At 44.0% G+C, this 71919-nt stretch overlaps 4 protein-coding genes and 1 pseudogene across 5 annotated transcripts in view; 2 read left to right on the forward strand and 3 right to left on the reverse strand.

Moving 5' to 3' along the window:
• The first annotated feature begins 27628 nt into the window (after positions 1-27628).
• LOC133914073 (ras-related protein RIC1) lies at positions 27629-30515 on the forward strand. Its single transcript, XM_062357232.1, has 8 exons — positions 27629-27830; positions 28342-28414; positions 29188-29235; positions 29345-29392; positions 29482-29553; positions 29640-29795; positions 29886-29989; positions 30241-30515. The coding sequence occupies exons 1-8, from the start codon at positions 27817-27819 to the stop codon at positions 30332-30334; spliced, it is 609 nt and encodes a 202-aa protein (XP_062213216.1). The 5' UTR covers positions 27629-27816; the 3' UTR covers positions 30335-30515.
• A 491-nt stretch (positions 30516-31006) lies between these two features.
• LOC133914062 (uncharacterized protein At1g51745-like) lies at positions 31007-35334 on the reverse strand. Its single transcript, XM_062357223.1, has 3 exons — positions 34813-35334; positions 32676-33742; positions 31007-32247 (listed from the first exon to the last, which is right to left on the reverse strand). Exons 1-3 carry the CDS (start codon positions 35019-35021, stop codon positions 31295-31297), a joined length of 2229 nt encoding a protein of 742 aa, XP_062213207.1. The 5' UTR covers positions 35022-35334; the 3' UTR covers positions 31007-31294.
• Positions 35335-37135: 1801 nt separating this feature from the next.
• Positions 37136-40193, forward strand: LOC133883817 (uncharacterized). The gene is made up of 3 exons (XM_062323207.1): positions 37136-37351; positions 38594-40062; positions 40109-40193. The coding sequence occupies exons 2-3, from the start codon at positions 38594-38596 to the stop codon at positions 40191-40193; spliced, it is 1554 nt and encodes a 517-aa protein (XP_062179191.1). The 5' UTR covers positions 37136-37351.
• An 11063-nt stretch (positions 40194-51256) lies between these two features.
• On the reverse strand, positions 51257-52838 carry LOC133914099 (uncharacterized; annotated as a pseudogene).
• A 14167-nt stretch (positions 52839-67005) lies between these two features.
• The window catches only part of LOC133914108 (cysteine-rich receptor-like protein kinase 2), a 5169-nt gene continuing 255 nt past the window's right edge, over positions 67006-71919 (reverse strand). Inside the window, exons 1-7 of one of the 2 annotated variants that reach the window (XM_062357265.1) lie at positions 71118-71919; positions 70538-70666; positions 70323-70459; positions 70001-70211; positions 69118-69352; positions 68616-68766; positions 67006-67598 (exon numbers count right to left, since the gene is read on the reverse strand). The exon at positions 71118-71919 is cut by the window's right edge and continues 252 nt beyond it. In XM_062357265.1, the coding sequence (XP_062213249.1) occupies positions 67272-67598; positions 68616-68766; positions 69118-69352; positions 70001-70211; positions 70323-70459; positions 70538-70666; positions 71118-71868 (1941 nt within the window). In that variant the 5' untranslated portion in view covers positions 71869-71919 and the 3' untranslated portion in view covers positions 67006-67271. Of the gene's footprint in view, positions 67599-68529; positions 68767-69117; positions 69353-70000; positions 70212-70322; positions 70460-70537; positions 70667-71117 lie in introns of both variants that reach the window. The other variant, XR_009909170.1, reaches the window with a different exon arrangement.

Raw genomic sequence — 71919 nt, forward strand, 5'->3', positions numbered from 1 at the left:
AGATGACCTAAAATCACATATTATGAGCTTTTTGTGTGTGAACCAGCAATTCCATACTATTATCGTGGAGGGTGTGCGACCACGGATTGTTCTAAACAGCTCGGTCGTTGTCCATACGTTGTTCGAGATGAGAAGAAACAACGCATGGGCTTTGTACTCACGCAAGGTATTGGAGGAGAACTTTGATATAGGGGTGTATGTAAACATAGTACCACGACTGGTTCATGGTGATGCAGTGAGTACCGTGGAAGGATTAGGCCAGAAGGTGATGCATGAAGAGGATGGAAGGAATGTTGGGGAGGGCAGTTCCGGTAGAGATGGAGCTAGAGTGGACCATTCTAATGTAGATACAGGATGCATGGATGATAAAGCTGGTGGCAGCAGGGATGAAGAAGATGCTGACAATGACAACTCGGTGCCGGCGATCTAGTACTTTCGTGGTGCTAGTTTGCTGGATTGTGCCGTCGTTGAGTATAACACCTTATCTAACTGGGGATACCAGAATAGGGACATTCAGGTCGGGCAACAATTTCGTAACAGGGGGAGGTCATCCACTTTATTAGCATCTATACTGTAATGACAAGAAGGGACCACAAGTGCGCCCGATCTAACCCTACGGAGTATGAGGTCAGGTGTTTCAAACACTCGATTTGTCCTTACTTCATATGAGCACATAAGCCTAAATATGATAACTATTTTGTGATCATTAGACACACTCCACATACATGCAGCGAAGAGACTATTAGGAATATGAGCCATGCCATTGATGCGAGATTCATAGCCCAACTCCTCATCACCCTTGTTGGCACAAACATTTATTTGCCATCAAAATCCATTATGGAGGAGGTGCAGACTAAGACAGATATGCTGATCAATTACCACACCGCGTGGCAAGCGAAGCAGAAGGCGTTGAAGATGCTATTTGGAAGCTTCAGGGAGTCTTACAAATATGCTCCAAGGCTACTGCAGAAGATTTCCATAACGAATCCAGGGGCTCAATGGGCGAAGGTGGATGAGCCAATCAAACTAGAGTATGGGTCATACAACACCACTGACCGATACCTCATTAAGTTATTCTGGTCCTTTGGATAATGCATCGAAGCTTTCAGACATTGCAGGTCGGTTCTATGCATGGATGCCACATCTCTGAGCGGCAAGTACCATGGTACCCTTATGACAGCGATGACGGTAGATGAAAATAATCAGATCATTCCTCTCGCCTTTGCAAAGGTTGAGAGTGAGAACAACGATAGCTGGATGTGGTTCCTTACTTTGTTGAGGACACGTGTCGTGGGCAACATGAAACGAGTTTGCATCATCTCTGACTGCAACAAGGGCCTTCTGCATGCGTTGGACGTGCTGCATGATAGCACAAACTACACCATTGCATGGCCTGATGTGGAGAGGAGGTGGTGCATGCACCACTTGGGAGCAAACATGTACAAAAGGTACTGCAGCAAGTCTCTTGTAAAGAGAGTCAAAGGTTTGTGTCTGCAGAACCAGTAGGCTAAGTTCAACGAGATATGGAGAGAGTTAAATGAGACCACTCATAAGATGATGGTAGATAAACAAGAATAGGAGGAACATCTGCGAACGCAAATGGTTGGAGGACAAACTATCGTTAGCCATTCACGTGCTACATTTAGCCAATGGATAGCAAGGAAGCCAGCGGAGCGTTGGGCCCTAATCCATGACACTCACGGTGCCAGGTTAGCACTTAGAATTTAAATTACATATTGAACCCTGTCTTATGCAAATATGCCTTCTAAAATGATAGCTTCACATGTTAGGTATACCATCATGACAATTAACATAGCAGAGGCATTCAACAATGTCCTAAAGGGAGTACGGGGTCTCCTGTTGTGTGCTATTATTGAGCTCACATTCTATAGAATGGCGGACTACTTTTGAGACCATGGTAATGCTGCTATGAATTGCAGCACGTGATTCGCACCTAAGGTGGAGGCAATCTTATCCAGAAGGAGGAACAAGGCACACTTTCATCGGACGAGGATCTACGACATGGCCAACAATAACTTTGAGGCCATGTGCCACCGTAGGTATGCTTCAGGGTATAGCGCAGGGGACACCGTGCAGCAATGTGAACTTGGGCCTCACGAGGCGAAGTGCACATGCAATAAGCCAAAACTGCACCATATCTCGTGCTCGCATGTCTTAGCCGCTTGCAGGGACATGGGCGGCAATGACGGATCATAGTACATAGCACCATACTTCATGATAGATGCATTGAGGAGCACATGGCTTACAAAGATGCGGTCCTTCAACATCGGAAGAGCTACAAAGCGATCGAAGGGCCTACGTGGGTACCTTATTCCTGAGCACGACGCACGGGTCCTGGAAAGCCTAGATCCATGAGACTGCAAGGTGACATGGATGAAGCAGAAGTTGTTGATGATCTACGCAAGTGCAAACTTTGCAAACAACCTGGCCATGACAGGAGGACAGGCCCGACCCAATAGTAAACTATCATGCACTATCAAACTGTAGTGTTTTAGAGTTGTTGCATTTTATTGAACCATGAAGCTTGTTTTTCACCTATTTATTGAACCATGAAGCTTGTAACATATTCTAATTTGTTATTCACATACTTATTGAATCATGAAGCTTGTAACATATTCTAATTTGTTATTCACATACTTATTGAATCATGAAGAGTGTAGTATATTCTTTTTTGTTACTAACCTATTTGTTGAACCATGAAGCTTGTAATATATTCATATTTGTTGTTCACCTACTTATTGAACCATGTAGTTTGAAATCATTGTCATGGCTCATGCTGGTCTTCCTGAGCTTCTTCAGCAGCGGTATAACGAGAACCATAGAGGGCAGATGATTTTTGTAGGGCAGCAGGTACCACGAATATATATGATTTTTAATCGCTAACATAATTTGCTACTAACGTAGTACATGTATTGGATACCTTTTACAGTTGCTTCCATTGCGAGCCCGGAGTGTCCACACGATTAAGGAGTTGGACCCTCGATTCCATGAGCCACTCACACGGTCAGGCTTACTACCTTTCGCTCTCATGATGGCCAGAGCTCCCATGGCGGGTGGTGGCAGGACACCTCTCCCACCAATTGAGGAACCATTGCTCACAGGTCTCGTCGACCAGTGGCATCCTGAGACGCACACGTTCCACTTTCCTTTTGGCGAGATGACCGTAACATTGAGGGACGTGGCCATGCTAACTGGGCTGCCAATCAGGGGCGCCCTGTTAGTAGTTTCGCGACCAGCGAAGGAACAGTGGAAGGGTTACGTTGAGAGCAGGTAATTATTTTTAATGTACTGTAATTCAAATATTGTATAGCTATTCAAGCTTCATTTACCATCTGCATATTGTAGATTTGGTGTGCCAAATGACAAGAAGGATGTTGGCGTATCCATGTCTTCGATTCATGGGCTGCCACAGTTCGATCCATGCCCACCGGATGCCGACGAGGCTACAGTAATACGACACTGTGAGGTGTATTTATACGTCCTGCTGGGAGGCATCATGTTCTGCAACACGACAGGCAATTATGTTGTTCCCCATATTGTATGGTTAGCGAGTTAGCTCGCTTCACATGTTTACGAGCCGACATCTTACAGTTGGGGATCTGTTGTGTTGGCTACCACCTACAGAGGATTGTGTGATGCAACCTAGCAATCAACGAAGAGAGGATATGTAACAGGCTGCCTACACCTCTTACAGCTTTGGAGCTAGGAGTACCTCCCGGTTTGCCGACCTTGGTTGCTCAAGAGCTACTATCCAGTCCCCATCTCCGATGCCATTGCAGATGACATGAGGCCTACGATGGGGTATCAGTGGATGCATGCTAGGTTGAGATGGAGTCAGCAATAAGACCATGGTAGTTACTCTCGTTTGATCAGTGATTTGGACGTCCTTAGCGCAGATCTCATGGAGTGGGATAATGTAATGCCCCAAAAATCATATAAATAAGTGTTGACCGGACATTGTAAAGAGGATGTGAAAAGTAGACCCTTTGACCCGTCACTCGGATGGACGATCGGATAACACGGGTGCGTAGGGCTCGTCGAAATGATTCTATTTGACTACTCCCATGTTATGTTTGACTACTCGCATGTTATGTTCGAACTTCAGAACATGAAGCTGCGAATTGGACGCTTGAGATTCAAAGAGAGAAAAAAAGGAACCGATCCTTTTCTTCTTAACCCTAGAGCACTGCTCTCTCCCTCCCCACAGCAGCAGCCACCCTGCCTTCTTCTAGACTTCACGTAGAAGGAAGAAAGAGAGGGGAAAGAAGAAAGAAGGGGGAGGAGATCAGGAGGAGGAAGAAGGGGGCCGGCGCCCCTCTCACGCAGGTAGGAATTCCTCTCCTGTTTTTCTTGTGCTGAGCTCCTCCCCATCCCCTCTCATCTGCATCTTTTGGAGCTGCTGGTCTGTGCAGCAGCAAGGAAGAAGGAGAAAGGAAGGAGGAGAAAGGAAGAAGGGAAGAAGATGGGAAGGAGAAGGAGGAGAAGAAAGAGGAAAACCCTGAGCTCTTGTCAAGTTGCTCGTGATTGCCCTAGGTGAGGATTCACCACCCTAATCCCCTCCTTTTGGGTTGATTTTTGTGGTTTAGATCTCGAGTTTAGAGGGGGCTTAGGTTGAGGTTTGGTCGAAATCAGTTTCGTCCTCATTCTGAAATCCGTCAGATTTGTGCAGTCCCTGTTCAATGTCATTTTTGGCCGTGTGAGCTTCTGAAATAAATTTTCCCACCATGGACAAAGTAGTAGGGGACTTCAATACCTTTCTTTTGGCACCAAGATTACCCTCATATCCTCTGTAGTTTGAGATATATCATCGTTTCAACTTGACTAATTTTCTCTGTTAAGAATCTGGACAGTAGTAGATCAAACCAGTTTTATTCCCATCATATTGGAATAATTTTAGGGTCCGATCTGAAACAAAGTTGTAGAGTTTTTCATAATCTTTCCAACTGCATAGAGAACGTTATCATAGGATGAGTAGAACTCCAGTTATGGCCTCTTAAAAGTTGCTGCTGTTGTTTCATCGTTAGAAAATTCAGTCATGTTCAGAGCGTGTTTTGGCCACCTTAGAGGCTTCAAATACAAAACGCTATAACTAGAAAGTGGTATAAAATAGAGTTTTATAGCTTCTGTGAAGTTTTTAGAATTTTTGGATCTATGTATTAATTACGGGAAAATGTGAAGGTTTCTGTCAGACTTTTTGGGACAGTTTTCAGTGCTGTTTTCAACAGCAGATTAGAGGCCCTTATTGACCTGATAAAAATATGGTTTCTCCACAAAAGATTTAGCCATAGTTGTGTAGTTTCCATAAGTGTGTTTTTTTTTTTTTGCTATGATATCAGTTGGAAAAAATGATATGAAAATGTGAAACCCTACTGCTTTTATCGGTAGAAGGTTGTATATGTTGTTTTTGTGGTTCTCTTTTGAACGACGGCTTGGGGTGTTAGGATTGTGTTTCCTATTGTATGTCCATTCTTGTATGAATGTTTTTATGAGGTGTGGTTCATAATCAGGTGGTGGTGCTCTTGATTGTGTTTGAAGGTTCTCGGTTGTATCGAAAAAAGGCAAGTAAACGTAGCGGTTGCTTTGCTACTAGCTTTAACTTGTTATTCATTCTACCTCCACCTAAATTATATGTTTAGAACCATGATCCATTTAATATGAACTGATTAATTGATGTTTTTGATGAGGTGAGGCACAATTACTTGTCTATATGTGGTTATGTTGCCTTATGCTCTCATATCCATGAAGATTGTTATTATTGTGGTATATGTGGTTGATGAATGCTATGAGGTGATGTGGTATTTACAGTTTCATATGCATTCATTTGTATTGCACCTCATATGAAGTAATATGTCACCGTTTGCTGGTCGCGACTTGTACCGGTACGCGTCGTACGTTGCCTAAAGAGGGGTACGGTGCAACTTTACACCTTGTTGGGTGTAAAGGTAGTGGACATGCATTTGCATTGCATTTGTATTTTGCAGTATTTAATTGAATTCTTTTCTATTATTGAAGTGGATGTTGAGAAGCAAATGCCTCTCTAGAAGATATGAGGATGTGGTTTAATCTTTTTAGATGAGGTTTATGATAATCTTGGATGTCTAACTTGGTTTGTTTTTATGCTATTCTTACTCTCTTTAAATCGATGTCTAATGAACTTGTAGTTTAAATAGCTTGTTAAAGTAGTTTGCTTGCTGAGATTTTATATCTCACACCTCTTAATAACCTTTCCAGGTGCTTGATGCTTGCTTGCTTGGACGGGATGGGAGTAGCAGCACTTCTACACGTTATAATCACACATATTAATGCAGTAGTGGTGTTGTAATATTAATGCAAGTGTTGGAGTTGTTTATCTCTTAGTGTTGCTTAGCGTCGATAAACTTATGTTTTAGTTTGCTTTGTTGAAGGTCAATTTAATGCCGTAATGCGTTGGTTATTTTCTAGGATACTTATGTGTTAGTGTGCGGTTTTATTTATGCATCATATATCTATATTGTTGCTTCCGCTTTATCATGTTTTAGAGGAGGTGCTGCCAAAATTTTATACTTTTGGCAAGTCAAGTGGAGTAGTTTGTAGTAACATTTCAGGCTTTTACGGTGTCTGGGGTGTTACAGCTCCATGGAGTATGGCATATGTGGCCAAAATTGTGACTGGTGGGCTCATCGCATCGTGTTGTTGGCGTGACTCAGGCTTATGGATGACTACATGCTTCTTGTTGTACACGAATAATGCGGAAGTATATTCTTCTGAGCGTGTACAGAGGTAGTTCGGGTACTGACAGGTGGTGCCAGTACCTCCCCCACGAGACGCTGGTCGGGTGCACGAGTAAGTGTGTTATTGTAGGTAGCATTAGTGCCCAAGTTGATCAATATTAATATATTATAACTATGTATGTGACGTACAGGAGGAGCGCACAGGGGGCTGAAGCATGCGGGACTGGGCATCTATGAATGCCGAGCACATAAAGAGGTGGACGGAGTCAGCTGCGATGGATATCGTTGTTCCTGCTGGAAAATACGATGATGGCTCCTACTGGGAGTACCTTTCATGGTACCGTCCGCGCAAGCGTGCCACCTTACTCAGCGGACTTGTGGAGCCGGGCCCCAGACTGTTCCCCAAGAATCGTGCCCGCCTTCTTCATATTGTGGTAGGTGATGCGGTACTTATAATGATTTTAATTGATTAAACGGCCGTATTACTAACATGACCCTCATCTCATACACAACGAAGAGGCGTATGCGATGCATACGTAGGTGGAGCAAGCTTGTGGGGAACCAAACAGGTCATCAACGCAGAGGGATCGAAACTCTCTTCGGGAGTACATGCGGATGAGAGGGTCCCGTTTCATGTCCACTATACGTGGTCTAGGTGGTTGTGAACCGCGTTGGAGTGGGTATGACGTACCAGCAATGGACCCGTTCCGTGCCTCCCACAGCAGGTGCTCGTCCAGTGCTCGTGACGAACCCATTCACGCACAGTCGCGAGAGACACTTTAGCTTTGGAACATCATGTGTCATATTCTGGTGCTGAGGCCAAGGAGTGCATGCAGGCGCCTGAGCTCGAGCAGTGTACACTAGGTTCATAAGCCCCCTAGTGGACACAACCTCTTCATACTACGATGACACCTCTGCCTGCAGCTTCGATGCATCATGAGGATGTCGTTGACTGTATGCAGCAGACACCTAGCTGGAGTGGTACACATGATTTTGACTGGCTGCTGCAATGCAGGCCACAACCTTCACCGATCTCCTCAGCGGACAGTACCCCCAATATCCCGATGCACCTGGGGGTTCAAAGTGGTACCAGCAGGCTAAGCCTTCGGGACACTAGACTCCATCGGAGCACATTCTAGGGGTGTCAACACTTCCGTATGAGGATCCGTCATCATGGTACATGCTGGGCCGAGTTAGCGGGTCTGCATACACATTCGGTGGGGTTCACACAGGGCAGGACAATGATGATGACAGTCAAGGGGACACAAGGTAGGGGCCGACGCAGGCCGCTGGGATGAGGGCCACACACCCTCTAGATGCTTACACTCCTGGGGACTACGTGTGTCATCATCGTTGAGGAGGCAATACTGTTTATAATTCTTTATGACACATGTACTATTCACTACAATGTAATAGTAAGCCATATTATGTCTCATTCATCGTTATTGTTGTTGTAATTACTTTTAATTTTTATCTAATGTTTATAATAACCACACGATAGAGTTTTAAGCATTAAAAGACAATATCTCTATCGTGAGACACCCTTTAGACACGAAGTGACGGCACAACTCATCTTTAACCATGAAATAACAACACCTCTATCGTGAGTCAGTCTTTCGACAAGAAGTGACCACACAGCGTAGCTTTAACTATAAAATGACAACACCTCTGTCATGAGTTAGTCTTTAGACAAGAAGTGACAACACGATGTAGCTTTAACCATAAAATGACAACACTTCTGTCGTGAGTCAATCTTTAGACAAGAAGTGACCACACAACGTACTTTAACTATGAAATGATAACACCTCTGTCGTGAGTCATGCAATAGACACGAAGTGACTACACGACACAGTTTTCATAGGAATCCATGCCTCCATGCAGAGACAACAACAACTCATGCTGAACTTTTGCAGAATGACATGACCACACCAAGCAACAGCTTTCGCAGGGAATCTCTGCAAAGCATAAGTGCCAGAACTTTTTCAGCTTTCACATGGAATCCTATGCTCCAGCCTCCAGCCATACCAATGCACTCAATCCATGCACCAGCCCCCAGCCACCATAAATAATCCCACCCTCATCCATGGATATACCAGTCCATCCTCAGCTCTCTCAACTGCAATATCTTACTCAGCTCCACCAAGCTCACCCAAAAAATATTGGGGGATTTTCATCCCCTAGGGGGTCGAACCGCCGATGTGCTTCTGTGGTGACTCTTGTAGGCTTCGCGAGTCTCGGGATATCTCCTACACCTATGGTCTACGCTTCTTCATATGAGCTAACTACCAGTACGACAAGCCTCGACATGGATCGTACGAGTACCCACCGGTATAGCGGCATACATCACTCATGTGGCACTTTCCCTATGATTTCATGCACTGTCTTACTAATCTTTCATCTTCTTTTATTTGTCTAGTCTCCTCCACCTCTATGTGACTTCATGGAATGGCTATATATGGAGCAAAGTAACGACCAAAAGCAGCGGGTCCAAATGAGCATGCGGTAGAGGAGAGAAGCATACGAACGCCGAGAGTACAAGCAACAACAGGAGGAACTACGGCTTAAGCGTCAGGAGGAGGAGTGCATGAGGAGGGCAGCGAAGGAGCACGCTACGGCTGAAGCTCACGAGGATGAGAGGGAAAGGAAGTGGGAGAGGGCCCGTCGTGCTAAGGCTTCGGGCACCGATGCTCTAAGGAAGGGCAAATATCCCAGGTGCACTCTGTAGAGACCATCTTTTGTAACCCGGTCTATTTTTATTCCCTAAGGTGTGTTAGGTTTAGTAGTGGTACGCTATTAAGTTAGTCGTTAGGCGTCCCGTGCATGCCAATATTTGTTGTCGTCATCTCTTTATGGTTACTGTCTATTCAAGCATCGACGAAAAACCTCACATCAAATGTAAGGTTTATTAGCATATGTAATCTCTATACCGGGTTATATGATAATTATTCTTCACAACTATTAATGTTCAATAAATTAGAATTTGTATCCTCCCAACGTTAATTCACTGCAAAATTACCTTCAGAATTCTTTCCAACAAGGTTTAAAATTAATATGAAATAATAAAAAGTACATATAAATGGAGCATTACAAAGGCTTAATATTAATATGATAACCAAGGATTTGTGCATGTTAAATTATTTTTATTCAAATTGAATTAAGAAGAGAATATCACATGAAATGATAAAAATGCATATACATGGATCATTACAAAGGAATTCACTTTTTCACCAAATAACATAGGGTTGAAAACATTTTTATAAATTAGGACATCACATGATAAGAATATTAGTGAATTTTTCTACATTTTTGAGAATTTATTTGAGGCATTAAATATTGCTAGAATTTATAAAGTTGGCTTATTTGGAAAATTTTAGTTAAATATTGGCTCGGGATTTTTGGATCAAACCAATTAAAATGGGTTGCTATTGATCTCTAGTTTCCTCATGAAAACATTTACAATTTTTGGACTATTTTTTAAAAGAAAATCGTGAATTAAGCTTCAACCCCTGGCGTGGCGCTGCCACAGGCCGTATTCGGAGGTGCCGAATACTGCATTGTTGCCCATATTTGGCACCTCAGGTGCCGAATACGAGTGAGCAGTGCCGTATTCGGAGGTGCCGAATATAGCCGAGCTAGTCTTTTTTAGGTGTTTTAGGTCCCGAAATCAGATTTTTGGATTTTGAAGTGCCGAATACATGTGCTAGATTTGTAAATACACCGATCTGTTGTCTATTTTGGAAAATACACCAACGTATGTTATCTATTTTGGAAAATACACCAACGTATGTTGTCTATTTTTCCATTTTTGCCCTACATATTGACAAATCTGATTAAAAATACATTTGAAATATGATTACACAAATGTCAGTTTTATAAGTATAACAAACGAATTTATTTTAGTAATTGTCTATGTATATTTAATGCACAGACGGTTTTTTGCCCTACTATGTGCCTTTTAGATGGTTTCAGACGAAGATTCTAGAAAATGTATGTACCTGGCTAATGGTTTCAGACGGAGTTCTTAAGAAGCTACCTATGTCACATGACACAGATTGCCTTTCAATGTCTGTACATGTCACATGGCTTATGGTTTGATATACATGTTACTTTAATAATCCTCTATGTGTATTTATTTCAGACGTATTGGTGCAGAAACCCTCTGTGTGTCCTTAACCCCCTAACACCAATTTTGCTCTCAGATGGCTATCTGGACATACTACAATATCGGAACATTATAAATCATATATATAGGTAATTAATATAACAGACACATATGACAATCACATAGCACAAAATTAAATAGAACTCATTATCAAAGTTATACAATATATAACAATAGTCTTGCACATATGTATAGAACTCATTACTCAAATTAGTTGCACAATATAGCATACACATCATATACAACACTGTCCATACACGTCTCATAGTTTAAATGCAGCCATGCATCACCAATCTGAATGAAACTTCCCTTTCTTGGATATTACTTAAGAAAGAAAGAAAGAAAAGTGCTAGTCGTTCTCGGATTTCAGCAAGTTTTACAGTTGGTAGTGTAGTTGTTGGTAGTTTGAAAGTCTGTCAGTAGGGAAAAACTGTAGGTAATGAGCATGTGTAAATCAAGATTGAACTAAAAGTAATAATGTACAACCTTTGAATCTTCATAGCTGCTCATGTCAGTAATATGTTGCATGTGGTGAGCAACGTAGAAGCCACATGAATTGCCCGATGGTTGCTGATAGCTCTGGAAAACAAAGACATATATTTGTGTAAAGTGGGTTGGACACATAGTAACAATAAGAATGTATTTAAAAGATTTTACTATATCGGGAATTTGAAGAAATAGTCCACTTTGGTTGATCCTTTCGGTTGTGCACCTTGTTTGAAGCGGATATATGCATCGAAAGTTCTACATGCATGCAACAATAATATAAATTTAAGAACCTCAAATGAATTGAGTAGTATGGCTAAACTAACGTGTCGATAGTTTTTTGCAGTGTAGCATAGTTATATGGATGCGAATTTATGAAATCCATGTATCATACCTTGTTGACTTTAAGAATTATAACCACTAAAACACATTAACTATCTAGGTGATAGGGAAACATAAAGTGTTCATTGCCCTTGAAATGCTAGAATTAATGTACAAGGTGTCTAGCGACCCATTTTTCGTTAGACCTAATTCTTTGTAGGGAGATAATATTGGGGTCAAGATATGCAACATGTTGTTTCCTCACCCTATTTTGTTGTATCATTTGCCTATATATACATAACAAATAAGTTATATGTCATATATATAGTGGTATGAATGATTGAAATGTACATTTGAATGTCCTTACAATGAGAAGACCTTCAAGAGTGATATGTCCGGTGCATCAAGGATAAAGAGATCATAGAAATCATTGAAACTGATAGGGAAGTAGCCTCCTTCATGGTAGAAATGGTTCGCGCCAAATTTGATAAAGATTTCTAGCCTTCTCGTCTTGCATTGGTCCATGTAATTTTACAATTATTCAAAAAATTAGATTTTGTATCCTCCCAACATTACATCACTAAAAAATTACTCATACAATTTTACATCAATAAATAAACAAATATTGACAAATTTACATCGATCCAAAATTTCCAAAAAGTAACTACTTTGTGATGCCATTTTAATCACTTTTTGCACAACTAACATTTTTCACTGAATGAATGTGCACTATTTTTTAAATTGACGTATACAAAAGTTAAATTAAAAAAATTCAAATTTCCAAGCGGGGGACTAACCGTCCTCTAGAAAGGTGGCAAGGGCTAACCGCCTTCTCAAAGGGTGGTAAGGGGCGCTGCACGCCGTCGAGCACGATACCCACCCTCTGAGAGGCGGTAATGGGTGGTACTGACACCGTGGCATCCTTACCACCCTCTAAAAGGGCTACAGCTCTTTCAAAGAGCGTTAAGTGTCTATTTGTATAAATATTATGATTATATATCTATTTATTTAAATATTAATGATAAAAAATATAAAAATAAAAAACTCCTCCATGTGGCCCGATCGATGACTACCACTAGGCATTAGCTACGTCTTGCACTCCTAACTACGAACTGGCCAGTGCAGTTCTGTAACTTTTTTGTTTGTTTGCAGTTAATTACAGCGATCAGTGTAATCCCTGTTAGCTTATTCTGCGACTGCTTCTGTTGATTTCGGTACCGACATATTGACGGCGATTTCTAATTCACACGTACGTCAGCTACAGAAGTAGCAATTTTCAGACAGCTTTTCTCACCTTTACGTTTATAGAAAAAAATTCCTACCACAACTTTTCTTTTTCGAAATTTTTTTTGAGACAACTTGTCCGAATAAGTTGTCTAGACAAATTTTTCAACGGCCGTGACAGCACGCAAGTCCACACGAGCTGGCGCGCGCCCAGGTGGGACAGAACGTGGAGGACGGCATCGCGTGGGAGATAGTCCATCCCGTGCCCCGCCAAGGGGACGGGCGGCGCTGCTGGGGCGATGTCCATGCGTCGGCTGCCACCAGACGTCTCTGCCACGGGTCCGGGTCACGGGACATTTCTTCGAACAGGTGGTGCTCGAACCAGCTGCAGCACGGTGAAAAACGCAGAGGTACGGCGAGCCATGAGTCCGCATGCAGATCGGAACAAGGGTGGAGATGGTTCTAGGAATCGGCAATCGAGTGGAGATTTCCGGGTAAAAATGGTGGCAATCGAACCGAAGATGAGAGAAGCAAGACGGGGAGCGGGAAGGAAGCGGGAGCAAACCGTTCGTCCGCAGCCTGCCCTGCCCTGCGCACTCCTGAGGCGGAGGCTCTCACCAGCGGGAGCGAGAGCAAGCCAAGCTGGTTAGGAGAGTCTATCACTAACCAATTATAATACTAGTTGGATTCATGCGTCTACATCGCATCCATTTTTTTTATAGAACATAATAAAAAAAGATTAAAAAAATTAGGTTCATCAATTTAGGATATCTCAATATTTATTTATGAATTTATCAATATTTAACACATTCATTTAATTATGAGAAAAACAGTATTATTTTTATGCATGCACATAATTTTAGCATGTAGACAACAGTAATACGAAATTAACAAAATTTGTTTCATATTATTTGAGTTTTATATATTTTTCTTGTATTTTAGATTATTTCAGTCGATTTATCAATATAACTAATATTCTTTTGATATTTTTTGAAATTTTTCGAAAATAAAAATATATTACATGTGTAAATATATGTATACATATATATACGTATATATATACGTGTATGCATGTGTATCCATATATTTATACATACACATATATGTTCCACTGCTACAGTACCTGCAGTATCCGCTCTCCAAATATTGGCTCGATAGTATATGTTATAGATAACGACTTAACAGAATACATTCCTTTTTTCTCATATTGCCATGAAACCATATCATTAAACTCAGAAAGCTGAATACTGGAAATCCAACGGAGGATCAAATTCCACTGATTCCATAGCTCCACATTAAGCCATCTCCGAAAGGAAAGATTCCAACCAAAATCAAAGCCATCACATACCAAAACATCTTTGTTGTTACAAATGTTATATACAGGGAAAAGAACATTCGAAGGCTTAGAAGAAATCCAAGCGTCCTCCCAGAAACGAGCAATCTTGCCATTGCCCACCTTTATCCTACGACCAAGAGGGTATAAAGGCATGGAAAAAATGAATCAAATAATTTATTTTCAAAAAAATGAAAAAAGAAAGAATAAATCAAACTCTAGCTACAGCAATCCATACTTCTAGTCTTGTTCAGGACACATGCCAAGAAAGTCTTGTACATCAAGCCCTCACATCGAAGGCTAATTCTTGGCGCCACCGAGGTGGCCGGACTTGGACGCCGGGAACGTGGCCCACCTCGGGATGTCAGCTCTCGGGGTGTCAGCTCCGCCGGACGCGACAGAGGAGACCGTCTGTGACCTTGACCTCGGGGTGTCGGCTCCACCGGACGCGGCAAAGGAGACCGATCGTGACCTTGACCTCGGCAAGCCGAAGCTGATCTGGCGTGCGTAGGACACGACTGGTTTCGCCCACCTCCTAATCTGGCCCTTGAGCCTGGAGGGCTTGCAGTTCGGCCATGGATGCGGGCGCTCTTGGCTACATGGCGACCTATCCATGCTGCCATATGTTGCGCTCACTTGCTGTGCTTGTCGTGTGCCACGCCCCTGTGAAGTGTAGACCTTACAAATACTCTCCCTTGCAAAAGGATGAAATAGAGCACCAGGTGGCTGATATGTTGAAATTTGGTTTCATCACACCAAGTGTTAGTCCATTTGCCTCTCCCGTCCTCTTGGTCAAGAAAAAGGATGGTACATGGAGATTTTGTGTGGATTATAGGAAGTTAAACTCTATCATTGTCAAGAATAAATTTCCAATGCCTGTTATTGATGAAATTCTGGATGAACTTGCTGGTGCTAGATTCTTTGCAAAATTGGATCTCAAATCAGGGTTCCACCAGATCCGATTAACCGACACAAATGAGCACAAAACTGCCTTCAAAACTCATCATGGGCATTATCAATTAAGATGATGCCTTTTGGTCTCACCAATGCACCAACTACATTTCAATGCTTGATGAATAGTATATTTGCTCCATACTTAAGGAAATTTGTATTGGTGTTCATGGATGATATCCTAATCTACAATTCCTCTTTAGAACAGCATGCTCAACATTTGGCTCTAGTTCTTGAGATCCTCCAACAACATCAGCTGTTTGTTAAACCCAGCAAGTGTTCTTTTGCTCAAACTCAGCTAGAGTATTTAGGACATATCATTTCTACCAAGGGTGTAGCTACAGATCCTAAGGAAACTAAGGCTATGAGGGAATGGCCTACACCTGCTACAGTTGCTGATTTAAGAGGATTTCTTGGCCTCATAGACTACTATAGGAAATTTGTGAAACATTATGGACTAATTGCCAAACCATTAACTGATTTGTTGAAGAAGAAGAGTTTTCTATGGAATGCAGAGGCCCAAGCTACCTTTGAGAAACTCAAGCTTTCTGTCTACTACCCTTGTGTTGGCATTGCCTAACTTTCAGCTTCAGTTTGCACTAGAGACTGATGCTTGTGACAAGGGCATTGGTGACGTGTTGTCTCAACAAGGTCAACCCATTGCTTATTATAGTAAGGCTCTTGGCATCAATAATCAAAAGCTTTCTATCTATGAGAAGGAGTTCCTTACTATCATGATGGCCATTGATAGGTGGAGGCCTTATTTGTTGAGAGGACCATTTATCACCAAGACAGATCACAAGAGCCTCTGCTACCTTGATGATCAACATCTGTCCACAGAACTGCAAAAAAAAAAAGCCATGACTAAGCTCATTGGGCTTCAGTACAGGTTTCAATATAAGAAAGGAGTGGAAAACAAAGCAGTTGATGCCCTGTCCAGGGTAGGGCATTTCTTTGCCTTGCAATCTGTGTCCATATGTCAACCCTTTTGGGTGCAAGAGGTCCTCAATTCCTACTCTACTGATGAGAAATCTATACAATTGCTCACTGAGTTGTCTCTTCACTTTCCCAATGCTCGAGGGTTCTCTCTTGATGCTGGTCTCATTCGCAAGAAAGGCAAGGTCTGGATTGGTGATAATTCCGCATTGCAAACCAAGATCATTCATGCCTTCCATGCTTCAGCTATTGGAGGACATTCTGGTGTTCAGGCTACCTATCAACGCATTAAACATGTTTTCTCTTGGGTTGGTATGAAAACTGCAATGGACAATTTTGGGAAGCAATGTCAAATTTGCTAGCAGACCAAGAATGAGCACTGTAAGTACCCTGGCTTACTTCAACCCCTACCCGTTCCTGATAGTGCTTGGAAGAATATTTCCATGGACTTCATCGAGGGCTTACCTAAATCTGAAGGCCATTCTGTCATCCTGGTTGTGGTGGATCGTTTCACAAAGTATGCTCATTTTATTGCTCTAAAGCATCCTTTTACAGCTAGTCAAGTGGCCAAACTTTTTCTTCAGCATGTGGTTAAGTTGCATGGTGTTCCCTCTTCTATCATATCTGACAAGGACAAGATCTTTACTAGTACCTTTTGGCAAGAACTTTTTAAGATTCTTGACACACAACTGCAGCTTAGCTCAGCCTACCATCCTCAGACAGATGGGCAAACCGAAAGGGTCAATCAATGTTTGGAAATGTTTCTGCGTTGTGCGGTTCATGACAGTCCTTCCAAGTGGTTCCATTGGATGGCTATGGATAAATTTTGGTATAACTCCAGTTATTACTCCTCATTGGGTTGTACCCCATTCAAGGCTCTCTATGGAATTGATCCTAATTATGGTACAATTTCTAACCTTCAGTCATGTACCATCACTGATGTGCAGGACTTACTGAAAGAGCGCCAGCTGTACTCTGAGTTTCTCAAGGCTCACCTAGCCCAAGCACAAGCCAAGATAAAGTTATATGCTGATAAACATCGCTCTTCCAGAGAATTTCAGGTTGGTGATAAGGTCTTCCTCAAGTTACAACCTTATACCCAATCTTCAGTTGCCACTCGCTCCTATCCCAAGTAATCATTCAAGTATTTCAGCCCATTTGAGGTGCTGGATCATGTGGGTGCTGGTGCATATAAGCTGGCCTTGCCTCCTTAGAGTCATATTCACCCTATGTTCCATGTGTCTTAGCTAAAGCCATTTGTGCCTGATCACACCCCTATGTTCACTAACATACCAACAGCTCATGATCTCTCTTTAGCTGCTCTGTTCCCTAAGAAAATTTTGGATCGGCGTCTCATCAAGAAGGGTAATGCTGCCACTGTCCAGGTACTTATCCAATGGAGTTCTCTTCCTACTGTTATGGCCACCTGGGAGGACTTACATGTCATCAAGCACAAGTTTCCTACAGCACTAGCTTGGGGGCAAGCTGGCTCTCAAGGGGGTGGTGATGTCATGACCACAGTCGAGAACGGCACCGAGGAGTAGTTTAAGTGTGTGAGTTGCCGGGTGGCATTATTGTAATTGTGGAGGAGTGGTCCTGGGGGCCCGTGATGTTAGTGAGATGAGAGAGTTGGAGGATATATGGCCGAGCCTCTGTAACTCTGGTTCTATCGATGAAGAAGTAAATTCTGAACCTCCAACCTCTGTTCTTCTTCCCCAAGTTGCTTCTTCCCTGCCCCAACTACCCCTCTATCCCTTGAATTACTTAGGATCTCACGTGATTCTGACACCACCGACCTCTAGACCGGTGCAGGCATCACACCTTCTTCCTCATCCTGTCGCTTCCTCCTGCTGGCAGCGCCAGCGGCTGCTTTCGGTAGCGGTGGAGGGTTTAGCTCATGGGCAGATCTACCACTGAGGCGAGGTCAGGTGGCCGCCCGAGGTGTCTCGATGACGGAACGAGCAGAAGAACACGCTGGTGCCTATCGGAGTTGGAGACGAGGTGAACCGCGATGGAATCGAGATGGACAAGGAGAAGACTGGAGATGGCGAAGTTGAGGTTGCAATTTGGGTACAAAGAGGAAAGCATTAAACCCTAACGGCAGCCGAGTGGGCTAAATGGGCTGCTCGGCGTTGCTTGGAGTAGCCCATTAAGCCAACTGCTGCCCAGTTTGAATTATTTTTAAATAATATTAATTTAATGAAAAATTGCAAAAATAGTATCTGTTTTGAAAAAATTACTGAAATAATACCCTATTGGCAGGTGATCGCCTGCCGACAAATAATCATGTCGATAGGAGACTCTACTAACATGATTTATCAGTATCTGGCGTGCCAATAGATTGCCCTGCTTTACAGGGGCCTGTTGACATATCATCTGCCAACATCTTCTTTTAATTTTTAGCAGTTTTAAAAAACTTTTTTATTTTTTGAGAAAAAACTATTTTCAAACGTCAGCCTGTTCAGACATAGAGTAAGACAAATAACAAAATAGATACAAGAATAATACAAATAACATAACTTTATATTGCACGAAAACCAATCTACATTGTCTTACCTGGTTTGGGACACTGAATCAAGTGCCATCAAATCATATGCCAAGTACCCCCTCTTCAATCATGAATCTGGTATCATGTCTATAATCATTTCTCCTTTAACCAAGGTGGTGAGGGCAACACAAACACCAGTTGCAATAATATAACCATGGCAAAGTGCCACTGGCACCAAATAAGCAGAAATGTATTTTGAGCTTGCAATTGAAATTTTACATTGGTATTTCCTTTACAACTAAGTTATATGGGTAAATTTACTATACAACATCTAAGGATAAAAGATACTAAGGAAACAGATTTACACTACATCCCATGTTAGACTATGGTAAAAGATGATCACATAATTAAGATACTAAAATGATGAAATTCTAAAACAATTAAAAAAATTGCACGAGAATAGCAATAGCAATGGTTATACCGTTTGGTTGATGTAACACTGAGAGACGTTACCATTGTTCATGTCAGTGGAAATCGCATCCCTGTGGTGACTCTAGACCAACTCTAATCTGCAACTAATTAGGGAAATTAGTGGTCAATCCAACAGCAAAACAGAAATCTCCATCCCACATCTTCTGTTGTGCTCGGATCAGCTAGATTATGTCAGATATACGGCTTTTGTGGCCCATCATGCACATCTGCAGAGGTGGTATGACAAGAAAAAAGATTGAAACAGTAGTAAAGAAGAAATAATCAATTAAACCCTAAACCTGAAAAAAAAATCTAGGAACAGAGGGGAGTTGTGGAGTGGTTGTGCATGACTACTAACCTGGAGATTCTTCTCCCTGGCCTGATCGACGTCAGAAGTCGACGATTGCAAGTTGCAGACACGATCGTCAGAGCTCTCATGGATGAAGATCGGAAAACAACCTTTTTAGAATGAAAGTAGATGGCGGTAGGGAAACAAACCTACTTTGCAGCACAGACAAGCTAGATCTCGTCCAATCCGATTTGGATATCCACGTCGTAGGAGCTCCCGCCGATGGTGGAAGCAGCGGGCATCTTCGTCGGGCCTGTTGTGGATCAAAGAAGGCAGGGGCAAGATGGCAGATCACCACGAGCAAGGATAGATTGAAACACGGGTTGGGGCCAATTGGGATCGAATTGGGCAGATGGTGCAATTCAGCGCAGTGGTGATAGCAAATTTGGGGGTTTCGTGTGGGAAAGAGTGGAATCGACAATTCAACGGGGTTTCACATGTAGAAGGAAGGAACCAATTGACTCAATGTATCGTTGGCATGCTTTGAGCGGTTGTCCAAGCAGAGCCAAGTGGGAGGGTGCACGCAGAATTGGTTAGGCAGAGCTGGAGCAGGTTGGGCAGAACTGAGGTCGGATGATGCACGGTATGTTTTGTGGGATGGGTGCAGCCTCAGAATAGCCTATTCTATAGCCAGGTATAGATAAATGCATCTGTTTGTGTGTGTGATGCACATACTGGCGCACGTGCCCACACACATAAGGCCATAGTACTCGCTTCCTGATTATTAATCCCATTAAAATGATTATAATGATTTGATTAGGCTTTCTCCCAACTTTATATAGAAGTATAGGATAATAACTTGATCCAGTTTTCACCAGATAACAAGATCTAGTCAATTCAAATAGTAGTATATAACCAGAATGTACATATACTACTAAAGAATCCTAGGAACATTTTCACAGCCAGTTAACCAATAGATTTACATCAAAATAAGTATAATGATCTGATCAGGCTTTCTCCTATGGTCACATAATAAGTAGGATAATAACTTAATCTGATTTTCGCCAGAAAACCTCATTTAGTCTTCATACTTTAGGTTCATATAATAGTGTAGAATAATAACTTGATCTAGTTTTTGCCAGATAACCATATGTAGTCTTTATAGTTCAAATTCAGACAGCAGTAGAGAACAAGAGTATGCCCCTCTAGATTAGTTTGAATCATTTTCCGAATGTTCTTCCTTCTCTTTATAGTTCTTTTGGTTGTCTCTTGTCATCAAATTTGGGTTCCTTCGTGTAAGAACTTTGTAATGTTAAACTGTGTATGGTATAAGTACCAAAGTATGAGCAAGAATATGAGGAAGGATCTCAAGAGCAAGACTTATTCGAGAAGAATCTTGAAGACTCAAATTACCAGAAAATACCGAGAGATATCCCTAATAAAGATAAGTCCTAAGTTATTGACCATATTGAACATATCATTTATATAATTAGAACATAGAACATAAAGCTTGATTGTTATGCTTGCATGATATGTTCGTGAATATTAAAACATTGTGATTGTTATGACCTAATTCGTTTAAGCCTCTTCATGTCCACAAGATACCATATGCCATGATTAAACATAGGAATACTCCATCATTTGCTTTAACAATGATGGAGGATGCATTGAAACTAGTATGCTTAGGAATGTTACATCATCTCTTAAAAGGAGTGATAATCAATCAATCATGATACATACTTCTACAAAAACATGTGTGCAATGTGTGGCGACTGGTGGCGAGCATGTGTGGGTAAAATGGGTGGCATGGTATTAATGAACATTGGTGGGAGAAAACATGTTTTGGCAAGGGCGAGCGAGGTTGCCCTCTTGGGAGGGTACCTCATGGGGCAAGTCCTTGAAAAGGATAGCTAGTACGAAGATGCTCACCTCAACCATATAAGGACTTATTTGCTATGACTACCTAACGACTACCATGTAGCCACATGCCATGTATGCAGCAGGGCTTGACATCACACCTCATTAGCGCTGCTTGGTACCCACTTGGTGGTAAGTCAATTTTTCCACCCAAAAAAAGGTCTTTCTACTTTAAGCTCCACATTTCTAGACATTCTGGTAGTTTGATCGTGGATTTTTTTTTTTTTGTTTTGGTATCTCTGGAATATGAGTGTGTGACTTGTTAGAATCAATCCTATTGATAATACATAGAAAGGCCCGAAAAAGGAGTCTATTGATTCTGTCCCAATTGGTTGGATCGTAGGGGCGATGATTTACTTCACGGGCGAGGTCTCTGGTTCAAGTCTAGGTGGCCTGAGAGCACCAGGAGAAAACTTGGACAATTTGTGTGGGTCTCGATGTCTGGCTAGTGCTATTCTAAGGGTCGTGCTTAAATGAATCAAGAAAGCTATACTTATGAGACATGATGGCCAAGACCATGTGAATGATAAGAAAATTAAGTGCAATACTCAAAGTTAAAGATGGATTTCAGAAGGTAAAAAATAGCTCACATTGAAAGCCAAAGAGCCGACAGACTATGTAGTACATACCCCCATGATGCACCTCTCACCAGTCAAACCTAGCCCCTGCAACCAAATTGGTGGAAATCAGCAACAAGGGATTACTGAGAAAGTACCATCCAAAGGCTAAAAGTTCTAACTCTGTAGAGAGCCTAGACATTTCATGGCAAGTTTCCCAAAAGCAACCCAAAATAGTGCTCTAGACCTACAAAGGCTTTGCCTCATCTGCAAGAAACCTAGAGCACCTCGCAAAGGACTGTCCCCAAAAGCAACCAATGGTAACATCAACTTACATCACTATAGTACCAACATCAGCATCAAAACAACTACAAAAGATCATATAGACCCTTGAAAATGATATTCCACACCTAGGAAATGCTGGATGTCGTTCTCAATGAATGCTACCCCTTAGTTAAGCTTGTGTCATTTAGTTTTACTCTGGAGCTTCACGACTGTTCATCTCTTTGAAGGATGCTTCCAAACATGGGAAATCAAAATAATTTGTAAAAAAAACATGTAATCCGCTCATTCAAAGCAAATATAAAATGTATTTTGAATGCCCTCAAATCATAGTCCTAATAAGTGAGGTAGAATCCTTAGCAAACTGCATAATCCTAAGGAAGAAAGGACTAAGTGTAATCTCTGGAATGAATTGGTTCACCAAACACCAAGGCAGTTAAGTCTAAAAGGATTACTTAATAAAACCATGGAAGAATTGAAGCAGAATGTTGACATCAAGGACCTAAACCCAAACCTATAGTGTGAAGTTTGGCAACCACTCATCTTAAAGGAAGTACCCATGGTATGTAAATAACTGGATGTAATTCTAGATGATCTATCTGGAATGTCAACTAAACGAGAAATAGAGTTCGCTAGAAAGACCTAACCCTTGAAACAACCCGATAGTCAAGAGACCCTATCATATGACAGTTAAGGAATTAACTGTAATGGAGCAGATACGAAAGTTACAAGAAGAACATCAACCGGTTCATCACCATAATAGTCTATAATTATTAATTAAATATTCTTCATCACTACCGTATTGAGTTAAGGGCACATGTATGGTAGATACCCCTTCTTATGATATGTTGTATTTTTATTAAATATGCATTCCTTGTTAAACGTAGTCTAGCCCATCTTCCTTCCTAGGGCATGTGTATGTGCCCTAGAAATGCGAGATTAGCAAATCATACAAGTGCTTCCAAGAGTATATGGACTCGACAGGCTGGTTAAGCAGCCACGAGCGAGCGCCACCCTCAAGAACCGTATGCAGATAGTTAGCCAAGACCTTCTCATCTCCTCCTACAATCACAATTGCAGTGTAGTATATCTAGATAAATTCTTACAGGTTTTGGGTCCCATCAAATCGATCCATGTTCACTTGTGTAAACTAGGATGGCCACTTGACAGCCCTCAGGTTTGCAGGATACGCCTTACAGCCCGTGACAACTTCGTGGTGCCAATGGATCAACATTGTATCAAACAACATGCTTAGAGAGTGAAACCGATGATGGCCGGACTCTGTCTCCAAAGGGTTCCAAGGACCAAGTCAGTCATGCACATTCCACCTCGGATGGTAGTCTCTGGAGCGTCGTGTGTCTTTGGTGTGGTCAATCCGCACGCACTTAGGGCACGATGATGTGCTTGCACTTGATGGAGCGACATAGTGCGTCGAGTCGAGGTAAGGATGCTCTTGCCGCTCAGTTCATAGTCTGCAACATCTTGTTTGTGATGGTTAAACTCAGGGATTTTAGCCAAGGTTTCTGAATCCTAGTGTACTACCTGAGATAGAAATTAGAGACTAGATTCAACCCTAACATTTAGCCTAGAGGAATGTTCTCCCCTTCTTGCACCGGTGTAACTGCCAATGTTGAACCTCTAGAGTCCACCTTAAGCACAAGCGACTGCGATCAATGGATCCATTCCCATAACCGATTGATCTGGTCGATGGTGAGGTTTCCCCTTTGGAGGCAAGTGGTTGTTCCTCGCATCACCGTGCGAACGGGCCCCGCCGTTATGAGGTAATTACCACTTTACCCATTACGAGGTGTTGTGGAATACTTTGGAGGGCTGCCTTCACTATTGGGGTTATTGCCCCACAGATTGTCGGCAATAACTACAACCATCAGGTGTGTATCGCACAGCATATTGCACCGCTAGACCGGTGACCCAAGGCAACCGAACCATGAGGACATGGGCAACTTCTACTCCGTGGCACACGATCTAGTGTTTTTTATGCACCATGCTAACATCGAACAGATGATACATCTAGAATAGTCTCTCTGCCCAACAACACCGACTTCACAAACCCCGAATGGCTCAACACCAAATTCCTCTTCTACGACAAAGAGTCCTACCTCGTTTTCCTAGTCAAATGCATGAGGAACTGACTTGTCTATGATCACCTTCATGTTTAGCTTATTGAGCTCCTTTTTCAACTTTTATGTTGCTAGTCGTTGTATGGACTAGATCTCCTCCATGTTGAAAGATTATAAGGAGAGCCTCCCGAGTCTTGGTAGGCGGTCAACAACACCACCATCTTATTTCAGCTATTATTGATGTTGTTGCTCTCCGTGATGTCCTTTACACCCTATGCAATCTTGTAGACCCATATCTTGGTCTTCTATGCCGTGTAGTTCAAACTCGTTGGAAGCGGTCTGACACATGACCCTTCGTAGCCAACGCCCTAGATGTCATTGTGTCAAAATTGCCCGATAATGGTGGCAATTCGCAAGAACTTATGCGGGATAGTACTAAGGATATACTGGACTCCTCTTTCTTCTCATTGAACATCCTCATATTGTTACTCGTAATGGTTGCCAGTACGTTTAACTTAGTATGTTGTAAAATGTTATCACGGTTAGGATGGTGGAGACTTCTCTTCTTTACTAATTGATCAAGATGTGTTTCAATAAGGGAGGTCTTCATGTCTATACTCTTATAAAATGGACAAGTTGTGGCATATCCGAAAGATCTCCACCGTATATCTTACCTGATCAAATGGTCTACAATCAAAGTTGATCTCCCGTATCCTCCCCTCTCATATAATATGGGAAGTCACAATCAATTAGCCGATTAACAATCAACCTACTACCCACGTGTTGTCCTTGATCGTATTCCTTAATTGCAGTGTGCTCTCTTTCCTTCTGTCACTTTATTTCCAAAACCTAAATCAAGATAAATAATCATCACATAATGAAAGACTATCTCAATATAATCCATCTCCCCATCGTACAGCTACCTGGATTTAATCATCGTGTATGCAAATCTCTCTTTTATTATGTTATATTCTTTTACATCTTCAGTTTGTTATATTATGAATTGATTCCACGTGTGAAATATATGTGCAGTTGCTATTGTATATATATAGGGGGAAATCCCCCTCTCCTTAAGAGGGTAAGATTTGGTAAAGCAGTCCACACCAAGTAGGACAAGGACTTCTCAATCCTTTCCTATTGGTTTTATAACACTCCAGCCGGTATCAAGTCCAACTGACCATAAGATGGCTAGCGTAGCACCCCAACTAGAAAAGGAAACGCAGAAATACTTTCCTTGTAGATAAAGCTCGACTGGAATAAAAAGGAAACCAATTGGATCATGATATGACTTGGAGAGCCGATTGGGACCTGGTCAATGTAGGGGCGCCCAGCAGAAATATGTCTTTATGCTGATTGATATCTTGGAATTGATCTTATCACGTGAAGATGTGGTGCAGCTGGTGGCACAATAGGTGCAGAACTGTAGCAGCGGAACAACAAATCATGGAACGAAGTCGTAGCCGGTGTCATTGTGGCCGTGGCCCGTGGAGAACACTCGGTGTAGCCAAGCTGCTATAGACGGATGTACCTGTCCAACGCTCACATAATTGTTCATGATCATCCTCTCCAAAACAACGACTCCCTCCTCTTCTTTATTCCCTGGAATAAGATTAAAAAAAAACACTAATTAAACGAACTAACATGATTGTTCTCCCTCCAAATTCATTAATCTCTACACATCTCTAAGTCATACCTACACCCAATTCGTTTGTGACGAAGAATTTAGCAGGTAATAATGCCTTAGTGAATATATGTGTAAAATTATCACAAGACCTAGTATGTGTTACAATTATTTCTTTCTCCTATTGCAATCCATAGGTGAAGTAGAATTTAGGTGAAATATACTTTCTAATTTTTTTTAGAAACACCGGCACAACTTGCATATGTACGTTTACACTTGTATCACTGCATACATGCACACATACAACACCTACCGAAAATCAAAGATACGGAACTTGGAGATTGATGATGTCACCACACGCGCCTCATTGTCAACGGGTATATCATCTGCCATAGGAAAAAATTCTGTCTTAACGAGACACACAAGTAGCAAACCTAGGGTTTAATCTTTGGTGGGTGGGGGTACAACAACATCCACCAACCATCTAAGCAAGGCTTGGTTCTCTATCATGCTTTGTGATATTTGACTTCACATATCCTGATTGTATTTGTGCAACATAAGATAAATTATCTTTATATATATAATAATTGGGGATGGTAAGATATTAGACTGGCGAGCGGCGCTTGCAGCGTGTTGGTTCATTCACCTACGTACGAACGACCGGTTAGGAGCGGCCTTGCACTAGGGGCTTGCCCCTGTAATTTGATTTCTTCCGGTTAGCCTCAAGCGCATGTGGACTATCGCTTGCGGAGTCAGAGTTTCTGTTGATATCTTTAGTATGTGTGTGTATAGGTTATAGGTTTAGGATGTCTGTGAGTATACGTATGTAGGATGTGATGTAAGTTCAGATACTACGGCTTGTATCCTAGTGTTGAGGCTAAAAAAATACATGTTGATGACTGATTCATAAAATGTTGTTATGTCCGATTGCTTTATGTAGGTAGCAACCATGTGCGCTTTGGGTGTGTTTAATTTGGTGCCCAGCTCAGTCAAGCAAAAATTTGGTCAGAGGTCAAATCAGGCAGTGCCAAATTTTGACCGCTAAAATGGTGTTTGGTTTGAGACCCAGCCAAATTTTTTCGGTGCCTATTTTCGTGGTCCGAGTTGTGCATAGAAACACAATACATAGATTTTGACCGGCCAAATTTTTTTAAGACGTGACCAAATTTTAACCTCGAGCCAAACAAAAACCAAATTATTAGAGCACTGTCAAATTTTGGCTTGCCTCACTTCTCTCCATTTGAAAAAAGCCAGAACCTATCCAAATGACTGGCTTTTAGCTCCGACTTCTGGTGGCTTTTGGCTAGTTGAAGAAGCGACTGTGACTGAAATGAACTAAAAACTAAGAAGTAAATTTTAAATGATTATTTTGACTTTTAATTGCACTGAGAAGCTAAAAATTATTATAAAAACTAATAATTAAAATTTAACAACTACAACCACTTACTCAACTAAATAGAAACTTTAAAACCATTACCTATCCAGACGACCAGTAACCAAACACGCCCTTTATAACGGAATATAGCCCGCATGTTCCACCCAGCCAAAACCTGCGCAGCCACGTCTCACAATGCGTTTTTGCCAACGAATTGTACCTGCCCGGTGTACTCTGACCAGACTAAAAGAGCCCGGCCCATTGGGATCGTTGGTGTCCCGGCCCGGCTTCTTCTCCTGATACTAGCCGACAAACCGCCCAACGGCCCAACCCTAGCGACCGGGCCCCACCGGGCGGAGACCCCGAGCACCAAAAGCAACCACCCGATGCCGGTGGTGGTCGTGGCGTTGTAATGCTGGCCTGGATCGGACTGGCAGGCAAAGGCAGACGCGACGGAGGCGTGCCCCACTCGACAACCCTTCCGTGTCGCCTCCGCTAGTTCTCCCCCAATTCTTTCTCGCCCTCCTCGGCTCCTCCTACTCGGCCGTCGCCTCCCCCCCGAGAGCAGGAGCCGCCCCAGCCCAATCCGCCGCCATGAATCCCGAGTAGTAAGTCCCCATCTCCCCGCTCTGATCTTGCTCAGGGTCCGCGATTTGGTTGGTGCTGGACTCGTGGAATCTGTCGTGGTCGGGGGACGCGCCTGCTGAGGTCGGGGAGCCGGCCGATCGGTCTGGTGGCCGCCGATTCGGGCCCCGATCGTGGCTTCCGCGGTCTACCTTGCTCGATTACTTGGCAGTTACCGCGTGCGTAGTTCGCTGCTACTGGTAGTCTTAGGTCTGTCTCCGTCGCCGTGCCAGAAATAGTAGATTCCTGGATGCGCCGCTCCCCGTGGCCTAGCCGTGTCATAGATTCGTGCCGTATGCACCCGTCCGGTCCCGTTGCTCCCTCCTACCGTGCGCTCGGAGCTTTGGAACTTTCGGGTTTTTTATTCTTTGTTTGTTTGTAGTTGTAGATGTGTTTACCGAGTCCATAGCGTGGATTCACTTGTGGCGATGTGGCGTGATGATGTTGTGAGATGCTTGGGTTGTGATGTGACGAGATGCTCTTGTTATCGTGCAGTGACTACCTCTTCAAGCTGCTGCTCATCGGAGATTCGGGCGTCGGGAAGTCCTGCCTGCTGCTGAGGTTTGCGGTGAGGATTCTTTTCTTCCCCACATTTGAGAAAAAAGTTATTCTTGCATAGAGTATGCCTTGGAGATAAGAGTTTTTTCCTTAATTTGAGTGCATGTCTCATGACACCACCCCAAGAAAAGTATCCATATGCCTTAGAGAAAGAGTCTTTCGCTTAGTCTTAATGCATCTCAAATGACAACATCACAAGGAGAGTATCCATGTGCTTCCGAATGTAAGAACTTGTACAAGGGAAGATAAAAAGTGCATAAAATCAATAGACTAAAATGTTGCTGGTGTTCTCCAAGGCATGGTGTTAGAGTAGTCATTGACTCACAGTTGTTCCAAATGCTGCTTGTTAAGGATGACATTGAATCAGCAAAGTTAGCAACACTGATTGTGACTGTCGAACCACTTTCTGTTTGTGTTTGTTAATCCAAACCGAAAACATATTGGTACAAATGTGCTCTTGGACCAGTTATCTAATATTGGTCTGTCTAGGGCAGCTTTCTGGACAACTTTGGGATCACCTTTTATAGTCAAATTTCATGTTATCTCAAGGACATTATTTCACTAACCTTGATGTAGCAAATTATAAAGCATGCAGAGTCTAGCAAGAGCTAAATTTTCCTTTTTCCGTACACTCAAATCTCAACAATGTCCTCGCATGAAATGGAATGATAAGGGCTTCTAGTATTGTACCTATATAGAATGATGCTCAACCGCAACTGTACTTCTATTTGATGCATTCATCCTTTTTTAACGTGAGGATCTTTTTTCTCATTCACTTTACAGGACGATTCATACCTGGAGAGCTATATCAGTACAATCGGTGTTGATTTTGTAAGTTGGTCTCAGTGAGCTTAAGCAAACCTGATTCTCTGTGTAGTGTGTCAGTATGCCCACGCCTTGTTTCTCATGCATAATGTTTTCACTGTATTTGACTTGCTAGAAAATCCGTACCGTTGAGCAAGATGGGAAAACAATAAAGCTGCAAATTGTAAGTAACTTATTATAGCAAAGGTTGTACATTCCACACTAATAGCTAGAAGCTTCAACTCTGATTGTTTTCGCACAATCTTTATGTAGTGGGATACTGCTGGCCAAGAGCGCTTTAGGACCATTACAAGCAGCTACTACCGTGGAGCTCATGGCATTATTGTGATTTTTCTTTGCATTTGTTATCATCTCATCTAAGTTAATACTGTGACTCGTATGGTCGTATTAACTTGTTATATGTTCCATAGGTCGTGTATGATGTGACTGACCAGGAGAGCTTCAACAACGTCAAGCAGTGGCTAAATGAAATCGACAGGTATGCCAGTGAAAATGTGAACAAGCTTTTGGTGGGGAACAAGTGCGACCTGGCTGAGAACAGAGTAGTTTCTTATGAGGCTGGCAAGGTAAAATTTTGGTGTGTTAATTACCTCGCTTAAATGTTGTTTTCACTCTGGATGATAGTTAAATTGGCTGCATGTTACTTGCCATCACAGGCCCTTGCTGATGAGATTGGAATACCGTTCCTGGAGACTAGTGCCAAGGATGCAACAAATGTGGAGAAGGCATTCATGACCATGGCAGGAGAGATAAAAAACAGGTAACAACATACTTTCTAGACTCTATGTTGCAGCAGTTTCACATTCATTCTGAATTCATCAAGGATAATAAGTCAACATAGGGAAACCCTCTTTCTTTGGGAGTTATGTACAAAGCGAGAGCAGTTGATTTGATTGCGGAACATAATAAGCATCTGATTCAAAGTGAATGATAAGCCATGATTACTACTTTTGCTATTGGTCACCTGCATATGGGAACAATTAAGTGATATTTGTTGTTTTTCTTGAATAGGATGGCGAGCCAACCGACTGCAAGTGCTAGTAGGCCTGCGACCGTGCAAATGCGGGGTCAGCCTGTTGCTCAGCAAAACAGCTGTTGCTCGTGATCGCCAGTCTAGATCACAGTAGTGTGATTGTGCAGCAAGCAAAACTTAATTGGTTGCTCTATCCCTGTAAATTAAGTCTATCGCTATCATGAAACTTGGTTTTCTGTGTCGAATATTGGAAGAACGTCTGTCTCCTAACTGCAACACTTTTAAGCAGATGATGTGGCCCGTTTTAACTGCCTGTCCATATTTCAATGTTCAAGTGATGTTGGTGTCAAACGTTATTCGATTCGTGTTTGCATTTAGCGGTGACGCTGTGACGAGTGTTGATGTTACGATTGTGATAATGAGCGATCGTATTTACTGGTCATCACCCATCACATGGACCTCATTCTACTGCATAATGTGATAATAGTGAATTTGTTGTTCGTTGCTCCATTTTGATGAATGTTGTAGAGTTCGAATCTACTCAGCAAATCGGACTGTTCCGTGTCTCCTAGTCCTGACCTGCTGGGCGGAATCTATACGATAATTATCCTATGATGAACTCACCAGAACTATGTAATACAAGCTGCTACAAAATTATTACTAGCTCCATGCATCTGAAATGATGTTTCAAGGTTGGAAACAGATTGTCTGAAACATGATCGACCAGAGGGTTGATACTGCAACGATCCATTATATATATATATACAGTCTGAAACAGCTGATGCTGCTGGCGTATATTAGATGTCTAGCAAACTGTGCTGCCATTTCTCTTCCACTATCAGACGAAAGCACGGCAACTCATGCACCTTATTTCCTCCCAACTGTTGGTTGCTTCACCAGAAACTCAAGGAGGGTAATTAGTAACTGCCTGGTGCAGTTACGGATTACAAGGATATGACACTGATATGAACATGCCAGGTATTAAGCTTTCAAATTATATGGCAACTATTGTACAAAGAAATTCTAGCAAATGTATATGATGCCACATGCTACCTCTGCAATGCAAAGTGCTCTCCTGCCTGCCTGCCCACTTCACGTGGGGTTTTCTTGTCTCACTGGAAAGCTTAGTGCTTCATTGATCCTGCTGAAAACGAGTCGAAGTGGGACGCACGCAACGGTAGGTCCACCAGTTTTTGCGACTACAGTCTTCATGCTTGCGCTCTCTCTCCAACTGCTGGCGAAAGATGAGAGCCTCCGCATTTTCCTCGGTGAAGATGCTGGTTTCTTGGTATGGGGGCGCCAAGACTTATCCAAATCATGCTCCGAGACCTTTTTGCGACCACTAGAATTTGATCGTGATTTATGTGAAGATCTTGCTTGCCGTGGTTCTGCAGCTCTGCTCTTTAGTAAGGAATTAAGACTGCCCATTGCTGGGCGGTGCTCATCCCTACTTGCTGCGGGACGACTATCCTTCAAAACCTCCACAGTGACAGGATACCCCACAATGGGTTTACATGTCCATTTACTCATGAGGGAAACAAGGGGCACGGGATGGCCCTTGTAGCTTCTTTGAACAGTCAGCTCAACATCATATAATCTATAATCTGCACGTCCTCTCTTGGTTGGCCTCATTACATGGCATCTTGGAGGTTTCAGGTCAGGTTGCTGTTCAGGCATTATTACTTGAAGTGGAACATAATATGGGAATGATGCTGTGCCCTTCTCAGAATTTGAATGGTTGCTTATAGTTTCAGAGGACTCATCGTGCTCAGGTGTTGCAAGCCGCATAATATTCTCAAGTTCAGTAGGCTTACAGACAGCACCGTCCAATTTTGTTGTCCCTTCATATTGCTGCAGCAGCAAATTCTTATCCCTCTTGTGGCTTTCATTAGGTATTGGAGTGACAGAGCTTATGCTTTTCTTCTTGGAACTTCTATGATGCCTAATTGAAGATATGCCAGCTTTGCTGCAGTCAGTATCTTGATTGCTAAGTTTTGAGATTTGATCCTTTATGGATGTACAAGATCCATAAGTATCGAAATGGCCTGAAATAAAAAAGTATCAGTTGAAAGAAAATTAGGTAATGTTTCCAATGATAGTTCAGTGTGATAAAATCAGATCATATAGTTTACCCATTCGCATGTAAAACTTGCACCAAAATTCAAGATTGAGAAAGGAATAATAAACTGCACTCTAAACTAAATGGATAAATTTTCATAGCTGTATGCTAGAAATAAAAAAGAACTTAGCTGTACAAGAAATTTGCCAATGAGTACAGTCATTTGTCTAACAACACATGGCCTAATTGATTACAAAGCATGAAAACAGTTATAATAACACTACAGCCAGAAATACTATTCATGCACATTTATTTACCCGACATATCTAAGCATGCTTACAAATATAGAGTTTTTTTTATATAAAAAAAAAGACAGTGCAACTGAGAAACAGGAAAGTGGCACTGTGACTTTACCTTCCTTCAGAACATCAGCTTCCAAAGGAAGGGCATCAAAAAATTCATCACCATCAGAGCAGTCATCATTGAGAAATCTAGTCATGCACTTGACTTCAGCATCCTTTACTGTAATAGCCTTGGCAGCACCTTTGTGATTAGTGCGTGATGTATCTACTAAGGTCTCCAAACTTGAAGTGCCTGAGCTGTAGGAACAGTTATGTACATCAGTTGAAAAAATAGTTTTTGCCCTACTTGGTTCAAACAGATTGGACATTTGGTCTCCTGGGTACTGACTAGAAGACTGCCCTGAAGGGTCCCAGTGACAATATGTTGGAACAGTCACTTCTGAATCTTCACATAACTTTGATAGAGGACGGCGCCTACCTTTCTTCCTCGAATTTTCATAGGATTGCCCAATATTGGAGCGTTTCTTTTTTATGGACGAATGAGACTGCTTACTCTTCTTTATCCCATTGGTATTGGACAAATCATAGCCAAAGCTTTGTCCACTTTCAAGAAGAGGTACATCCTGATGCTCATCTGAAAAGATGGCTGCACCGGGCTTCTGCCTGGGAACATTCTTTGTTCCGATCTCCCTAAGATCTCTCATACGCTGGAATCCTTGAGTTGTATCATCCTCAAAATCCTTGTGTCCCTTTCGTTTCTTCTTTGATGATGATGCATACCTAGTGCTTGAAGATGATGTATTTTGTGGCTGTTTATACAGTACCAAGGCTTGAGACAAACCTTGAGCTGAATTTTCTTCAATATCATACAGACCCCTTGAAGTGCGAGAAGATCTTTTGTTGAGCCCATTTATGTTTTTAGATTTTCCGGAATAGATGTTCTGGGATGCACAAATATCATTATCAGTGTCCTCTTCAAGATCATCACCTTTATTTGGAAAACGGGACCTTTCAATTTCAAGGGCATGCATGATGGCATCCTCTCTACGAACATACCTCCCTTCAGTCTGTGTCCTCTTTTGCTGGCGAGCTAGAGCCTTGGCTTTTTCTATACATTCATCATATTCTCCACACCGAAATGACTTCACACGTTTAGACTTCTCGAGATTATACCAGTCACTGTGGCGAAGTCCAAGACAGCAGGTAAGATAAACATTTTTGGACTTAGAATGCAGGAATCAATAATTAGTAAACTGATGTTCAATGCTACAAACAAGAACGAAAATAACGGTTCAAAAGCAACTACTTAGAAAAGATGCAATGACAAAGTGGTAAACGTTAATTTATGCACTTGCTTGGGAAGATAAAAAAACATTGACGCATAAAATATGCATACAACTTCAAATGGTCAGATCATCAAATCGAAGAACCTTTGCCCTCAACCAAATTTTGGAATCTAATTTGTGGAGGGGATCACTTTCTTACTATCACCACAATTTTAAACTACACAAAATACTCGGAGAGTATGTTCATAGATCAAATAGACATCAAGAAAATAGATCAATACCTCTCCATGTAACTTCGATCCATACCTCTTATTTTCAGAAATCCATGTCATTTTTTGCCCCCTTCACCCATTGGTATACATAGAAAGTGATAAGCTATCACCTAATTGATCATATCCCACTTTTTATGATAACATCGCAAAGGAAAGTAGGGTTGAGTGGCACATTCTGTTGATGCTGCCACCGGTAGCAAGAACAACATCTACAGCTAACTGTAAAAACCCCTATCTCTAAGCTATGGATGCAAAGCATCCATAAATGAAAATCATCCCAGCAACCTTGACGAGCTTGGGGTAGCTATACACATCCAGAAAGCATCAAGCGACAATCGGACACATACAGTACCCCCCCCCCCCCCCCCCCTTCCATGTGTCCATTCTACCTAAATCAAGAGGCACACCAAAGAAAAAAGATTGTTCCCTGCCCTTAGTGTGCACAACATGAGAGGTCCAATGATCCGATGACCACCATAAGGCCAAGGACTAACAGCGGCGGCCACGGATCATTGAAACCAGTAGAATCTACGCATGCCCGTATCATAACGGAGTGATTACAAAAGGGCAACAGGAGAGCAACAGGCCAAGGGCTAATGTCTGTACAAGCGCAAGAAAGTATCATAACGAAGTGATTGCAAAAGGGCAACAGGAGGGCTGGGGTATTGGTAGGGCGAGGGTTTGTACAGACATGCTACCGTCGGGGCGGCCGAGGAGCTTGATGGGCGTGCCGGCCGAGCGCGGTGGGATGACGCAGTTCTCGGGCAGCTCGTCCATGCCGAGGATCCGACCGGGCCACCAGGATCCGTTGCGGCGGCGCACCCACACGAGCGCCCCCACCTCGGCGTCCGCCCCCGTCACGCCGCCGGGCAAATCCTCCTCTCCCGCGCAGCTCCCCATCGCCTCGTATCTCTGCGCCCCTATCTCCCAACCACCATCACCTCCCCCTCCCCCGAACTGATCAAGTCAAGAAACACCCTTTTCTTGTCCAAGAAATCAGGAAGGGGCGCGGGTGAATACAGAGACGGCGCGAAGAGATGGCTCCGCGATACCAGGCGGCGGCGGCGGCGGCGGTGGCGGGTTCTGCTGCTTCTCCGAGGAGGCGGGGGTTCTCGGCATGCAGGTGGGGAGAAGAGGTGGAAGAAGGAGAGGAGGGCGTGGAGTCTAGGAGGAGAGGAGGAAGAAGGGAGTGGGGGGTTAGGGGTGTGTGTTGGGCCGTTTCGTTGCTCAGCGCTCGAGCTAATGGGTTCCAAAACAAAAGCCCATTCGTGTGTCACCTTGGGGCATGTGTTATTAGGGTGGAAAAAGTCTATTTTTGGCCTTTTACCTATGTATCCGGTTTAATTTTTATCTATAAACTAAAAAACCAGTTTTTTCACTTCAACTTCCAAGGCCCTGTTTATTTCAGCTTAGAATTATAATAAATTAGCTTATTTGTTCTGAGTTGAAACAAACAGCTAGCTTATTTGTCCAGATTATTATAAGCTGAAGCTCAGATTATAATAATCCCATAAGCTGTAAAAATGAGCTTATTTCAACTTATTTTGATATTTTACTATACTATCTATCAAATTTAAGAAAAATTACCCATCAATATCACTCCTTCCACCCTACACCTGAATCTCCCACCCCTATTGAGGGCATTGCAGATTTTTGCCAATAATCCAGACTCCAATAATCTAGGTTGCCAAACAACTCACAGCTTATTTCCCTCCAGCTTATTATAATCCAACTTATTATAATCCACTATCTATAAGTTGCTTATTATAATCCTGAGCTGAAACAAACAGGGCCTAAAACTATCCAAAATCCGTTATTCAGGTCTTTTAAGGCTACTTTTACTTGCGTGGCGATGCTGAGTCAGATCCGACATCAAAAAGACATGCTGAGTCAGTAGATCTTCCCTGTTCCATTTCTTCACCAAATCCAAAGAGCAGATGAGTAGCACTATCTCTTCTTCCCCAAATCAGAACAGAGTAAAATCAAATCCAAGCCACCACAATCGAGCAAACCAAATCCACCTCTTCTCAGAGCAGATCCATAGCAAAAAGGGCCCAAATCCACTCATCTCATCTCTTTCTTCCTCATTGGACACATCATGTAATACCAATTTATTTTGAGAAAAAAAGAAGAAGAGAGAGTTGACTAAATATTGACTTTGTGATCCGTGGCTCGTATGGACGATCGGAGACCGTGGTTGCGTTCATCTCGTCGAGACGAACCCATTTTGCTATTCATATGTCCGTTCCGGGCACTTTGAGACCCGTAGCGAGCCCAATCAATTTAGACCGTTCGTGGTTTAAAATAAAAAATAAAAAAAAAGGGATAAGTATCGGACGGATCGGTCCTCAACCCGATCCATCCAGATACATCGAGCTCTCGCGTCTCTCTCTCTCTCCTGTTGCTTGCCGTCGGCCGCCGCTGCTTGCCTGTGCAGTGCTGCGCCGCCGGCCGCCGTCTCCTCCACCGGACCAGCTGCACGCCGCCGCCGGCCGCAGCGCCCCTGCTGCCGCCGTGCTGCTGCTGCGCCGCGCCGCGCCGCCGCGCCGCCGGCTGCTGCGCCCCGCCGGTCGCCGTCGTGGTCGCTCTCCCTCTCTCTGTCCTGTCCGAGCTAGCCAGCAGCAGCTGAACCGAGCAAGCCAAAGGAGCCAGCCGAAGCAACGCCGAGCAGGAAGAAGAAGCCAGGAAGAAAAGAAAAGAAAAGAGAAAAGGAAAAAAAAAAAAGGGGAAGAAAAAAAAAGGAAAAGTTGGAAATTTCGGATTTCCGTCGGATTCGTCGTCAATCTTCCGAAGGCGATTTTTTTTCGGTAATTTCTGGACGATTGTGGGTTGATTTAAATCAAGTCAATCAATTCCTATCGTATTATTTCATGTGATCAATAGTCTGTTTCGTTTCGATAGTTGTTATTGATTCGAAGATACGATATCCGAGTCGAAGTATTCTTTTCGTTCATCGGAGCAAAGTCTAATTAGTGAGAGTTTTTGTTCGACTCTGAATTGAAAATAGTGTATCATTTCATGTGATACAGTTTTCTGTATAGTTTTTCGAAATATAGGCGTACCGATGGCGTTGACGTTATTCTTTTTCGGGATTTGGCTTAGGTGCTTTTGGCGTATTAGCGTGTGTCCTCTTCTTTTCCGTCGTTGTGGCATCTTTGTATTAATGGTGTGTTTGTTCAGGTGGTGCGACCTCACGTCACGACTAGTGCCCGGCTTTATCGTCGGTAAAGGCAAGTGATTGTAGTGAATGGCTACGCTTTAACCTCTTATTGGATTGCCTACATTCCTTAATTACAATGCATTCATCTAATCTGAATAACTGATTATGAGATGGTTACTATGTTGTTTATGTTTCCAGAAGTTTACTCGATGATGGATTTATGAAGTGCAGTAAGCGCGATATGCCATTATGCAGTTGTTCATTATTGTTTAATGCAATGTTTTATTTCGAAGTCTCAAGCATATTCCGGGAGTTATGATAGTATGCTTGAAGCACGTCATACATATTCATCTCATGCATTGGAAGTTTGTCGCCGTCTTCTGGCCGCGACTGTACCGGTACAGTACCGTATGTTACCCGAGAAGGGGTACGGTGCACACCCTTACGTTACCCGAGGAGGGGTAAGGGTGAGGAGAGCATGTCATGTGCATGGTTATGTCTTCTTATGAAATTCAATGGGTTATTTGCATCAAATCTTATTTCCTTTAATTAGCTTGTATATAGATATATATGCGGCTCTGAAGGCTTATACCAACCGAATGTTAAATGATTAATGTTATCGTTGGACTTGCTTAGTCATAATTGTTTCTCCTAGTGTTGGCGGTCTGTTTCATTACTAGTTTCTATTTAGAATTGTTAGCACATTCATCTGTGGCTAATAGCTTTTGCAAAGTACCTTTCACTTGCTGAGATTTTCGAATCTCACCCGTGTTTTCTTTCCAGGTTCCTTTTGAGGTGTCAATCGTTTGCGGGATGGGTAGCTGCACGTCGCCTGCACGTTTACCTTCTCTCTTGGGCTAAACTTGATGCCCTGTTAGATATTGTCTTTTGCCCTGTAATATTTATAATGAATTTGATGGTGGTTCAGTTGTTTGGTCGAGGCTTGTACCTCGTTGCTAGGATCTTTGTTTTCCTAGTGTGATATTCTATATCTGTTCTGTCTGCTGTTGTTGCCTGTTATACCTCCACTTTTAGGGGAGGTGCTGCTGAAATTTTCCCTCAGCTTTCGGCAGATTTTGTTGGTTGGCCTAAGTGACCCTCCGGGCTTGTTTTGGTCCCCGGGGTGTTACAGTTGGTATCAGAGCCTAGGCTTTAGGTCCTAGGTAATTAAATTCTAAAACTGACACACATGCACCTGTAGGATGGGGTTGGTTATATTTTCATCGTCTTGCGCCTGTTTATATATGTTTGTATGCTGATTTGTTTCTTAAGTGTTGTTGTTGAATGCTGAGCTTTTGGGTGTGGTTTGTAGATGCCGCCAAAGGTTCGTGGTCGTCGATCTGGTCGTGGAGGGCAGGGAGGACGTGGTCGCACTGCGGCGCCAGGGGGTGGCGATGCGCGGTCGGTGGCTGAGTCGTCCGTGCCAGAGGGAGGAGGTCAGGTTGACCTGGTTGCTGCCATTAGAGAGATGCAAGAGGTGGTGATGAGGACGCTTGGGCAGGGCCAGGGTCAGGCTGCGGGTGCTGGTCACACCGCTATGGCGCCCAGGACTACTGCCGCTAGACGTGGCAGTGGCATGATGCTGCGAGACTGGGTCGGGTTGAAGCTCGACAGCTTCGATGGGTCTGGCAGTCCAATCCAGGCAGCGGATTGGTTGGCCTATATGGTGAAGCAAGTTGAGGCTTTTGAGGTGGGGATACAGGACAGTGTGCGTTTTGTGACTCAGCTGCTGAAGGGAGAGGCTCAGATTTGGTGGGATAGTGTGTTGGCTTCCAGGTCCGTGGTATTGGGCAGTCCTTCTTGGGAGGAGTTTGCTCGCCAGTACGAGAGACGGTTCTACCCTGCCGCTTTCCTCGACAAGATGCATATCAAGTTGGAACAATTCACTCAGGACAGGAGGTCAGTGACAGAGTATGAGGTTGGCTTCAACCAGATTGTTCGGTTCGTGCCCCATGTGGCACACGATGAGGCGGAGAAGGCTCGACGCTTCCGGCAGGGGCTTCGCCCTGCCATTCGCCACACACTTGGTGCCTTCCCTATCACTGACTTTCGTTCGATGGTGGAGCAGGCACTTGGTGTAGAGTTGCAGTTCAGCTACACTGATGATCTCCGTAAGACTTCCAGTGGAGACCAGTACAGAGGCCCTACGGAGAGAGGGGGCCATTCTAGTGGCCCTATGCAGAGGAAGGGAAAAGGCCATCGTTATCAGCCCTACCGTGGCAGCTCTGGGCCGTCACGTGCTCCAGGAGGGAGTGTGCCTCAGACCCGCCCCTTTGCCAAGCCTGGCATGGGCATGGTCTGCTTCCGTTGTGGTGATTCGCATCGTCGCAGCGAGTGCACTTGGCGTGGGAAGTGCTCCTTGTGTGGTCTGGAGAACCACAAGGACGTGGTGTGTAGGAAGAACCCCAACGCCAAGCTGCGTTGGGAGCCCGTATCGTCCTCAGCTGGAGGGCAGCACTCTGGGGGCTCGGTCCAGATGCTAGCTGCGCCTCCTACCCCGCAGTATCTACCAGCACCTTCTTCAGCTTCGTCGGCTGCCCCTACACCTCCACACGGGGTTTACTGGGTACCCCAGTTTTTCCCACCGCCGGGCCCGGTGCCACCGCAGTGGGGTTCCGCACCGACACGTTCGGGTGCGGGAACTTCTTCGTCACAGGCTGCTCTTGGAGTCTACGCTGCGCCCCTAGTTGGGGGTGTGGACCGCGGTGACGTGGTGACAGGTATCATTTCAGTTGATTCTGTTGATGCTAGTGCTTTGTTCGACTCTGGTGCTAGTTTCTCGTTTGTCTCTGTGGGCTTTGCTGGTCGTGCTGGTCTTCTTGTGCAGGAAATTGATCAGGCCGTGGTGGTTAACTCACCGCGTGGCCTTATTACTAGTTGCAAGGTCTGTCCAGGCTGTCTTGTATCCTTAGCTGATGAGGAGTTCGTTGTGAATCTGGTGGTGATTCCCTTGGAGCCATTCGATGTCATTCTTGGCATGGACTGGCTATCTCAGTACCGGGCAGTGATCGATTGTTCATGGAAGACCATCACCTTGCAGACGCCATCTGGACGAGAGGTGATCTTTCAGGGGAGTGCTATCCAGCACACTCTCTCGTTCCTGTGCCAAATGTTTCCAGATCGTAAGATGTTAAAATCTGGGATTCTTTGGTCGTTCGTTGATGGTACAGAAGCAGAGGTGCACTTGGAGAATATTCCAGTTGTTTGTCAGTACCCTGATATTTTTCCCAATGAACTTCCAGGATTGCCACCTGAGCGGGAAGCAATGTGTCGCATTGAGCTAGTCCCTAGTGCAAGACCAATCTATAAGACCCCGTACCGGATGGCTCCAGTTGAGCAAGTGGAGTTGAAGAAGCAGCTAGATGAGCTCCTGGCTAAGGGCTTTGTTAGGCCGAGCACATCTCCTTGGGCTGCTCCGGTCTTGTTTGTGGAAAAGAAAGATGGCACCAAGAGGCTCTGTGTGGACTATCGGGCACTTAATCAAGTCACCATTAAGAACAAATATCCTATGCCTCGCATTGAGGTTCTCTTTGATCAGTTGAAGGGTGCTAAGGTATTCTCAAAAGTTGATCTGCAGTCGGGTTACCATCAATTGCGGATCAGAGAGGAGGATATTGAGAAGACGGCTTTCAGCACGAGGTATGGACATTTCGAGTTTGTAGTTATGTCCTTTGGACTAACGAATGCTCCTGCTGCTTTTATGGAGGCAATGAACAGGATGTTTCATGAGTACCTTGATGTCTTCGTGGTGGTTTTCATCGATGATATCCTTGTCTATTCGAAGACTAAGGAGGAGCACGCTGTGCATCTTGGCTTGGTATTGGATACTCTTCGGAAGAACCAGTTTTATGCAAAACTCAAGAAGTGTGCCTTTTGGTTATCCGAAGTGGGTTTCCTTGGGCATGTTATCAATGAGAATGGTATCACCGTTGACCTAAAGAATGTTGCATCAGTGGTCAAATGGCGGAGGCCGATCAATGTGACTGAGGTCAGAAGTTTCCTCGGGCTCGTAGGCTATTATCGGCGTTTCGTGCAAGATTTCTCTATCATTGCTAAGCCAATGACCAGGCTCACTCAGAAGGGGGTCCCTTTTACTTGGACTGATGAGTGTGAGGCATGCTTCCAGATGTTAAAGAATAAGTTGGTTAATGCGCCTATTCTTTCTTTGCCCGTGAGTGGCAAGCACTACACCGTGTACACAGATGCTTCCCGAATTGGTTTGGGTTGTGTGCTGATGCAGGAGGGCCGTGTCATCGCTTATGCTTCCAGGCAGTTGAAGTCCCATCAGCAGAATTATCCCACTCATGATCTTGAATTAGCGGCGGTTGTCTTTGCATTGAAAACTTGGAGGCACTACCTTTATGGGGAGTCGTGCGACATCTTTACCGATCATAAGAGTCTCAAGTACATCTTCACTCAGCAAGAGCTGAATTTGAGGCAACGTAGATGGCTAGAGTTGATAAAGGATTATGATTTGGCGATTCAGTACCATCCAGGCAAGGCTAATGTGGTGGCTGATGCTTTAAGCAGGACAGGTGTCCCTAGGACGGTGATGTCTTTGATCTCAGAGTTTGAGCGGATGCATATATCTTTTTGTTTCGCCGGTGTTGCGCAAGAGGAGACACAAATGATCATTCAGACTGCCATACCCGAGCGTGTTCGTGAGGCTCAGCAGCATGATCGGCTCCTTTCTAATGTAAAGAAGAGGATCTCCGAGGGTCGGTCCCGTGAATTCAGTTTAGACGAGGATGGTGTAGTTCGTTTTAGAGGCCATCTTTGTGTGCCCCAGAAGTCCGAGGTGAAGGCAGATATCCTTCATGAGGCTCACCGTACGCCATATTCTGTGCATCCGGGTGAGACTAAGATGTACCGTGATCTGAAGCAGCTCTTTTGGTGGAAGCGTATGAGGGTTGACATTGCTAAGTATGTTGCTTCTTGTGGCGTGTGCCAGCAGGTGAAGGCCGAGCATAAGCGGCCTGCCGGTTTGTTGCAGCCTTTACCAGTTCCCGAGTGGAAATGGGAGTGTGTCGCGATGGACTTTGTGATTGGCTTGCCTCGCTCTCCTCGTGGTCGAGACGCTATATGGGTTGTCGTGGACAGGCTTACTAAGTCCGCGCACTTTATTCCCATGAAGACGACTAACTCTGCGCAGGATTTGGCTCCCTTGTATATTAGGGAAGTGGTTAGATTGCATGGAGTGCCGAAGTCAATTGTTTCAGATCGGGACTCCAAGTTTGTATCTCACTTTTGGCAGAGCTTGCAGAGTGCTTTGGGCACGAAGCTCACTCTTAGCACAGCTTTCCACCCTCAGACGGACGGTCAGTCAGAGCGGACAATCCAGACATTAGAAGATATGTTGCGTGCCTGCGTGTTGTCTTGGAAGGGCAGTTGGGAGGACCACCTAGCTTTAGTTGAGTTTGCTTACAACAACAGCTTTCAATCAAGTATCAAGATGGCTCCTTTCGAGGCTTTATATGGCCGAAAGTGTGTTTCTCCTCTTTGTTGGAATGCGGTGGGTGAGAGATCTTTGCTTGGTCCAGACTTTGTTCAGCAGACCTCAGAAAAGGTGCAGGAGATTCGCCAGAATCTGTTGGCTGCTCAGAGCCGACAGAAGAGCTATGCTGATATTAGACGTCGTGATCTGGAGTTTGCTGTTGGAGATCTCGTGCTTCTCAGGGTATCGCCGACCAGGGGCATTGTTCGCTTTGGTACCACCGGGAAGCTCAGCCCGCGGTACATTGGTCCGTTTCCGATTGTGACTCGTGTTGGTAGTTTGGCCTATCGTCTGGAGTTGCCGGACTCGATGAGGGGAGTGCATAATGTGTTCCATGTTTCTATGCTACGAAAATATCTCCGCGACCCTGAGCATAAGATCGATTTGGAGTCTATCACGGTGGAACAGGATCTCACCGTGGAGTGTCATCCGGTGTGCATCTTGGACTCATCTGAGCGAGTCATGAGGAGGAGGACCATCAAGTATGTAAAGGTCCTTTGGTCTAATCAGACTGAACGTGAGGCAACATGGGAACTTGAGGATCAAGTACGAAAGAAGTATCCCGAGCTCTTCGAAGCTGGTGAGTATTGTTACTTATCATCGTTTATGTTTTGTTGCCCTCTCTTATCGTAGAATCGGAGCGGCAGAATTCGGGGACGAATTCCTTTAAGGGGGGAAGAATGTAATACCAATTTATTTTGAGAAAAAAAGAAGAAGAGAGAGTTGACTAAATATTGACTTTGTGATCCGTGGCTCGTATGGACGATCGGAGACCGTGGTTGCGTTCATCTCGTCGAGACGAACCCATTTTGCTATTCATATGTCCGTTCCGGGCACTTTGAGACCCGTAGCGAGCCCAATCAATTTAGACCGTTCGTGGTTTAAAATAAAAAATAAAATAAAAGGGATAAGTATCGGACGGATCGGTCCTCAACCCGATCCATCCAGATACATCGAGCTCTCGCGTCTCTCTCTCTCTCCTGTTGCTTGCCGTCGGCCGCCGCTGCTTGCCTGTGCAGTGCTGCGCCGCCGGCCGCCGTCTCCTCCACCGGACCAGCTGCACGCCGCCGCCGGCCGCAGCGCCCCTGCTGCCGCCGTGCTGCTGCTGCGCCGCGCCGCGCCGCCGCGCCGCCGGCTGCTGCGCCCCGCCGGTCGCCGTCGTGGTCGCTCTCCCTCTCTCTGTCCTGTCCGAGCTAGCCAGCAGCAGCTGAACCGAGCAAGCCAAAGGAGCCAGCCGAAGCAACGCCGAGCAGGAAGAAGAAGCCAGGAAGAAAAGAAAAGAAAAGAGAAAAGGAAAAAAAAAGGGGAAGAAAAAAAAAGGAAAAGTTGGAAATTTCGGATTTCCGTCGGATTCGTCGTCAATCTTCCGAAGGCGATTTTTTTTCGGTAATTTCTGGACGATTGTGGGTTGATTTAAATCAAGTCAATCAATTCCTATCGTATTATTTCATGTGATCAATAGTCTGTTTCGTTTCGATAGTTGTTATTGATTCGAAGATACGATATCCGAGTCGAAGTATTCTTTTCGTTCATCGGAGCAAAGTCTAATTAGTGAGAGTTTTTGTTCGACTCTGAATTGGAAATAGTGTATCATTTCATGTGATACAGTTTTCTGTATAGTTTTTCGAAATATAGGCGTACCGATGGCGTTGACGTTATTCTTTTTCGGGATTTGGCTTAGGTGCTTTTGGCGTATTAGCGTGTGTCCTCTTCTTTTCCGTCGTTGTGGCATCTTTGTATTAATGGTGTGTTTGTTCAGGTGGTGCGACCTCACGTCACGACTAGTGCCCGGCTTTATCGTCGGTAAAGGCAAGTGATTGTAGTGAATGGCTACGCTTTAACCTCTTATTGGATTGCCTACATTCCTTAATTACAATGCATTCATCTAATCTGAATAACTGATTATGAGATGGTTACTATGTTGTTTATGTTTCCAGAAGTTTACTCGATGATGGATTTATGAAGTGCAGTAAGCGCGATATGCCATTATGCAGTTGTTCATTATTGTTTAATGCAATGTTTTATTTCGAAGTCTCAAGCATATTCCGGGAGTTATGATAGTATGCTTGAAGCACGTCATACATATTCATCTCATGCATTGGAAGTTTGTCGCCGTCTTCTGGCCGCGACTGTACCGGTACAGTACCGTATGTTACCCGAGAAGGGGTACGGTGCACACCCTTACGTTACCCGAGGAGGGGTAAGGGTGAGGAGAGCATGTCATGTGCATGGTTATGTCTTCTTATGAAATTCAATGGGTTATTTGCATCAAATCTTATTTCCTTTAATTAGCTTGTATATAGATATATATGCGGCTCTGAAGGCTTATACCAACCGAATGTTAAATGATTAATGTTATCGTTGGACTTGCTTAGTCATAATTGTTTCTCCTAGTGTTGGCGGTCTGTTTCATTACTAGTTTCTATTTAGAATTGTTAGCACATTCATCTGTGGCTAATAGCTTTTGCAAAGTACCTTTCACTTGCTGAGATTTTCGAATCTCACCCGTGTTTTCTTTCCAGGTTCCTTTTGAGGTGTCAATCGTTTGCGGGATGGGTAGCTGCACGTCGCCTGCACGTTTACCTTCTCTCTTGGGCTAAACTTGATGCCCTGTTAGATATTGTCTTTTGCCCTGTAATATTTATAATGAATTTGATGGTGGTTCAGTTGTTTGGTCGAGGCTTGTACCTCGTTGCTAGGATCTTTGTTTTGCTAGTGTGATATTCTATATCTGTTCTGTCTGCTGTTGTTGCCTGTTATACCTCCACTTTTAGGGGAGGTGCTGCTGAAATTTTCCCTCAGCTTTCGGCAGATTTTGTTGGTTGGCCTAAGTGACCCTCCGGGCTTGTTTTGGTCCCCGAGGTGTTACACATCATGTGCCTGTACATCTCCATGGCCGCACCTTACAGTTTGGTGCTCGCGATGGGGAGTAGATTCCTGCGAGTGGCTGCTTTGGCTCACCCAAGCCGTCCATGGGGGCCTTCATGGCGACACCCACTGCCATCCCAAGCATGACGCCCGCGACAGTGAGACCGAAGAAGGAGCATGCACAGATGGTCACACGAAAGCCTCCAAATATGTGATCGCCCTGCGTTCCTTGCCTCCCCATCCGAGGTTTGCCTTGCTGCCTCGAGCTTGGCTACACCAACCTTGAGGTGGCCCTTCGCCCCGAGCTCACCTGACAAGGAGAGTGGGTGTGCCTCCCCCGACGGACCTTCAACCCTGCCCACGCCGCATCCCAAAGGTCAAGCTTCGTTAGCCTCACAGCCGCCTTCTAGTGCCACGATGTGACTCGGTGGGGAGCCTCCCATAGAAGACATGGCGACGATGGCTTCATGTAGGCCACACACGAAAGCTGAGGGGTGACAGCTCCGCTTCTTGCCAACTGTCACAGGAGCGATGGATGGTTGCAGCCCATCGCAGGAGCAGCGGGTGGATAGTGTCAGAGAGGAGGGAGGCCGCTCGACCATCGCGCAAGTGGCGGTGGACAGGGGCGGGGGAGGAGGGCGATCGAAGTAAGGGAAAAAGGAGAGGTAGCATAGTTGACCGAGGAGAGGGAGCGTAGAGGTGCGCAACAATGGTGTCCTTGAGTGACTGGTCGAAGCCGTCGATGGCTGCGAAGATCTTGAAGCGGCGCTCGGCTGCAGAGGCAGCATGGTGCGCGGCTAATCTGAGCAGATGAGAGAGGAGTGATGGTAAGTAGAGTTAACCAGTGAGGGGATTGGATAGATGCAATGGGCTTGGAGCAAGACTGTAAAAACTGGATGTAGACGAGGAAGGCGGTAGGAGAGAAGAGGAGGGAGGGGAGGAAGAATAACTAGTCGTGCCACGTCAGATCTGACTCAGCATCGCCACTCAAGCAAAACCAGCCTCAAAAGGCTCGAGGGACAAATTCCGAACGGTTTTAGAAGTTGGAGGTGAAAAAAAAATCTGGTTTTCCAGTTTAGGGACGAAATTTAAATCGTACTCATAATTAAGAGACAAGAAATATACTCTTTCCTATTAGGGTTGACTGCCCATAAGCCAGAGGTAAGAATTGATCAAGGCTGCCCAATCAGTTAGTTGTGGATTTTTTTTAGTAGCGCCTATTGAACATCGGAGATACCAAGCTTAAGGATTGATGAAGCCACCATAGAAGTCTAGTTATCGACGGATACGTCACATATCACTGAAAGAAAATTTCACCTTAGTAAGACACATTAAGAGTAAATATAGGGTTTGATTTTTGATGGATACTAGGTAGAACTACCACCACTAACCATCCAAACAAGTCCTTTGTTCCCAACTGTGGATGTTGGATCTTCTTCTAGAGCTTCGGTATATTTTGTTTCAGGTTAGGGACTAGAGTATTCTTGTTGTAAAGGGGGAACTTACTAGTAACACACAGAAAAGTGTGAAAAACTAGCAAATGTGTCCTCGGCATGTAACCACATGCCCCTATATCATTTTCATGTTGGATGCTATTTTTCAATTTCCACACTTCCCTGATGTTACTGATATATTTTCCTCTATTTTTAAAGCTGCCGCATCAAGTTTTTTTTTCTAAAGTTTGTTTGGCAAACATGTTATAGTTAAATTTTGTTATATACACCATACGGCAGCCATACACGCACTCTCCTTCTCTGTGGGGAACCATCCAAATAATATTCTAATTAATCACCAGGTGGATCATTATTCATAATCACAACATCGATGATTAAACAGAATATCATCCCGATAGTCTCAGCACGTGTTTTGTGCCTAAGATTGGAACACATGTCTTCCAATATTTAGCATCACAATATAGCTTAAGAAAGAGCAGGTAATTAAAGTTATATTACACGTTCTTAAGCATGCAACTATTTCCAACAATTTACATCAAAAGGTAACAATATCTACACAACGGAAACATAAATATATACAACAAAAGAGAGTGGAGTCACGTGCCCTTAGGCCCCACCCCAAAAGCACGACCTCCGAGAGTAGGATGAACTACTCTTGCCCGCCACCCTGAACGGCAGGCACGAAGTAGCCAAACACCGGCTCTTCCTCACCAGCAGCACCTAAAAACGCAGACATGAGTACGAAGGTACTCGCAAGACTTAAATCATATAGAGCACATATACATAGTTTGAAACCAAGAATTATGCATTGAGCCATTAGCAAGGAAAAGCCACATGGTTAAGTTAAACATAAGCGGTAAGCAAACTGGACACATAGGTGTAAGCAACTAACTTAACCAACAAAACATAATTCTACCCTGCCATAACCAACTAAACATAAATAACTGGAACCATTATGAACATACAGGTAACAAAGACCAACTCAACCATCTCCCACATATCCAACCATCAACCATAAGCAAAAACTCTACGACTGATGCAGATGGACAGAAGCATGCTCATGACCGAGAGCACGGCATTTCGAAATGTTTTTTACACCCTGCAAGGGGATACTCCTGGACTCACACGACTTGAGGACCATACGACTTGTATGACCACACAGATCCATACAAGGGGGTCCTCATGTCAACCTTTCCCAATAAGCTACGATCATTTGAAACATGCATCGCTCGACGCGGTGGTACCGTCGATGTTCAGCCCCAAATGACTACATCTACAAACGTATTCAGCTCGCCTTACCATTAGATCGACATGTGATGAGTATGGTAAGTGCTAAAGCCAACTACACTGACGATCGGTGTTTAAACGACGTAAGCGGTCTATGGTGTCCGGTTTCCTTTTCCGACCTACCCAAGGGAACTCCACATCCGAGCAGGATAAACACCTCCTAGCACCGCCCACGTCTCGTCTCATACTCACCACTCATACAACTATCATCAACCCATATCCAACATTGTTATCATTACGGAAGTAAATAACGCCTATGCTCGTGAACAATGAAACAGTTCACCGCTTGACTTATACCGAATGACCTATGCATTGCTAAGCATTTCGATTTAACTTATAAACTAGACACCAACAATATAATCAAGGCGACAAGGAAAGGATGAACAACAATTCAAGGTGAAAGTAATGCATTCAATATAGGATCTACCCACTTGTTCCCGATCTCGACTCGACACATGCAAACATACATAAGCATAATTCATCAATTTTAGACTTCATTCAATTGAACAAAGGTGCAATATACTTAGTTGCTTGCCTTGCTGCTCAGGTGGCTGCCTATAATTACCTATGCAACACTTGCAGAAATCTGGAAGATTGGAGTCATCTTTGATTACGGTCATCTCCCGCTCCAGCTCCTTGTTCACTAAACAAGAACGCGTGCAATGATGAGCATGAATGAATGCAACAAGGTATGCCACAATGCTTCACAACATGCTAGAAGTATAAGACATGCGAATCAATGCCACACTAAATGATCTAAACGAAATCTGAAAAATAACAGCCATCCAAAGTATCTGGGTTGGTCCGGAGTATCCGAGTTCGGACACTCCGGGTGAACCTTCAGAAGAGGCGCTCGGTTACTGCCTTTTTATTTGGCTGGCCCGGAGTATCCGGGTGAATCCAGAGTATCCAGGTTCCGAAGCCTCCGGGCCATCCTCCGGTGAAGGTGCTCGGTTAGCCACTATTCTAACTTAACTCGGAACCTTCGAGCTGGTCCGGACTATCTGTGCTGTGTCGGACACTCCGCGTGAGGCTCCGGGAGAGGCTCTCGGCTAATCATTAACGCAACTACCCAGAGTCTCCGGATTTACCCGGATTATCCGGGTGAAGCAAACTTAGGTTCTTCCACAACTTCTCCCTCAGTCGATTCGACTCACTTTACAAATATGTGCTACACAAACGTATATATACCCTATCCAAAGGATTCTAAACCCATCTTGCACCCTAAACCATAACCAATTTTGAACATAATTCGACGGACGATTTCTGTTGAACCCGAAGTATCCAGGTGAGGCCGGAGTATCCAGGTCAGCCCAAAAAAGCTACTCTTGAGTGGATTTTTAGTCGATTTGAGTTGCGATCTTCTCAAAGCCTAAAGAGAATATGTTAGGAATAGTCCAAAGGTCCTTGAACTCACTCATCAATTAGCAACACGACTCTATAGCTCAAATTTATCCAAAACTCCATTTTTACTCCAAAAAGCTCAAGAACTTCAAGAACTACTCGATTCTTTCACAAAAATGAAAATTAATTGGATAGATGAGTAGCTCATGAGCTAGAGAATAAAATGGTACCACACGCATACCTTGACCTTGCTCCTAGAGAGAGAAATCCAAGGGAGAGTGAGAAAGCTTGAGAGGGGAGTCAGAGGGGCAGCAACTGCAGCTGCTGTGTGCTGCACGAGTGGGGGTGTGGGGAGTGAGGGAGGGGAGAGAGAGGGTAGGTGGGGCTGCCCATTTGAGTGGTTGGGATGGTGGGGCCACTTGTGGGGCCCATATGTTAGAGAAAGGAGGTATTTCCAATGCGATTTCTATTCTTTTCTCTCCTAATTTTCTTTCTTTTATCTAAATAATTTTAAACGAATTGCTTTATAGTTACACATCAAAATCACACAAAATTAAACATAACACTTAAGAAGCATATTTATGCTTAATTATGCAATTATGGATTTTGAGACGTGACACTCTCTATTTTGTTTACTGTGCCCCAAGAAAATGAGAAGATTGAGTATTGCCATTGCAATGATTTTTTTTCTCGAACGGACAGCAAGAGCATTGCGGATTTTTTTATAGAAAGGGAGAATTGACCTTGTTTATAAGAGAAATTAGGTTTGAAAACCTCACAACTATACGGTTAATTCGATAAAAAAACCGGTAAAAAAACCCTGCTCAACAAACATCCTCTCCAGAATAACTGTCCAAAAAGGGCACACCATCAACCACTTGGACTCCACAAACTGACTGGGTCCACCGTAGGTTATTGTTGCCAGCATGAGAGCAGCTCGACTTCCTACGACGGAAACACCATAACTACCTCAAACTCACCACACCCACGTCCCAAAGGCCTCCACTGATACCGCCGTGGGGACAACCGTGCACCGTGTCATCGTTGCCGAGCTCTATCGAACCCTGGTGACGCAGCAGCACCAACTTATCCACTGCACAGCTAGCCTGGCGTGCATCAGCCGAGCGCCGAGAGAGGTGGAGAGCATCTCAATTTGAGGCAACAACTCATCGAAGAAAAACCCTAAGCCTCCAAAGGTGTTAAAGTCCACCATCAAGAATGTCCTGGTCCACGCCAAAGTCAATTGCTGCTCAAAACCAAGGAAAGGACCTCCAAAGCGAAGCCTCCAAGGAGGACACGCCATCCAAGGACACCACCACCGCCTATCCAGATGCTCGGAGCTGGGTTTTCACCTAGAGAGTCCAAACCCTCATGTGTATGTGAGGGCAGGGGTTTCTCGACAATGCCTCCAGGGAGGGGAGTGATGCCCAAAGGCATCATCGATGTCGGCAGAAAAGCCAAGTAGAGCATCCGTCCGAAGCCCCCCAACCCATCCATTGAAAAAACGGCTGCCTTCCCCACCCACAGGCATCGTCCTTGAGCCATCACCCCGTCGCCGGGCTCCCTACAGATCGGATTTGGGGAAAGGAGACATATCCAATAAAAGGAGGAATGCAAATAGTGAAGGGAGGCTTAGAGACGGGCACCATAAGAAGAAGAGGACCGACAGTGATAATCCTGTGGGGCATCGGAGAGGAGCAATTACCATTGGAATGATTGACGGTTCAAATTTATCACCTCCCCAGTTGTAATTGATAATTTGTCACTGCAAGAATAAAACAACTGAGGTTTGCCACTTCAACTGTACACTGCAACCCAGCTAAGATGTTGCACATCCGTTGTTCCCCTGATAAAACCGATGTTTCAGATCGATTTTTCATATCCTGACCAACTTTCTTCTCAACTAAACCAAACGCACAGGAGCACACAGGGAGGAGGCAGAACACAAGTTCGGAGCAGTGCAGCCACTGATGCTTCTGGTGGAGCTTGCCACCGGCGAGGGGAACAAAGGCGGGCCACGGGAACCGGCAGAACAGGTCGTCAGCCTCACTTGGTGCTCGCCGGTGCTGCCCACGGCCACTGCGGTCGGCCGGAGGCGAGCGAAGCGGGCAGCAGGGAGCCTTTTGCAACTGCAGGCTTCCTATTTGTGCTCTCTCTCCAACTGCTGACCGGCGGCAGGGAGCCTTTCGCAGCTTACAGGCTTCCTGATTGCGCGCTCTCTCTGGCTGCTTGCAAAAGATGAGAAGATCTGCATCTTCCTTGGAAGATGCTTGCTTCTTGGTATGTGGCCGCCAGGACTTACCCAAATCATGCTCCGAGATCTTTTTGCTACCATTGGGTTTCGATCATGATGCATGTGAAGATCTTGCTTGCCGCGGTACTGAGATTTTGCTCTTCAGTAAGCAGTCAAGACTGCTAATTGCTGGGCGATCATCTCTACTTGCTTCAGGATAATTATCATCCAAAACCTCCACGGTGGCAGGGTACAGACTGCTAATTGCCGGTTGATCATCTCTACTTGCTGCAGGACAACTATCATCCAAAACCTCCACGGTGACAGGGTACCCCTTAATGGGTTTGCCAATCGATTTGTACTTATTAGGAAAGCAAGGGGCAAGTGATGATCCATGAAGTTTCCATGAACAGCCACCTCGACGTCATAAACTTGTATATTACTCTCAAGTTCAGTGGGCTTACAGACAGCACCTTCCGCCCTTGCATCCAACCCAACAGCATCACTGTCTAGTGCCTGGCATTTCATTGTCCCTTCATCCTGCTGCGGCAACGAATTATTATCCCTCTCGTGGCTTTCTTTAGATACCAGCGTGACAAAGCTTATTATTTTCATCTTGGAACTTCTACGATCTTGAATTGAAGATATACCCTCTTTGCTACATTCTGTAGTTGACTGGTGGGTTATGATATATGATCCTCTATGGATGCACAAGATCCATAGGTACTCAAACGGCCTGAAAAAAATACCAGTTGAAAAAAATTAGTGAATGCATCCTGTGGCTATGATAGTTCAGAGTGATAAATATCAGAATAGTAAAAACGAGATTTAAGAGAACACGAAACTACACACTGAACTAAATGAGATGGCTCCTAAACTTGAGAATACGAGATGTCCTCTCCAAGATTATTACCTTCGTTTGGAAAGCGGGACCTTTCGATTTCAAGGTCATGTCCTCTCTAAAAGCATACTTCCCTTCATTGTATGTCAGATTTTGTGTGCGAGCTTGAACCTTGGCATTTTCCATACATTCGCTCTGCACCGAAATGGCTTCACACGCTTAGACTTCTCAAGATTATACCAGTCACTGTGGCAAAGTTCGAAACAGCAGGTAAGATAAGCATTTTCCTACTTATAATGCTAGAAAGAAGAAAGAAAATCTCTCTTCGAGGGCACTTAGTAAAGGTGCAGTGACAAAGGAAGTGGTCTGCTTTAATCTATGCACATGCTTGGGAAATTCAAAACAACCCATCTAAACATTAAAATTTTAAACATGCATACAACTTGAAGTGATCAGACCACCAAATCAAAGAACCTTTGCCCTCAACCAAGTATGAAACCAATTTGGGGAGGGGGGATCACTTCCTTAGGAATCACCACATTTTCTGAACTACACAGGACACTCACAGAAATTGCATCAATCACTCTCCACATAAGTTGGATCTCATACGTCTTATTTTCAAGAAATCCATGATGCATTTCCCCGAATCGGCATACTTAGAAAGCGACAAGCTTATCACATAATTGATCCTTCTGATACCTTTCTCACGTTCTGTTGATGCTCCAGTCTTACAATAACTACTACATGCCACCATGGGTAGCAAGAACATTCTGGTTTCTGTTTTTGTGAGTGTGCGTGTGGTGTTGTATGGGGTTCTTAACCCCTTCCTGCTTTTCTTCTTAATATAATGATACGTAGCTCTCCTGCGTGTTCGAGAAAAAAAGAACAACATCTCGAGCTAATTTATAAACACCCATATCTTCTCTAAGCTATGAATGCAAGCATCTAGAAAAGCAAAACATCCCAAAACCTAAGTTGTTTGAAGGTGACTTTTTTGATGAAATAAACTAAAAATTGGTAAACTGGTTGAGGGTGACTTTTCTGAAAAACTGGTATACTAAGAACCTAAAAATTTCTCATAAAAACCAACAACTTTTGGTATAAGCCATAAGCAACTTTCAGCAAAAATCCATAAATTTCAGTTGTGCCAAACAGAGCATCTGAGTTGACCATTGTACCCCTATCTATTTGTGCTGACTTGTACATGTGTTGGCTTATACATTGCACTTGTTGTTTTGTTTTATTTTATTTTTCATAATCAAATCTAAAATCATATCGCAATAATAAACATATAGTAATGACCACTATTATATCAATATACTAGCGTTCGAATATTCCAAATTCGTTGTGTTAACAAAATATAGTCATCCACATAATTTAGTTCAAGTCATGCACAAGTGCTAACAAAAGACATCCAAATTTACAAATTTCAAGTTAACGATTTAACTAAAACCAAAACTGAGCAGAATTATCGTCCCCTATTCTACATGCTGACTTTGCAGTCACACATAAAGTTAGATGGTCGGGGTCAACACTTCTCAATACTGCACAGGCTTGATTTTCAAGTCCAGGCCTATGAGTCAATTGAGTCATCAATTTCTGGGCAAAACAACAGGGTGTGCAGGGCTACCGCTGCAAGGGATCTTCAAAAAACGCACCCTCTTTCTAGATTACTTTCTGGCAATACATGGATGTCATGCTAGCTGGTAACTGCTGAGTCAAAAGGTACAAAAAAAATGGAGGTGCTCATGACTTCATGTGTAAAGCTTGGCGCCCTCTCTTGGTAAGCAGGTACACCATTTGATTGGCCAAAAAAATTGCAACCGAAGGTTACTCGTCTGCATTGAAGATTAAAAATCATGAGTCCCATGTAAAGAGCATCTTTATTGGCCACATCAGATGGTTTCCTAGTCTTATATGCAGAGGAAACAACACAAGCTGTATAAATGGCCGCTCACCATTAAATAAAAGGACAAGATAGTTGGGATATCAATGAGGAATATGTCACCTGCTCTGACCTCCTTGGGAACATAGGTGTTCGTCAGGTAAAGCTTTCTTCAGCAATGGTTTTTGAAGAAGACCTGTACCAGGAAAAACTAGCATGCTAATAGACTTCACTTCTTGCTTGTGAGAAACTTCAAGTGGACTAAATCCAAATTTTGATGTCCAGGTGTCCACAAGTTCTGTGATAGCAGGAATGATCAACTTCTCAACATTGAGAGACTTGAGGATCTGAAATGGAGAACAAAAGGAGAATAGTCACACCCATCAGAAAAGTTCAATTAAGCAAAATTTCAAGCCAGATTAATCTATAATCTGTTATGGTCATCATCAATCTTAGCCTTTTTTTCCCTTGTCTTTTTCACGGGCATGTGCTCTCTTTCCTTTGCCACTCGGAGGTGTTACTTCATCACAGTCAAAATCTTCATCATCATCTTCTTCACCTTCACCTTCATCCTCGGGGCCATGTGGACTACCAGGTAGGGTATCCGATGAAGCATCCCAATGATCAACACCAGTATTTCTAAGGTCTTCAAATATAATCTTCAACTTATCTTCATTTTAAAGCCCCCAATGTTCAAACCTAAAACTCCCAGGAATATCCTGTAAGAAAAAAACCAAAGAAATGTTAGACATTAATGAGTGCAAGATGTACATGAATGCACAAGAATGCAGCATATTTGAGTCACTTACTTTTAAAAAAAAAATTCTTCCACCTTTCATCATCACAAGTAACAGTGCCTTTCGCTTCATCCTAACCTAAACCCGTTTGCTTTAACAAGAGCTTCCATGCAACATATTCCCGCGTCAACTTATCCCATCAATTCTTAAATTGTAGCTTCGTATAACTTAAGCTAGTCATCTCTTTAAATTTAACAATCACATTGTCATAGCCTACTTTGTTTAAATGGGTACTTGAATGATTTCCTATCCTGACTTGTTCAGCAAAAATCTCACAAACAATCCTAGTTCTCTCATATGGCCATTCAGCACCACTAGCCATCTGCATTATTCCACATTAGTTCTACGACAAACATCTCATCAACCATCCAAAAACCAAAAAGCAATTGTAAGTACAAATTATTGCAATATAGCCTAGTCAATTGATAGAGACACAAATGTCAACCACCCTACTTAGTCAATTTCTCATGTTGTAAACAATCTAGCAAGCACTTTTCATGACAAAAGCACACACAGACAATAATCCAGCAAGAAAAAAAGAGCAATAGCAGGTATACAGGAAAAAAAATAGGGAAGCAACAACAAGCATTCAGTAAGAGCAATCCTTTTTCACTGCTACTAGCAATCCATTTTCATGAGTCTGTTATTAGGAAAAGGTTTTACTTTTCAACATACGCCGCTCAACCAAAATAAATCATATAACATGATGTATACAAAAAACACCATTTTTCAGATCTGATATGGATAACTCATTTCCCAGTTCAACAATTCCATTCCATTTTCATGGCTACTAGCTACCATTTGTTAGAAGGAGCAAAAGAATACAAAAACAAAGAGAGGAACAGGAGCTCACCATGCGCATTGGTCCAACGAACAAGAAAGGGGTGGGGGAACTGGCATCTTCCTTCTGGATCCGGTGACGAGGTTGTCAAGTTGTCGGGGTGGCCACAACTACTAGATGTTAGGGCGGTGTCGATTCCTCTGCAACCCACCACCTACTAATCCAAACCAAAAGAATAGAACCTATCAGCATAGTAAAAAAGGCGAATCCTACCTACATACTTGAAAGATACATGGCCACCTATCAATCAATCGTCTTTATTAGGAAACATAAAGGATGCAGTTACTATTCCTTTTGATTAATGAAACTCAGTGAAATCAAGAAGGGCGAACTAGTGCGAATGCGATCACTATCAATTCACAACTGGGAGAATGATCCAGTAAGGTTTCCTGCGGGCACCACACTGTGTGGGCATAAACACAAACACATTGCAAGCGGACAGCTCGACCGCCGCCAGGCACCGATGCTGAGAGACTAAGTGACACCAGAGACAACTAAAAGGACCGCTAAGGATAGGAGGGGAATGAGGGGGGGGGAGGTGGGGGAAGTGGACCTTGCTCTGAATCTAGGAGGCGCGGGGAAGGTACCGCCTCCCTAGGAGAGCGCTTGCGTTCGAGGAGGACGACAAGATCCTCTGCGGTGGATCACGTGCTCCGAATCTCGAGAGGCGGTCCAGCAGCGGTGATATGGCTTCGGGCTGCGGTCCTGCAGTGGCCGGATGGCTTTAGGCAGTAGAACGATGGTGGCGAGCGGTGGCCACACAAGATTGCTCAAACCCTAGGTTGCAATTTTTGGGGAGAGGTGAGAGGGAGTGAGAGATCAATGGGAGGGTGCGGGTGCGGGCTTGGAGGCTGGTCGGGTGCGAGTTGGTTTTGATCGATGACATTTTGTGGGTGAATATGACTAAACTAGAAGGCTAGGTACAAAACTCTTTGGTTGGATTCACCGGGGGAGCATCGTTTTGCCTGATTCGCCCGCCCAAGGTAGAATGGAGAACCGATTCGGTCGGATACCGGGATGGAGCTAGTGGAAAACGACTTGTTTGGTAGCAATTCGCTGGTTTCGAGAGTGAATAGTCTATGAGAATCATTACCAAATGGGTCATAAGGGTTATATAGATGTTACCATGACACGAAGATCAGGAATTGACAGTGTGCAATTTGTTGCCAGCCGATGTGACCATTTTTTATTTACCATCCAGGTCTAAATTTATTGATCTCACTAACAATTCATCCAGTATCCAAATTCGTTTCGATGAGATCTACGTATCTGCATTCTTCAATCGTCCATTTGAGCTACAGATAAAAAATTCAAATTTTCGTCCACTTTGTGCTTTGCTCGATTAACGTTTTATTTTTATAATATTCACATTTTATTTCCAATATTTTACACAGTACTTAGGGTTAATTTAAACTTGGAGCCCTCTCATCATCTCTTAGGCGATCTGGACGTGACTTGGTCTGTTACGTGGCCCGCGCGTGGTGCGCGAGCTAGGCCGCTTGTGTACGTGCGTGAAACAAGAATTTTGTCAACGCCTCGCCACACACACAGAAGTGCTTTTATTCGCATTTCACTTAGGGTTGCGTGAAACTTCAACTCGAGAAGATACCATAGTTATGTGAATCTAGGTCAATTCATGTTTGAGGTATTACATCGAGAATTGAAGAAGAAAGGGAAGGGGAACAGCCAACAACATTTGTTTCTAAGGTTATCTGTTAATTAGTGCACCTTTTGCTTTTGAAATTACGCGGCTGTTGTTCTTTTGTAATGCTCAACATGGAGTCTTTTTTTTTTTGGTGAACAGAGAGATATAATTAAGAAATAGAGTTACACCCCTAGTAAAAAATACTCGATATTTTAGATGGATACAATATGTAATGTGTACATTTGGCCACTATATTTTTACAAGAATATATTTATAAAAACCAATAAATTTATGAGATTATTTTTCAAGCCAAATCTATATACGTGATTTTCATGTTTTAAAACTAAATATTCTAAGTGATATCGATACTCAAAGTTTTAAAAGTTTAATCAGATCTTATTTAAAACAAAAAAAAAATGATTGGAGTACTATTTCCATATACATCCCGACTCGACTAGTTCCCTAACATAAATATGAACTTGGGATTGGGATCTCCATACCACACAATGATATAAGGGTTATTTGTTTTTTATTGTGATTCTAACCGACTATAATTCTCACAATCTAAAATTTAAATTGTATAATCTAAAGCAAACATCATCCGATTATCCCTTCTCTCCCACCTCCTGCCCTTAATTCCTCATCTCACTTCTCTCTCTCAGCTACCCTGCATCCTTCTTAAGGCATCCTACATGTGGCGACGTGACCACCTTCTCGTTACCTGAGTTGGCGCCATCTAGGCGGGCGACTACTTGGCACAATCTCGACCATGACTGGGAGCGGCCGCATCGCAGACCACTTCGCTGCCACGCTCTCCTAGCGTCTCTTCCTCGTGACCCTGCATGCAGTGCCTCCACCTCACCAATGGATGCCATCTCCCTCCTACCCTCCCTGTTCCCATCTTGCCGTCATCGACGAGATCAACTCCCCTTTCTCCGCCTCCATCTTGGCCTCCCCAGCCTCCGGCTCCAGCTCCCTCTCCGCCGTCCTCTCCGAGCTCACTTCCCTTGTCCCTCTCCTCCCTCACCTTCCTCTCCTCCGCCTCCCTCTTCCCCCGCCTCGTCACCACGGGCCTCCTCGCGTCCTCATTGGTCGCCCCGCTCGCCACATAGCTATCTGTGCACCCGCTCCCCTTGCTCTCCCTCTCCTTGCCCTTCGCAAGGCCATGTTCGCCGCCGCGCACGGCACCGTCAACCCTAGCCCCAGTTCCGGCACCAGCAACCCCCGCAAGCGCAAGAACCATCACCAACGTCAGCCGACGGCCCCGTGAGCTGTGTCGTGCCATGGCTTGCGAAGCATCGGCAGCAAGGGAGAGAGCGAAGGGAGAAAAAAAACGAAACGTTATGTTTATGATGGCAATAATGGGTAAATATGTGATATAATCCATAATCTACAATCAAGAAGCAGCCTTTTCTCTGAATTATGGATTATAGCATAATCTGCATCCAGATTATGGAATCGACATGTTTATTTTTTATTCTGATTTTAAAATATAAATCCTAAAATTATAATAAAAAATAAAAATACCTAAATTAAATAAGAAAGTAACTCCATGAATCGAACACTTAAAATGAGAGTGGATGTACGGAACACATTAGAAGGAATGATACTATGATCATGCTAACGGGAATAAAACGTACATGTATTTTCATCCAGGTGAGCATGGGGTGAAATAGCCGGCGCTCTCCACTATGAGAAAAATAGAAAAAATAAATTAATGGAAGGGAGTCCTTCTTCGTGATTCCATCTCAGATGGGAAAAATGTCAAATCACATTCAGAACACCATAACCAAGTCTTCCTTAAACCTGCGTTGAACGTGGATGGGGCTCCAGGTGCAGGCAGCAAACAATTTCATCTTCCACTGGACGCTTCCCCGCCGCCGCCTCCCTCGACGTCGACCTCGAAAAATAACGGCGGGTTGTCCAGGACGAGCCCAACGTCGCCACTCGTTCCGTCCCTGTCCCTAAGGAGCAATACTACAGGAGATAAGCAGGCTGCACATCTTCGGCTTCAGCTTTTGATCCAACAGGGCATGGCTGGCTTTGATGTCCCGGTGAATGATCCGATCCGTGTTTCTGACTAACATCAAACCTCTTTTGCCAATTCAAATGCATGCTCTGGTCATCAGCAGCACACGCAAAAGAAGATTGATTCTTCTTACCTTACTTTGCGACCTATAGTGGGTTTACGGATGATATATCACCAAAGAATCAATCATATCTGACGTTACTGTAAGGGGGGAAGTCATACATCCTCGTAAAGCTCTATGTTAAGCTACTATTTTTTTTTTCTAACAAAATCAGCTGCATAGGGGGGAAAAGGATATGATTGTGCTGATTGATATGTTGCAGATTTTATATCTTCTTGAATTTCAAAATGAATTGCATCATTTCAGACCTACGAACTGTTCCTTCATGTCATGCTTAATTTAGGCTGCACTGAAACTTGAATTAAACAAGAAATTGAAGTTCATGCGCTAACAACATACTACGAGCATGGACTAAGAAATGCGCTGAGCTTAAATTTACCGAATAGAAACAGATCTAATCTCCTATTTAAGTGATATTCGTATATCAGGAAGCTTTCAGGGCCATCCACACCGCATCCAAGCAACTTCACCAAATTTTTCTGACACGCTTGGCTTATCACATCAACTTCATTGAAGAACTAATCGATGCACTGTTTTGTGTTCAGGAATAATCTCTTTGCAGCAACTTCATTCCCACCAGGAACAACAGCCTGTATATCAAACCTGTGAGTAAGAAGCCCTTGCAGAAAAAAACTTTCTTACCACAACAATCTAGTAGTATATTGCAAAGTTTTACTTCCTTTTATCATACCTTGTACACAGTACCGTTGCTGCCCTGACCAAGCTTGTTTTGCCAAACTGAACTCACATGTCCCTTTCTTCAAATCCTTATAACTGAAATTCAAACATGACTGAGATATCCTTGCAGGAAGTTCTTGTTACGGATGTGAAGCTTGTATTGAACAACCCAAAAAGGGCATATATGTAGTACAAAGAGGAAGAAACCCTAGAAAAGGGAAAATACACTTTTACCCTTAACACCTCCTAAAATGCAAGGTGTATGTAATAGCGTTGCATTTGAAGAGAATATGACGCTAAGCACTAGACTTAGGACACAATATAACACTAGATAGACATTCAAAGGCCGAGTCTCCACCATTGTCGTAGTTTGCAAATCTTGAAAACCTTGCCAAACCGAACAGATGTGAAGAGAAGCACAAAAGTAGAGAGTCATGATGACAAACGACAAAGAAATACCTCTAGTCAAGACAACAAATAATAGCAATGGACGGGTCACGCATAAGTTCGAACGAGTGTCGCTCAAATCGAATAGGTCTGGACCGAACAATCCGCGAAGCTATGAGCAGTAGTTAGGGGCTGCAGAAGGACCAAGAAGGCAAAGCCGCATCAACAATGATAAGAAGTGATTAGCGGGAAGCGTGGCCAAACACAAAATGAAACGTAGCAATCGGCGACCGACAAGGATTTTATGGACTCGCGTGGCACGGACGACTCAAGGAGAGCAAAGCGAATTTTGATGGACGCAGTGGAACGAATCAACTAGACCAAGATACTAGCAGTAGCAACAAAAGATGGCTAGCGGCAGCCATCTTCAAAAGGAAGGCCTAATAGCAAGTATGGCCTAGCATGCCAAATTAGAAGAAAGCAAACCTAGCACCATATGACTCTAAACACTACTCAGCCCCACATGTGGCCCAAAAGCTCCACCAAAGCAAGCAGATCGATGTGTAGCCCAAACTCCTCCAGGATAGTAGATCGCTAGCCACAAACTTGCCCTCATAGGCAAACAGAGAGAGACGACATCCCTTGCAGTGCCCGAATCCGGGCGGATCAAGGCGACAGCGCCCCTGATCCAGGCGGATCCAGAGAGGGTTCGTGGGGAGCAGCCAGGGGCAGTCGAGCGGAGGCACATGGCCGTGCTCGACGCGAAGCGCGGGGCCGTTGAGGGCGCCGCCAGCGAGGAGGGCGACGGTCATAGAGCACGGCGAGGCAACCGGAGCACGGTAGAGAGAGCCCGCGTGGCAGAGAGACGGCCGAGGTCGTAGACCCACGTGTCTGAGAGGTGGCGTGTGGCGGATAGCTGCGCGAGGTCCGCCTCGGACGGCGCAGACGCGACCCTAGTCCCTCCCGATGGCGGAGCAGCAGGCAGCATCTGCCAGGGAGAAGCGACCCGAGGCAGATCGGCCACAGCAAGGGGGCGGAGTAGCCCGGGGCGAATCCGATGGGGAGAGGATTGCGCGAGCCAGTGGACGAGTGGCCAGGCACGCTAAGTGGACAGGCGACACAGATCCAACTGTGAGGTGATGAACGGTGATGTCCTAAGGGGGGGGGGGAATTAGGACACTTAAAACTATTTCTGCTCCAAACAACACAAGATAAATCTATATCAATTTCTATCTAAATGTACTCTAGATTTATCTAGTGTGTCTACTCTACCGACTAAAGCGCTTGCAACCTATCTAAAAAGGTAAATTACAAGTAAGTAAATGCAAAAACGTAAATAAGGTAGAGAGAGCAAACTCGGCATACGGATTTTTTTTCTCATGGTATCGATGGCATGAATATCACCCTTAGTCCACGTTGGAGCTCCACAAAGGATATGCTCCCGGTCGGCACCCGGTCACGACCTTTGAGCCACCGAGTCACAAAGATAAGACCTCCACCCGGATGAGCCAGCAAGGCAAGGTCTCACCATTAGTCTCTCTTCCAGATCCTCACCGTCGTGATCACTTTGGAGCTTGAGCCACAAAAGTAAGGATCTCCGCATCCCCGTACAATCGCCTTGCCGTCGCTCCACACCAAGTCGGAGGGTCAACAAGCTTGCTGACGGGTCACCAAGACTCCAAGGTGCCGATGTACCAAGAGGTAGACTATTGGATTACTCCTTGATCCACTCTTTAGGCGGCAATCACCTAGCAACTCATTCTCTAGGCCTATAAGCACTAATCACTAACTAATCTTGTGCTTAATCACCTTGGATGATCACTTTAAGTACTTTGGTGGCTTGGATGCCTTCTCTGATGTATATGAACTTCTCTAGACTCTAGCACACTCAAATGACTGAGTGGAGGGGGGTATTTATAGCCTCAAACTCATGCACTAGCCGTTAACCCAACAACTCTAAAAAGTTATTAACACCGGAACAGTGGTACTAACACCAGATCATCCGGTGAGTACACTCTTGAAACCCCACTCAAGCCTCTGTGAACACCGGATACTACGGTGTATACTCAACTTTCATCACTGGACTTTCCGGTGAGTATACCTTAATCATCCGAGCCAACATCTTCTCTGTGTAAATTGCTCTGGTGTATTCTCCATTGCACATCACTTCATCACCGGACCATCCGGTGCGTTATCCTCCGCCAACCGAGCCAATGCAACCATCTCTGGAAAATATGCTCCGGTGTACAAATCTTCAGAGCACCGGACCTTCTGGTGAGGCCACAACATTCTCCCCTTTGTCAATAATGCTCCGGTGCATTCCTCCAGTGTGTTCAAATCAATCATCGGACTCCGATGGGGTCTTCTTCTTCGTCTTTACACTGTTCATTATTCGGTGAATTGTCCGGTGCACTTCTCTTCATCATCGGATCTTCCGGTGTGTTGACCTTCGATCTTCAACAGCTGCAACCTTCTCTGGTGGAAATACTTTGGTGTGTTCAACCATGTGAACACCGGACCATCCAGTGAAGTTATTTCTCCTAGAACTTTTTTCAATTCAACCAAGCTTTGTCCCGGCTTCAGTGGCTTCTTCATGTATTGCATCCATGAGACTTACTAACATATATTCTTGATAAACATGTTAGTCCCAATGACTATATCGTCATTAATCACCAAAATCATAATCATAACCTAATATGGCTATTTTCGCTACAGGTGGCACCTGCTGTGCTCGACGAAGGCAGCTGTAGTCTAAGGGTTTGCTACTACTGCTTCTATTGGTACTACTAACCTACAACTAAGAGGTGGCCGCTCCCGTGAGTGGAGATTGCTCCTATCGGGGGCAACAAGTGGAAATGAATCGGTGGCTAGTTTCAGTTTGGATCGAGAAGAGACTAGAGCTCTGGTACCATGTTATAAATGTGAAGCTTGTATTGAACAGCCCAAAAAGAGCATATATAGTACAAAGGGGATGAACTAAAAAAAGACACTTTTACCCTTAATAGTTCTGAGCCATTCAAACCCGCGGTTATTGAAGTATTACAAGCAATTGAAGCAAATAAAAAGTGGATTCAATAAAGGAGTGAAGGAAGTTTAGGACAAGCCTGCGATACTATACCTCTCAATGATCTGTCTCCTGCCTTAGGAGCTTTCTTCTTCTTACATGCCAATATTGAAATGACATGTACAAGAATGACACCTACAGAGGAAGTCAGGACTGTCCAAAAAACAATCTGTTTCCTCGAGCTGACACTTGACGCAGAGTCCTTCCAGAATGGTGTTGTTGAATATTTGATGAAGCAGCCTTCAAAGAGTGTGCGGCCTTCCTCCACTGGTGCACATTTGACCACAAATGCAACAGCTGCACTGAGGCAGGCTGCGCAACTTGATGTATTCAGGTTCTGCCAGCACTAAGCAAGCACATAAGCCGCTACTTTCAAAGATCTAGAGACTGAACTAACTGCAAATCCTTTGTTATTCTTGACAGCCAAGGAAGTCACATTACTCAATGCGCTATTCATAACTGAACTAAAGCCCCGTGGGTCTGAGCTGCAGTTACCTGAGGAGCACACACTTGTATCCAGCGAGTCCGTGAACTCGTCGAAGAAAGAGTAATTTGCATACCTGATGAACCAACCATCGAGATATATCCTGCCTCCAATTTGAGGATAGCATTTCGGAAGAATATACCTTATTTCTGAATAGCACAGAGTGCTGTCGACCTTGCTTAGATCTTCCAGACATTGCACGAGCCTGTAGTAGGTAATGGGATCTTGCCCAACAGAAGTCATCCCATATCCCGGTTGCTCAAGGTCTGAGTTTAGGTTGTCAAAGGCGAGGACAAAGTAGTTGGCCCAAACTACTACAGGACCAGCAGCTTGGGTGTTGTTGCAGAACTCACGAACCACCGTTTCCCGAGGGTCAGCCTGGGTAGTAGTTGTTGTCCAGGAGGAGAAACAAGCAATGATGGCAGCAGCAACAAGAAAAGAACTGAACTCTCATTGCGCAACCACTAACCACCGTATTTTCTTGTTCTTGTCAGAATTTCATGGTAAAATCATGGAACAGGAAATTAAGGTAACAAGAATACCTTAGCAAGCACTAATTTGCGCTAAACAATTTTTCTTCATAATTCATGGTGCATGCAAGTCAGAACTTAAGCTTGAGAGCTTAAGGCATTTGATAAATGTTAGCAGAAGATACCTTGCTCTGATTTGGATATTGTACTGGGGGTCTTTTGGTCGCAATAACTATTTGAAGATGTTCCGCCAATGATGACATGTTCAGGTGATCAACAGCAAATACCAGAAAGAAGATTACCCCTTTAATGATTACCAATAGAGTTTTATCCAATCTACATGACAGTTGAACCATGATGCTCTCTCTCTCTGAAGAGGCTCTGAGCAGCTAATTATGGGGAATTAGGTTTTATCCTTGCTTGATTGAATTGATGATGCGCCAAGCATTATATGATGACTTTTACGGTGCATTATACTATTAGAGGAGGGACAATAGTATTAGTTAGGGTATTATTGTAAATAGATAATTAGTTGATAGTTTTACCTAGTCTGCCACCGAGGTGGTGGTCGCGGCCACTATGGTGGTCACGGTAGCCGAGGACGTGGACGGCACCGACGATAGCAGGTCGAACGTCTCCCAGCTTTGTGTGGGCGGCGCGGCCGCGCGGCACGAGCTATTGGAAGCTCCACTGCCGCTACGTCTCCCACTCGTCCTCCTTCACCGCCGCCACCGTGGCCGAAGCCGGAGGAGGAGGCGAGGTCTCGCTCATCACGGCAGGGAATGTACCTCTGGCCTTGGCACGCATCATGTTCTCATGCTACGTACATGAACCCCATGCACGCGCGTAATGAACCAAGCACTCCTGCACTCTCGGCAACAGCAACCAAGAACAAGCAAGCACTCTACTCTGCTTCCTCCAAAAAAAGATCTCTGCTTTGTCGGCGCGGACGAGTCCCTACCGCAAGAAGTGGCGAATTTGGAGGCGCCGGATCTGGGCAGGACGGGAGACACGGTTTCCAGCTACTCAATATAACAAATTACTAGCCTGCCATTCCTTTTCTTTCCAATATTGCCCTCCTACTAGTCATACTACCCTAAATACTACTTATACGAGTGGTGAGAAAGAACACTAGTATTAACAGATCTAGACCGTTGGATGTCTAATACTAGTGTCCTTCCACTAGTAGTATAATGCACCTTAAAAGTCCTCCATTATATAGCCAGCCTCCTAACGCAAGATGCTAACAAACCACTAACAAACTTATCTTAACTAAGCAATCTGACTAACCAATTGAATAACTTGCTAATGAAGATACTAACAACTTGAAGATAAGTGTGGTTTATCTCTAAGCCGTGGACGCTGAATTGCCGGTAGCTGGGCTGCTAGGCTTGGCCTTGGGCCCTTTCTTGCGCCGGTAACTCTAGCCGATGAAAGCGTCCACAACACTCCTGACAAAGTGTGATCAGGGGAGAAGATAAAAAAGAAGAATTAAATTTTACAAGGTCTATCTGACAAGTCAGATTCATTAGGAGAGTTCATATAAAATCGAACAGATCAGACCCATTTGTAACACAAAGTATACATTAAACAGATTTGCGTGCAAGCTTGTATGCCAATAGCCTCGATTTTTTCTAATTAACAACAAATAAAACATTCAATTCTTTCTTTCAGAAATCCAAACATAATTTGAGTAAAAAGGTTGAATCAGGAATTTTGTTCTGAATTCGGATACTGATGACATTTATTTCATGACACAGTACCACCACGAAGCACAAAAACAATAGTCCATGCAAAATTCATCAATGAATTATCATCTTTATTCATTTAAAGTATATGAATGTATATCACAAGTGAAGTCACAGGAACTCGCTTGTATTATTGTGGTGGGACAAAAAAACATTTTGAAGAATCTATCTGCTACCCTCCATTCTAGCACACTTTATGAAATATAGGCTGCTGGCTTCCCAAACGATCTATCTGCTAACATGATGATTTCACATCACACAAAACTGTACAAACTCTTAAATATATCCTCTTAGGAACTAAAGAAAAAAAAATGCTGAGATTATCTCCCACTTAAGTAAGATCGAGACGAGCCTGACAGCGAAGGAGCAGAATTTGTGGACAGCAATTGGGATTGTTCCCCTTCTTTGATGTTCTCAACAGCCTCAACATTCAGAAATGGAGGATCACTCAAGACAATCTCCAAATCATGCCTGTGGTTTCTCAGCAACTCCACCACCTTCCCCATTGTAGGCCTGTCATCAGGGTTTGCTTGGGTGCATAGCAGTCCAATCTGCAGTATATGCATGACCTCATCCCTGATAGTGTCTTCATAGATGCTCCGATCAACAATCATCTCTACTGTGTTCTCCTTGTAGTGTTTCCATACCTTGAATTTAAAGAAGTTATTCAGATTAAACACATTATTATATGACAGTAACTTAGTGACTGACTGGAACTTGCACAGTCAGGTAAAAGGTCTACAGCACCATGTGATATGCTACAATGGCGTGCAATTCTGTACTTAGTGTATATACTCACTATAATAAATCATCCATGATCATGTTACTGTTGAGTCAAATTAAGCACAATATTCTTTCATCTTTTACCTAATATGTAAAATTATCATATAAAACCAGGAGTTCACTGGCATTTATATTTTAAGTTACTTTCACGAGGAAACTTTTCTCTGGACAACAGGTTAGGATCAAGAAAACTTTGCAATTGGTCAGCAACTCTGCATGAGTCATTTCTTTGTCATGCTTATGTTCACTTACATATTGCATTGCATGTATCGTCATTTCCTAGTTGTCTAGGGATTTACTAGGGTTATAGATTTTTTTTTCCTATTTTAGTTTATCACTTTGTCTTGAAGAGTGATTTTTTTCTAGGACTGACTAAACCTGTACTACTCTTTTTCATTGAGAGATGCAAATCTGCATGCTTCGAGAAAAGTGAACTTCAATCTCGAAATTCATGTTTAGAACTTCCATTTTTTAAATGATTCCTAAGATACAGAACTCTAAAAATGATTTAAGCATAACAACTAAGACAAGTACTATTTTAGCAAAGGCTTTTCCATGTTTTTTTACTGAAATGCATCAATCAACATACTAGTGCTTGCTCTACAATCTCAGTGCTTAAAGATATATGCAACTATGATGCTGCCAAGCTACGCAACTCTTTTGTGCAGATCATTATTATCCACCATTCTTCTAATCATTAGATTTTGAAAAAAATCAATCTCTTCTATAAAAAGAAAAAGATGACCTGGTTTAACAGACTATTGAATGGAGTACCGGCATGTTTTGGAAACTTACAGATCCCCGGATCGGCATATGCTGTACAGAACTATCAGAACAGAAATAAAGCAATTTCAATAGTGAGGTCAGTAAGATCAGATAACCTTTGTTAATAAAACCTGCCCTCCGTGTGAACCATTTGACCCGCTACATCTTTTCCCTGTTATAATCTCGAGAACAAGAACACCATAGCTGAAGACATCAGCCTTCTCTGTTAGATGCCCATGCACCACATATTCAGGAGCCATGTAGCCTCTGCAAGAAACTTATTTTGTTAGTTTAGAATCTAAAAGAAAATTCTCGAACAACGCAGGAGAGCTGAACGTTTTTGTATTAGAGATGGAAGAAAAACCGGTCCGGATAGAAAGCCCCAAGAGGCAAAAACAGAAAAGAAAAACGAAAACAGGCCTGCGACCACTCAAATGAAACTACGCACCACAGAAACAACAGAATAGCGACCAAAACAACACTCCCCAAGAATGCTAAAGGCCAGCCAGCCCCTTAGCTCCAGCCATTATCCACAGTTATTAGAGTCTCGACTTGCACTGTTGCCATTTGACATAACGGTGAAATGAATCATCCGGTAAGATAAAAAAAGGATCTTACAGTGTTCCAGCAGCACCAGTGGTAAGATGAGTAACGTCTTCTCCAAAAGCTCTTGCAAGGCCAAAATCTGTTATTTTGGGCTTCAACTTATCATCCAATAGAATATTACTAGCTTTGATATCTCGGTGGATAATCCGTGTTTCTGACTCCTCATGGAGATAAGAAAGTCCCTCGGCAATGCCTTGAATGATATCGACCCTCAGATCCCAGGTTAAATTTCTTCTACGACTTGCATCTGAGAGGTTGTTACGAGACAATAGGTTATTGTAATTTTTAAATACACATTTGAATTTTCTGTAAAAAATTTGCAAAAGCAGAAGAGTGTGCTCTGGGCAAGACATCATAGGATCAAATGAACAACCGAGTGGGGGCTTCAGGTCTTAAAGGTGCTAATTTTCCTAATGCAACTGCCATTGTTATTCAGATCTATTCACAATTGGTCAATGAGATTGCTCATTCTACTATCTAAAAAAAGCAGATATTTCAGGTGGATAGGCTATGGCCTCATTATTCATCAACGATGACAGAGTGCAGCACCAAAGAAGCAATAACATGTTGAGAAATGGAAGCGAGAACAGATTTGGTGGGCAGACAAGCCAACTATGAGTGAAGTCTGATCTTATATTGGCAAATAGAATGACAAGATTACCCTTTTTTATTGATTACGGCAGAACTCCTGTCTGGTTCCAAAAAAAAAAAAAAGATTCCCTTTTTAGAATTATCCAACCAGGAACTGCCAAAATAGTTAGACCCACGAATAGGAACATACTGAAAGAATAATTGTAAGCCAGTGCTAGTCATTTTCGATCATAATTTGACACTCTTCAAAGAATATTACCACAATAAAAAAATAATAGTGACAGATAGCATGTGAGAGGCTTACCAAACAAGAAGAGATAAAGACTCTTGTTGAAGTAGTACTCATAAACAAGCAAACTCTCTGGACCATCCACGCTGCAGCCAAGCAACTTAACTAGATTCTTATGACGAACTTGACTTATTAGGTCGACTTCGTTGAAAAACTGATCAGCCCACTGCCTTGTATTTAGGAATAGTCTCTTGACAGCAACTTCTTTTCCATCCAGAAGAACAGCCTACAGAGTAGGTCGTATCTTGGATCAATATATGGAAATCTCAGTTTCTCTTTTAGCATATTGCTGAGGGAAAATCAAACTAACATTTCAGAGTAGGTAAAATTGTTATACCTTGTATACAGCTCCGTAGCTTCCTTGACCAAGTTTGTTTGCTGGATCAAAATAATTTGTTGCTTTTCTTAACTCTTCATATTTGAAATTCAGACTAGACTGTGCAATTCTCACAGAGAGTCCATCTCCATACATATCTGTAGTCCATTACAAATATAACAGGTATAAAGAAGAAAATCCACCGAAGATTAAGCATTTTTAAGTCTGAAACTGACCTATGAATGAGTTGCACCCTTTTTTGCTCCTAAGAATTCTTTTCTTCCATGCAAGAAAACCAATAATGAAAGCAGTTGCAGAAGCACCAACAAAGGAACCCAACAGTATCCAAACAACGCCATTGTTACCTGCATATTATGGAGAGGTGATTTTCAGCAAAACAGCAAAAGCAAATGGATGGAGCAGCAGGATATTAAGGATAGGAGGGCAAACATGCAGTGCGTCTTTAGTCAAATCAAGAAAAATATATTAGAAAATAAGAACTGAGGCGGCCGCAGGTGAATGGGGACGGCGGTGGTGGATTGGTGCTTGAGAGCGCGAGACAGGAGCTGTAGGACCGTGAGACGGGAGCACGAGGGCAAAATCATCAAAGGATCGGAGGGAGTAGTACGATTACTGATTAGCAGGTGAAAATAGTCAAAATTGAGCAGCACCGGATTGAATTGGACAACACTCCGACGTGAAGAGGTCAAGAAGTATAGCATAGGCAGGACCGCAGGAGCCATTCAAAGCGTATCGTTGCAGAGCATAGCAGCCAGAACTTTGAATAATGTGGTTTGGAAATTCGAATTGTCGTACCTGACGAGCCCGACCCCGTCGTGGCGTTGTCATTCCAGAACCGCCGCGTGGAGTAGCGGAGGTAGCACCCGGTGAAGAGCGCGCGCCCCTCCGTCGCCGGCGCGCAGAGCGCCACCGCGCTCGACGCGGCGCGGAGGCACTGCTCGCACGAGGTGCCGTTGAGGCTCTCCCAGCACTGCGCGAGCGCGAACGCCGTCGCGCTGCCGGCCGCCGCCGACCCCACCCCGAACCCCTCGCTCCCCGGCGCCGCCGCCGCCCCGGTGACGTTCGTCATCGCCACGCGCACCGCGTCCCCGAATCCGCGCGGGTCGGCAGTATAGTTCCCCTCCGAGCCTGACCCACACACGGTGGCGTCCGCTGCCCCGACGGCCTCCCCGAAGAAGGAGTAGTTGCCGTACCTCCCGAAGCAGCCGTCGAGGTAGAGCCGCCCCCCGACGCGCGGGTAGCACTTGGGGAGCAGCGACCTGACCTCGGCGAAGCAGAGCTTGCAGTCGACGGGGGAGAGGTCGCGCAGACACTGGCCGAGGCCGAAGACCGTGTTGGGGCCGGAGCCCACGGCGGAGGTGCCGAAGCCGTGCGCGCTGACGTTGCTGTTGAGGTCATCCATGGACGGGACGAAGTTGTCGGCGAGGGCCGAGCCGGAGACAGCCGTCCCCGGCGAGCACGACCGCCCCGCCACGGACGTGCGCGGGTCACCCGCGACCGCGCCGCATAGCGCGAGGACGAGGGCGAGGGAGAGCGGCAGCGCCATGGTTTGAAGCAGAGCGGAACAGTTGCGTGGCGGTGGTGGACGCGGCTTGCC

The sequence above is a fragment of the Phragmites australis genome, chromosome 1 (assembly GCF_958298935.1).
Source record: "Phragmites australis chromosome 1, lpPhrAust1.1, whole genome shotgun sequence".
Taxonomy (NCBI): domain Eukaryota; kingdom Viridiplantae; phylum Streptophyta; class Magnoliopsida; order Poales; family Poaceae; genus Phragmites; species Phragmites australis.

Coding starts and splice junctions, on each gene's coding strand:
- LOC133914062 (XM_062357223.1), bottom strand. CDS start 35,021: ATGGGGAGCTGCGCGGGAGAGGAGGATTTGCCCGGCGGCGTGACGGGG. Junction 33,743..34,812: donor GGCCGCCCCGACGGTAGCAT/GTCTGTACAAAC, acceptor ACTTCGCCACAG/TGACTGGTATAATCTCGAGA. Junction 32,248..32,675: donor AGCTGATGTTCTGAAGGAAG/GTAAAGTCACAG, acceptor TTTTTATTTCAG/GCCATTTCGATACTTATGGA.
- LOC133914073 (XM_062357232.1), top strand. Junction 29,796..29,885: donor TTTCTTATGAGGCTGGCAAG/GTAAAATTTTGG, acceptor TTGCCATCACAG/GCCCTTGCTGATGAGATTGG. Junction 29,990..30,240: donor GCAGGAGAGATAAAAAACAG/GTAACAACATAC, acceptor TTTCTTGAATAG/GATGGCGAGCCAACCGACTG.
- LOC133883817 (XM_062323207.1), top strand. CDS start 38,594: ATGCCGCCAAAGGTTCGTGGTCGTCGATCTGGTCGTGGAGGGCAGGGA. Junction 40,063..40,108: donor GACTCTGGTGCTAGTTTCTC/GTTTGTCTCTGT, acceptor CTTCTTGTGCAG/GAAATTGATCAGGCCGTGGT.